The sequence below is a fragment of the Callorhinus ursinus genome, unplaced genomic scaffold (genome assembly GCF_003265705.2).
Source record: "Callorhinus ursinus isolate GAN/ISIS: 27379988/994484 unplaced genomic scaffold, GSC_fseal_2.0 scaffold10, whole genome shotgun sequence".
NCBI lineage: Eukaryota > Metazoa > Chordata > Mammalia > Carnivora > Otariidae > Callorhinus > Callorhinus ursinus.
In genome coordinates, this window is record NW_027397072.1 from 87,298,422 (window position 1) to 87,370,510 (window position 72,089).

The 72,089-nt window shown below is 41.8% G+C and overlaps 1 protein-coding gene across 1 annotated transcript; it reads left to right on the forward strand.

Annotated features, from left to right (window-relative positions):
* The first annotated feature begins 32,789 nt into the window (after positions 1 to 32,789).
* On the forward strand, positions 32,790 to 52,789 carry LOC112821508 (sulfotransferase 1C1). The gene is made up of 7 exons (XM_025868772.2): positions 32,790 to 32,961; positions 42,606 to 42,734; positions 46,397 to 46,494; positions 49,547 to 49,673; positions 50,604 to 50,698; positions 52,096 to 52,276; positions 52,508 to 52,789. Exons 1-7 carry the CDS (start codon positions 32,790 to 32,792, stop codon positions 52,618 to 52,620), a joined length of 915 nt encoding a protein of 304 aa, XP_025724557.2. The 3' UTR covers positions 52,621 to 52,789.
* Positions 52,790 to 72,089: the final 19,300 nt, after the last annotated feature.

Consider the following 72,089-nt stretch of genomic DNA (forward strand, 5'->3'; position numbering starts at 1 on the left):
GGGAAAAAATTTTCCCTGCTTATAATGGAGAAAGAGTCTGCCATCTTCTCCAGAAAGGTTCTCCTCCTTGCTCCAACCCTTTGGTATGGAAATAAAATCTTTATAGGAGGCAGAGAGCACCCTAAGACCTACTGATGTCTCCAAGTCCTGGGGCTCATTCCTCCCTGAAATGCAAATTCCTAGCTGCTCCTGTCTCCTTAGGTTCCCTGAGGCTTAACTCAGGAACCTAATCTGGGCCCTAAACTTTTGACCCACTAGGGAAGAGATAAAGTGACGTGTTGCTATCCTTTTTAGTCAGATCAATTAACCAGACCAATGGCTAGAGATCTAATTGTCATTAATGTGCAGAGTCCTCAGGAGACTAGGACTTTCTATAGGAGAACTGACAAATCCAGGGAAATTTCCCCAACTCCCACATGATAGGATATTATTCAGCCATTGAAAAGGATGAGCTTGGGCTGTTTTAATTAGCAGGGTTAGCAGGATTCACAGGGCGATGAAATGCAGAATACTGCATAATATGGGATTTCATTAAAAAAATAAAAATGTACATGTTCACTTTACATAAAAGTGTTTAAGCATGAAAAAGGTTACATATCAGATTTTTAGTTCATTAAACAGGTGTACAGTATATAATAGAGAGGAAGAAAAGGAACATATACACACAAAACTGCATTTTTAAAAGGATGCCAATATAAAAACTCTATGATATATCATGTATATATAATTATATGTATATATGTAAATATAAATATGGATAGATATATTTATAAGTATAGCTATAGAATACTTATATTTGAGTGTACGTAGGGATATGGAAATGTATAAAAGGATGTGTTGCTTTGGGTGGAGCAATTTTGAGTGATTACCATCTCTTCTTTATATCATGATGTACTCAAAATTTTTTTTTTTTCTTGGAGTACTCAAAATTTTTGAGACAACTACAAATATACATTATTTACTTGCTCAGAAAAGCAATTTTTTTTCCTCAAAAAAAAAAGTCTTCTTTAATTTGAATGCCTTGAGGTTGTGTACAGACTTCACCACAGGCCTTACTATATCCATCCCCTTCCCAAAATAATTTTACCAGCTTGTACTTGAAGAATCATATTCTTGTTGATTTTTTTTTAAGTTTTATTTATTTATTTTTAGAGAGAGAGTGCAGTGGGGAGGGCCAGAGGGGGAGGGAGAGAGAGTCTTCAGCAGACTCCATGCTGAGTGCAGAGGCTGATGCTGGGCTTGATCTCATGACCCTGAGATCACCACCTGAGCTGCTTAACCAACTGTGCCACCCAGGCACCCCACCTTTGCTTATTTTTATCTATGTGATTTCCCAAATTCAAAGGAAAATGTGATAAATTCTGCCATAAAAGAAGATTAGTTAATTAAAGTTAATTTTTACTTTGTAGAATTTAATGCAATGTTTTTAATATGTAAATATTCATGACTGATACATCATTTTGTATTAAATATCTTAGACATTAAATAATATTGAAGGGTGGATAACCTGTTGCCAAAGCATAGAATCCATGCAGCACGTAGGAGGGGAACTATTTTTCTGGAACACAGAGCACTAATCAGAGCGTAGCAAGTCTTTAACCCAGAGGAGGGAGTGGATCCCAGTGGTGCTGACTACTTTAAGATTTAGAGTTTTGAATCCCAGGCCCACCAGACATAGAGGTAGAGGAGTTGGGCTCTGATTATGAGCTGACAGCCCTTGCTTTTCTGTGAGGACTTCCTGAAGAGCGTGGGTGGGGGGTGAGATTCCCTGTCTGGGGACAAGAAATTGGGTGTCACCATTTTACCCTGCCCCCCACCAACACAGTGGGACCTCAAAGAACAGCACAGCGGCCCCCAGTGGAAGTGGAAGCCACTACAACAAACATCACCCCCCCCACCCCCCACTCCCCCACCCCTACACCACTCTCCCCCCACCACCACGCCACCCCCGTGCTTGGCAAGTGCTTTTTTTACTGGGACAGGATTGACTCAGAAAAGCAACACAAACAGCACACTGCATGCACCAAGTCTACTGATCATAGGGTGCCTCACAGCGCCCCCTTCTGTTCTGGTGGAAATGGGAGCCGACTGTACTTTTTTCTCTTACTCCGTTTTTTCTTTTTCTTTTTCTTTTTCTTTTTTCATTGGAATCGGAATTATTTTTTTTGTTTGTTAGTTTGTTTTTTTCATTTTCTTTGTCTCTCAGCCTCTCTCTCTATCCCTCTCTTTTTGGACCAGGCTTCTTTTTTATCTTTTCCTTTTCAATAGATGCAGAAAAAGCATTTGACAAAGTACAGCATTCTTTCTTGATCAAAACTCTTCAGAGTTTAGGGATAGAGGGTAAGTATCTCAATATCATAAAAGCCATCTTTGAAAAGCCTACAGCAAATATAATTCTCAAAGGGGAAATACTGAGAGCTTTCCCCCTAAGGTGAGGAACATGGCAGGGATGTCCACTATCACCACTGCTATTCAACATAGTATTAGAAGTCCTAGCCACAGCAATCAGACAACAAAAAGAAATAAAAGCCATCCAAACTGGCAAAGAAGAAGTCAAACTCTCACCCTTTGCAGATGATATGATACTTTATGTGGAAAACCCAAAAGACTCCACCCCAAAACTGCTAGAACTCATACAAGAATTCAGTCAAGTGTCAGGATATAAAATCAATGCATAGAAATCAGTGGCATTCTTATCCACCAACAACAAAACAGAAGAAACAGAAATTAAGGAGTTGATCCCATTTACAATTGCACCCAAAATCATAGGAATAAATCTAACCAAAGAGGCAAAGGATCTGTACTCAGAAAACTATAAAATACTCATGAAAGAAATTGAGGAAGACACAAAGAAATGGAAAAAGATTCCATGCTCATGGATTGGAAGAACAAACATTGTGAAGATGTCAATGCTACCTAGAGCAATCTAAACAGTCAATGCAATCCCCATCAAAATACCATCCACTTTTTTCAAAGAAATGGAACAAATAATCCTAAAATTTGTATGGAACCAGAAAAGACCCCGAATAGCCAGAGGAATGTTGAAAAGGAAAAGCAAAGCTGGCGGCATCACAATTCCGGACTTCCAGCTCTATTACAAAGCTGTCATCATCAAGACAATATGGTACTGGCACAAAAACAAATAGATCAATGGAACAGAATGAAGAGCCCAGAAATGGACCCTCACCTCTATGGTCAACTAATCTTCGACAAAGCGGGAAAGAAAGTCCAGTGGAAAAAAGACAGTCTCTTCAACAAAGGTGTTGGGAAAATTGGACAGCCACATGCAGAAGAATGAAAATGGACCATTTCCTTACACTACACCCAAAAAGAGACTGAAAATGTTTGAAAGACCTAAATGTGAGACAGGAGTCCATCAACATCCTAACGGAGAACACAGGCAGCAACTTCTTCGACCTCAGCCTCAGCAACTTCTTCCTAGAAACATCACCAAAGGCAAGGGACGCAAGGGCAAAAGTGAACTATTGGGACCTCATTAAGATAAAATGCTTTTGCACAGCAAAAGAAACAGTCTACAAAACCAAAAGACAACCGACAGAATGGGAGAAGATATTTGCAAATGACATATCAGATAAAGGGCTAGTATCCAAAATCTATAAAGAACTTCTTAAACTCAACACCCAAAGAATAAGCCAATCAAGAAATGGGCAGAAGACATGAACAGACATTTTTCCAAAGAAGGTATCCAAATGCCAACAGACACATGAAAAAGTGTCCAAAATTGCTTGGCATCAGGGAAATGAAAATCAAAACCTCAATGAGATATCACCTCACACCATTCAGAATAGCTAAAATTAACAAGTCAGGAAATGACAGATATTGGCAGGGATGCAGAGAAAGGAGAACCCTCCTACACTGTTGGTGGGAATGCAAGCTGGTGCAGCCACTCTGGAAAACAGTATGGAGGTTGCTCATAAAGTTGAAAATAGAGCTACCATATGATCCAGCAATTGCAATACTGGGTATTTACCACAAAGATACAAATGTAGGGATCCGAAGGGGTACATGCACCCCGATATTTATAGCAGCAATGTCCACAATATCCAAACTGGAAAGAGCCAAGAGTTCCATCGACAGATGAATGGATAAAGAAGAGGTGGTATATATATACAATGGAATATTATGCAGTCATCAAAAGGAATGAAATCCTGCCATTTGCAGCGACATGGATGGAACTGGAGGGTATTATGCTGAGCGAAATAAGTCAATCAGAGAAAGACATGTATCATATGACTTCACTGATATGAGCAATTCTTAATCCAGGAAACAAACTGAGGGTTGCTGGAGTGGTGAGGGGCGGAGGTTTGGGGTGGCTAGGTGATAGACTTTGGGGAGGGTATGTGCTATGGTGAATGCTGTGAATTGTGCAAGACTGTTGAATCACAGATCTGTACCTCTGAAGCAAATAACATTTAACATTATATGTTAAAAGAAGAAGAAGAAGATACCAGCAGGGGAAGAATGAAAGGGGAAGATCGGAGGGGGAAACAACCATGAGAGACGATGGACTGTGAAAAACAAACTGAGGGTTCTGGATGGGAGGATGGGTTAGCCTGGTGATGGGTATTAAAGAGGGCACGTTCTGCATGGAGCATTGGGTGTTATAGGCAAACAATGAATCATGGAACACTGCATCAAAAACTAATGATGTAATGTATGGTGATTAACATAACATAATAAAAAAAGTTAAAAGAAAAAATAGATTAGAACAGAAATCAGTGATATAGAAGTCAAAAAAAATATTACAGATCAATGAAACTACAAGCTTGTTCTTTGAAAGAATTAACAAGATGATAAGCCCCTAGCCAGACTTATCAAAAAGAAAAAAGAAAGGACCCAAATAAATAAAATTATGATTGAAATAGGAGAGATCAAAACCAACACTGCATAAATACAAACAATTACAAGAGGTAATTATGAGAAATTATATGCCAAGAAATTAGGCAATCTGGAAGAAATGGATAAATTCCTATAAACGTATAAACTACCAAAACTGAAACAGGAAGAAATAGAAAACCCAAACAGACCCATAAGCAGCAAAGAAATTGAAGCAGTAATCAAAAATCTCTCAACTAACGAGAGTCCGGGGCTGGATAGCTTCCCAGGGAATCCTACCAAACATGTAAAGAAGAATTAATACCTATTCTTCTGAAACTGTTCCAAAAATAGAAATAGAAGGAAAACTTCCAAACGCATTCTAAGAGACCAAAATTACCTTGATCCCAAAACCGAAGACCCCACTAAAAATTAAAGACCAATATCCCTGATGAATATGGACACAAAAACCCTCAACAAGATACTACCTAATTGGATCCAAAAGTACATTAAAAGGATTATTAACCATGAATAAGTGGGATTTATTCCTGGGCTGCAGGGATGGTTCAACATCTGGAAATCAATCAATATGGTACACCACATTAATAAAAGAAAGGATAAGAACCATATGTTCCTCTCAATAGATGCAGAAAAAGCATTTGACAAAATACAGCACACTTTCTGGATAAAAATCCTTCACAGTGTAGGGATAGAAGGAACTTACCTCAACATAGTAAAGACCATATATGAAAGACCCACAGCTAATATCTTCCTCAATGGGGAAAAACTGAGGGCTTTTCCCATCAGGTCAGGAACATGACAGGGATGGCCCCTCTCACCACTGTTGTTCAACATAGTACTGAAAGTCCTCACCTCAGTTATCAGGCAACAAAAAGGAATAAAAGTCATCCAAATCGGCAAAGAAGTCAAACTCTCACTCTGCAGATGACATGATACTCTAGGTGGAAAACCCAAAAGACTCCACACCAAAATTGCTAGAGCTCATACAGGAATTCAGTAAAGTGTCAGGATATAAAATCAATGCACAGAAATCAGTTGCATTTCTATACACTAACAATGAGACAGAAGAAGGAGAAATTAAAGAATTGATCCCATTTACAATTGCACCCCAAACCATAAGATACCTAGGAATCAATCTAACCAAAGAGGCAAAGAATCTGTACTCAGAAAACTATAGAACACTTATGAAAGAAATTGAGGAAGACACAGAGAAATGGAAAAACATCCCATACTCATGGATTGGAAGAACAAATATTGTTAAAATGTCTGTGCTTCCCAGAGCAATCTATACATTCAAAGCAATCCCTATCAAAATACCATCAACTTTTTTCACAGAGCTGGAACAAATAATCCTAAAATTTGTATAGAACCAGAAAGACCCCAAATAGCCAAAGAAATGTTGAAAAAGAAAACCAAAACTGGTGGCATCACAATACCAAATTTCAAGTTGTATTTCAAAGCTGTAATAATCCTCAAGACAGTATGGCAACTGGCACAAAAACAGACACATAGATCACTGGAACGTAATAGAGAACCCAGAAATGGACCCGCAACTCTATGGTCAACTTAATCTTTGACAAAGCAGGAAAGAATATCCAATGGAAAAAAGACAGTCTCTTCAATAAATGGTGCTGGGTAAACTAGACAGCCACATGCAGAACAATGAAACTGGATCACTTTCTTACACCATACACAAAAATAAAGTCAAAATGGATGAAAGATCTAAATGTGAGACAGGAATCCATCAAAGTCCTAGTGGAGAACACAGGCAACAACCTCTTTGACCTCGGCCACAGCAACTTCTTGCTAGACACATCTCCAGAGGCAAAGGAAACAAAAGCAAAAATGAACTATTGGGACTTCATCAAGATAAAAAGCTTCTGCACAGCAAAGGAAAGAATCAACAAAACTAAAAGGCAACCTACAGAATGGGAAAAGATATTTGCAAATGACATACCAGATAAAAGGGTAGTATCCAAGATCTATAAAGAACTTAGCAAATTCAACAACCAAACAACAAAAAAATTCCTTCAAGAAATGGGCAGAAGACATGAACAGACATTTCTCCAAAGAAGACATACAAATGGCTAACAGACACATGAAAAAATGCTCCACATCACTTGGCATCATGGAAATACAAATCAAAAGCACAATGAGATACCACTTCACAGCAGTCAGAATGGCTAAAATTAGCAAGTCAGTAAACAACAGATGTTGGTGAAGATATGGAAAAGGGGAACCCCCTTGCGTTGCTGGCGGGAATGCAAGCTGGTACAGCCACTCTGGAAAACAGTATGGAGATTCCTCAAAAAGTTGAAAATAGAGCTACCCTATGACCCAGCAATTGCACCACTAGATATTTATCCAAATATAGTGACTCAAAGGGGCACATGCACCCCAATGCTTATAGCAGCAATGTCTACAATTGCTAAAATATGTTAAGAGCCTAGAAGTCCATTGACAAACAAATGGATAAAGAAGAGGTGGTGTATATATATATATATATATATATATATATATATATATATATATAAATAAATACACACACACACACACACACACACACACACACACTGGAATATTATTCAGCCATCAAAAAGAATGAAATCTTGCCATTTGCAACTACAGGGTATTATGCTAAGCAAAATAAGTCAGTTAGAGAAAGCCAAATACTATACGATTTCACTCATTTTGAAATTTAAGAAACAAAACATTTGAACATAGGAGAAGGGAAGGAAAAATAAAATAAGATAAAAATGGAGAGGGAGGCAAGCCATAAGAGACTTAACTATAGGGAACAAACTGAGGGTTGCTGTTGGGGAGGTGAGCTGGGGAGTGGGGTGGTTGGGTGAGGAGCCTTAGGGAGGGCACTTGATGTGGTGAGCTCTGGGTGTTATAAGCAACTGATGAATTACTGAATTCTACTTGAAGCTAGTAATGTGATATATGTTAACTAACTGGAATTTAAATTAAAAAAATAATCAGGGGCTAACACTTGAACCAAATAAATCTGACATCTTACCACAGTCTTCCTATTAAAATGAATCGATTCCTAATGATTCCTAAGGAGTCAACGATTTAAAGGTAAAAAGAAATCAAAGAATTAGAGAGTTAATTTATTTAGAATCTTAAAATACAGCTCTTGCAAAGCAGAGCACAAAACTCAGAAGCCATAAAGGAAAATATTGACAAATTTAAATATGTATTTATTTATATATATTAACCTCAGGATAGATATGTCACAAAGCAAAAGACAAATGACAAACTGGGGAAACAATACTGAAATATATGTGAAAGATGTTTGCTTTCTTAGAAGTAAATGGTTTCTATTAAAACAAGGTATGTTTGTCCTCAGAGACTGATAAATATCACAAAGTTGGAGAACACCAAGTGCCTGAAGAGGTATGAGGAAACAGTCACATGCTCATCCTGTAGTGGGAGTGTACTCCTTTTTTTGGAGGAAATTTGGCCGTATCTATCAAAATTTTAAATGTACATTTCCCTGCCCTACAATTTGCAGTGCAGACCTGATCATGAAACTCTTCAAAACACATATCAAAAAAAATCCTCTACAGCCTATGGGAATGCTCAAATAAACTATGGGTGCATCTATCTAATGGAATCAAGAATATTTGTGCAAAAGAGTGGATGAGAAGGAACACCTGTAAGCACTCATATCAAAAGATATATGAACTATAGTAAGTTTTTAAAAAGCAACATACAGGGACGCCTGGGGGGCTTAGTCACTTAAGTGTCTGACTCTTGATTTCAGCTCAGGTCATATCTCAGGGTTGTGAGATTGAGCCCCAAGTCGGGCTCTGTGCTAGGAGGGAAGTCTGCTGGAGATTCTTTCTCCCTCTCCCTCTGCCCCTCCCCCTCCCAATAAATAAATATTAAAAAAAAAAAAAAAGCAAGGTACAGAGCAGTGTTTTTAAGATGATCTCTTTTGGGTAAACAAAATAAAATAGAGGGGAGAGAGAGACAGATAGAAGTGATTGATAGATGATAGATAGTAGATAGTAGACCTACAGACATACATGCATAACCTCTTAATGGAAAGATACACTAGAAAACATTGACAATTGTTTACCTCTGGAGAGAAGAGCTGAGAGTAGAAACAGAAGGGAGAAAGATTACTTTCCATCCTATATTGCCTTTGTGTTTTTAAATTTTTTCTTACTTTCAGTTTTCAATTAATGTTAAGTTTATAGACCATGGAATTATGTCAACTTTCATTTTCTTTCTGCCCTTTGGAGATTTTTTTAACTGAATAAATATTATTACTGTTTTAAGACTATCAAGTCATCAAGTTTGTACATAAATGTATTCATTCATTCAATAAACTTGTATTGAGTGGCTACAATGTGCCTGTCACTATTCCAGTGACTTGGGACACAGAGTCAGCAAGGTACAACCCAGCTCTTGAGAAGCTTATTGGTGGGGGAGAGATGTTCAGTAAGAGATTTACTAACAACATGCTAAGTGACATCACAGATGACATCACAAAGTGTCATGGAGGCACAGAGGAGGAAGGGATGACCCTACATCCACCGTTTGCCCAGGAAATAGCAAGTTTAAATCCACTGTCCTGTGAAAATTGCTGAAAGTAGCCCCTTTCACTCCACTAAGTGATAAACTATACGGTCATCTGAGGGGAGGGGCACAAAACAGCCTAGATCAGGGTAAACAGGTCAAGGAAGACTACCAAAGAAAGGGAAGCTTCAGCTGAGTCTTGAAGAATGTCTATAGTGGTTTGCTAGGGCTAATACACAAAATACTGTACACTGAGTGATTCAAACAACATAATTCATTTTCTCACAGTTCTAGAGGTTAGAAATCCACGATCAAGGTGTTACCAGATTTCTTTTCGCCCCTGGCCTCTCTCCTTGGCTTGCAGATGGCCGCCATCTTGTTATGTCCTCACATGTTCTTCCCTCTGTGTGCTCTCTGCCCTAATCAACTCCCTTATAAGGACACCAGTCAGATTGGATTACAGTCCACCCTAATGACTTCATTTTAACTAATTAAAGGCCTCATCTCCAAATATACATTTTGAAGTAATGAGGGTTAGCATTTCAACATGTGAATTTGGGAAGACACAATTCAACCCATAATAAGATCCTGGCCAGAAACTAAGTTGGTGGTGGTCCAAGCAGAGGCAAGAGTATCTTGCTAAAGATTGCAATGGAAGTACCATTTTCTCTTGACCTTAGCAAATGTGTCTGAATTTATTTCTAGACTCTCTTTCAAGCTGACTAGTGCCCAGGTACACATGCCAAGAGCAGTTACAAGCTGAGGGCCAGGCACTTCCAAGCCATCCAGGAGAGACTCGTTGTGCTTTTCCTGCTTTGTTAGGAGAGAGAGTCCTACCTATAGCATTGCTGGAGAAAGTCTCCATGTCATTATCAGGAGCATCCAACCAGCCAAGGCTGATTTGGTTCCAGTTCAACTCTGGAGCCAGATCCAGGTTCTTTTGCCCTACCCAGCCTCCCAACTTGGCAATCATGAGTCTCCCCTTGAAGGCACATGAACCCTTCTAAAATCCCAAGGTACCTTAGAACATCTCCAGGACCCAGCACCACTGACTCCCTCTCTTATCCGCTGTCCTAAACCTCCCCTCCAAGCTAGGACAAACAACGGGCATTAGAGACATGCAGATAGGACAGGGCCCCTATCTCAGGAAGTTCAGTAATTACAGAAGAATCTATTAAGGAAATATACATTGGGGTAATGAGTTTCCTGGGAATGGGACTCCATCTCTAAGAAAAGTTTACTTTTCTCCCCTAAAAAGTCTTTTGTTTTGTTTCATTTTGGTTTCAAATACAAACTTACCTAAAATTATAGTCCTGTCCCTTTCTGAGAGATGAGTTTCTCTCAACTGCCTTTTTCCTCTTCACCTGTAAAGAAGGGGGAAGTCAGTGGGCAGCCCCAGCAGCCCACTCCCCACAGCCCATATATGTGTTCACAAGCTCCCACATGCTTTCTATTTCCTCAGGATTCTTTAATCCTTCTGTTGTTGCATATGATTGAGCTTACTTCCACCAATGACGAAATCATGTGAAGTCCCTCAAGTAATGAGTAGTGAGTCTGAATTTCTATGAAAACACTTCTATTGTGGAGAGAAATTAATGATCCCTGCTGGTGTCCAAATGGTAAGTCAATACACCCCAACAGGTGTATTCACTGAAAAGGAGCCAACAGGTAAGGCAGCTGGGATCAGTTACTGGTTCTTTCCCCATGAACACCACAGGTCTGTAATACCATTAGCCAGAGTACATGTTCCCATAACTGTTGCCAAAACTTGTCCTCCAGAATGAGTCTATAAAGTGAATGCCTTTATAGCATTACTCCAAGGCTGAACAAATTCCAATGAATAAAATTATTTGACTGCAGAAGAGGTTCTGAGATGCTCTTGCTGTTGGCATTCTTGTCTTCTACCAACCATTTTCCAACAGCTGCCAGCATGTTCCCTGTCTGGCATAAATCACAGTCCTGATTTTAAGCAAGGGACTCAAACTCTTCAAAGGGGTCCTCTCAATTTAGAATAAAACCCACACTTGCTTTCAGTCCCAAAGTCTACTTTATCTGATCCCCATCTGCATCTACCTTTCTGATCTTGCTCCTGGTCAGTGCCCTGGAGACTCAGGCCTTCTATTGGCTCAGGATCAGTTAAGCCCTGAGTCTTAGGACTTGCAGCTCTATCGACCTGGTATTGTCTTATCAAGGCTGTTTGCCAGCCTGGCCTCCTTCAGGCCTGAATTCCACCACCTCCAAGAGCACTTCCATGACTCTTATCTTCTTGGCCGTGACCCCATTGCTCTCCAACACTAGCTTTCCTTATTTCTTCATAGCATAGCACCTGCTACAATCTTGTTTATCATTTTGTTATCTGTCTCCCTGTACCAGATATGAAGCTTCATCCCATCACACCAACACTCAGGAAGTGCCTGGCACATGGGAGGTACCCGGTACCCATCTGTTGGACAATGGATGGACAAATAGGATCACTTATCTGCCTATAGGGTTCAAACAAAAAATTCCATAGTTATCTAGCTCTGAACTGTCTAAGTGCCTATATTCTCTATTTTCTCCATGGTACCCACAAACCCACTTACCATTTTTTAAAAGATTTTATTTATTTGATAGAGAGAGACAGAATGAGAGAGGGAACACAAGCAGTGGGAGTGGGAGAGGGAGAAGCAGGCTTCCCACCGAGCAGGGAGCCCAATGCGGGGCTTGATCCCAGGACCCTGGGATCATGACCTGAGCCAAAGGCAGATGCTTAACAACTGAACCACCCAGGCACCCCAAACCCACTTATCATTTAAATTATCATGGTCCAGATGGGAACAGCAGTCCAGCCTTCTTTGGTCACTTCCCCCTTAGGATTCGGCCATCCTCCCCATTGGTTAGTTCAGTTAGAAGTCCTGAGGCATTTCTACATGGGTAACAGAAGCAATTATTAAAAATTTTATTTGTGATTCACAATTAAACACATCATTCAAATAACTGTGATGTAAATTCTGGGTGTGGGCCTAAAGAGTTGTTGAATATTAACAATGTCATTTAAAGTCCAGAACATAAAATTATCAGAAATTGCCAATCCTTGTAAAGAGAAATATACTGTTTTTCCCATCTCACTCTTTTCCTCCCAGAACAAACAGAAACAAACAGATCTCATAAACCGAAATCAAACACTTAGTATTATAGAATTTTGTTTTGTAGTTCAGGGCAAGGGTCTTCAGTAAACACTTGGCTTAATGTTTTTTAAAGGTAGTAATGCGCATTTTTATATATATGCATATATAACTTGGTAGATAAGATGATTAGTTTAACATATAGAATGTTAAAGTATGGTTTATTTAGACTTAAACAAATGTTTATGCTCTAATTTCATAATCTAATCTAATTTACTACTACTTTAATTTCATAATCTAATTTAATTTCATAATCTAAAGTCATTGCTTCAAAATATGGAGAATCCAATAGATCTAATAGTTCTGATTCTGTCTCTTCAAAGTGAGCATCCTGGCATTGAACTGCACTAATCACCTTTGCACTTGCAACCTCTCTTTCCACTGTGGGAAAAACAGTATGGTGGTTAAGAGGCTCAAACCTCAGCTGACTGGGGCTAATCCCTGACCAAAGGTAGGACTCTGGGGGGGGCTGTTATTTAAGCTTTCTCGGACTTAGATTCCTTATCTGTAAAATAGGGAAAAAAATGATAGTATCTCTCTGACATGACTATGGTCAGAACTTTAAAATTATAGTAATACAAGTAAAGCACTTAGATATTGAGCCCAATATATATCAGCCTTTAATAAGTGTTAGCTGCTTGTTTGATTTAATTCATTTGGGGGCTCACAGTTTCCTTGCATGATAATTTCCATAAGTGGGCAAATATTAACATGTAAGTTTTGAAAATATCAGAAAAAATCAGGAAAAAATGCAATTTAAACTGTGAGTGGAATAAAATCATAAGCAAATGTAGCTATCACTTTGTGAAATAAATAAAAGCAAACAGATTTTAGAAAATGTGCAAGATAACCACACAGTGTGTCCACAAGGACATTTTACAATGGTAGAATTATGTGAGGTACCCAGGTAGTTCAATTAAACAAGCAAAACAAAATAAAAATGCTTAGTTTGCAATTATCAATAAGTGGAATTCTAAACAAAGAAAATCCATTGCATTTTTAATCTTTGACTTATATTCTTTCAGAGCATTATGTACTCTATAAACCAGGATGGCAAACAGGCTTCCTCTTTTAGCCAACTATTATCAACTGGAAGTGACTCTCTGGAAAATTGTTAAAGGAGGAGTCTGAGGACACATCTGGGTTCATTGGAAAGAATTCCCCGATCAATTATCAAAGTACATTACAGGTACAGGAGGGAAAGTGACACTGTACATGCCACATAATTACTCCTTGTAATTCCAAATTTGCAATTCCAAAATAGTTTGCCAGCACCAGAAAATAAGCAAAACCAGTTTGGAACCAAAAGTCTGTCTGTGTTCTGTTGAATCACAGATCTGTACCTCTGAAACAAATAATGCAATATATATTAAGAAAAAGAAAAAGAAAAAGAAGAAGATAGCAGTAGGGGAAAAATGAAGGGGAGTAAGTCGGTGGGGGAGACGAACCATGAGAGATGATGGACTCTGAAAAACAAACTGAGGGTTCTAGAGGGCAGGAGGGTAGGGGGATGGGTTAGCCTGGTGATGGGTATTAAAGAGGGCACCTTCTGCAAGGAGCACTGGGTGTTCTGCACAAACAATGAATCATGGAACACTACATCCAAAACTAATGATGTAATCTATGGTGATTAACATAACAGTAAAAAAATTTAAAAAAAAAAGTCTGTCTGTGTTGTCCGTGAGATCTGCTGGAGATAATCACCTGGGATTTCATCAGTTATTTCCTTCCCCTCCTCTTTTCCATTGTCAGCACTTAAATGTAGCCCGATCCTTGACCTGCTAAGCAGTTCCTATATCGAGGGAACGAAGGGACAGGGTCGTTGATAAGTCCTGCTCCACCAGCTCTCCTAATCTGTGGCACTCGTCTGAGGCTTTAGAATCACAAAACATCGTGGAGGAAAAGCCTAAAAAAGACAGTCACGGAGTGTCAACAAATAGAAAGCAAAGATCAAGATCTCATAAAACCACTCACCTGGAATCTTGTAAGTACTGCCTGACAGTCCTTACATGGAATCATCAAATTAGTTTTCCTTCTAAGAGAATAGAGAGCAAGGTCAGAAAGATGGGAGAAAAGTCGATCATTTTCTCCAGCTCATAAAGGAAAAATGTGCTTTTCAAATATCTGAAGGGGGAAGAAAAAGGCTTTTCTGCCCCCAGTCCCAAATTTCCCAAGGCCTCTGTCCATTGGTCCTACGGTGGCCTTATGGGATTAAACTATAACTCTTTCCAGATGTGGTATATATACACAATGGGATATCATGCAGCCATCAAAAGGAATGAGATCTCGCCATTTGCAACGACGTGGGTGGAACTGGAGGGTGTTATGCTGAGTGAAATAAGTCAATCAGAGAAAGACATATATCATATGACCTCACTGATATGAGGAATTCTTAATCTCAGGAAACAAACTGAGGGTTGCTGGAGTGGTGGGGGTGGGAGGGATGGGGTGGCTGGGTGATAGACGTTGGAGAGGGTATGTGCTATGGTGAGCGCTGTGAATTGTGCAAGACTTGTTGAATCACAGATCTGTACCTCTGAAACAAATAATACATTATATGTTAAAAAAAGAAGAAGAAGAAGATAGCAGGAGGGGAAGAATGAAGGGGGGTAAACTGGAGGGGGAGACGAACCATGAGAGACACTGGACTCTGAAAAACAAACTGAGGGTTCTAGAGGGGAGGGGGGTGGGGGGATGGGTTAGCCTGGTGATGGGTATTAAAGAGGGCACGTTCTGCGTGGAGCACTGGGTGTTCTGCACAAACAATGAATCATGGAACACTACATCCAAAACTAATGATGTAATCTATGATGATTAACATAACAATAAAAAATTTAAAGGGAAAAAGAAAACAAAACTATAACTCTTTCCCCGGAGTTAAGTTAAATTCCCCCTGAGCACACTATTGCCAGGTCCTCCCCCTCCCTGCAGGTGGGAGACACTGCTGGTCCACCTCCATGGAGTAAGGCTCCCAACCTGTGTCTGTAGATAACTGCAGCCATCCTAAAACAGGGGTCAGACCAACCAAGGACAGTTGGATCCCGGGTTCTCTGCCAAGGGTATCACCACTGAGCCAGATTTCCCTGCCTATTCACTGAAAGTTGTTTTGAAAAAATCAAAAGGCAAAGTGACAGCAGATTCAGGAACCCAAGTAAGCAGCCTGCAGGGCTGACCACAGGCCTTCTTTGCTTTTCTATGGCTGCAGAAAGGATTCCCTCCTCCTATCTTACCATCTTCAGAAAAGATTCAGGACAGACAACCACAGACACTTAGCTCTGACCTTCTGGAATCACAGAAGTTCTGGCAAAGTTCTTTATCAGGGGAGTGGGAGGGCAATAGGCAGGAAGAGGGTCCCAGGCATCTTGGAGCCTCAGCCCAGGTAGTCGTGACATTCCAAAGCCACAGGAGAAACAGGAGTCTGAGGCTGAGGAGTCTGAGGTAGTGCATAACATATATCTTGCATAAACCAGGCTCAGAGGTTCTTGAAATATTCACCCTTTGTCACAGTTGACCTGTTACTAAAGCCTCCCACACCCACCCCAAGATGCCAGAATGTGGGTGGTAGAGATAATCCCTGTGTGGCCAGCATGATCAAGTCAGCAAACTGCCCTGTCACCTTCCAGAGCTGAATCCTTCCCCTCAAGTGTGCACTGGTAGTGTCCTGGAGGGACCTTCCCCCCAGCAACCTCCTAAAGGCTGCTCTACAGGGCAGTGTGGGCTCCTGAGCCCTTCACCTTACCTTGGAGCCCAACAAAGTTGCATGGAAATGCAGTAAATAGATGGATGGGGAAGCAAGATACATCTCTGGCCCAAAGGGACACATTCACATTCCACCAGGATGGGGAACCAGAACTAGGGGTCTGTGGGCAGCACCCATGGGCTAGTGTCCTGGGCCAGTCCTGTCTTACACATGCCTCCATTGGCTTACCTGTGATCGAGGTTGTACCCAGAAGACCTGAAATTCCCCCTGGGAACCAGGATGCAACTCCCATCTTCACAGGGTACAGGAGAGCTGGCCACATGCCAATTCCATTTTCCCACAAGGAAATCCACAGGCTGGAGCTTTGTCTGTAAGTAGCAGCAATGATGATGTACAGTTGGGGTTAGGATTGGGCAGAAGGCAAGCAGTGATTCAAGAAGAAAAAGATGCATCTTCCAATTTGGTGGGTGGATAAACTTGTTCAAAGTCATTTAATGACAGTAACAAAAATCAGGCTCCCACCCTGTGCCAGTTATCAGACCAACACTGGAGGCACCTAGATGAATAGAATGTTTCCTGAGACTGGAAAGCTGAAATGAGTTTGTTAATAGATTTCCAGGGCAAAGTTTGCTTAAGTGTCACTGTTTTCCTATGTCATGGAAATTTTCACCAAACTTACTATGTTTAGGTGATCTTTTAATTTATGAAAAACCAAAAAATTTGGTTTTTAAATAAATGTTATTTATTTTTTGACTCAATGTAAGAAGCTTAAAAAGTTTCACATGTGCTGGTTTACAGAATAATAGTTTTTTTTTACTTAAGCCAAAAATAATAAATTAAGGAACTTCATGTTCCAATAACAAAATAGACAAGATTACTTGGAAATCCTGCCAATGCAAACACCAGGAAATTCTGTTACATACAACAAACATTCTTTTAAATGTGGAACTGAGCTTGGAGGAAGAAAAGAACATTTGAACATACCCGGAAAAAAAGTTTGGCATAGCAGGGCACTGGCTCTGGGTGTGGTGGGTAAAATGCCCATCTCCATGTTAATGCCTATGGAGGTCAGGAGTGGAGACCTCAGGGAGCCTGAAATACAGCTCTATTGTGAACTTGGATTCTTCAAAGTGCTCTGGAGAAAACTGGTCTCTGTACCAGGAGATAGTGAGGAAACTTAACTATGTCATTCTGCATTGTGGATGAAAAAGAAGTATCCCCTTAGAATTTGTAAGCATGGGTCTGTGCTACAGATCAAATTCTACAACCCACTTGGCCCAGGAACCCCTAACACAATAACTTAATATAAAAATAAATCACAAATTAGTAATACCCCTGGGCCACCTGGCCGGGGCACATCCAAAACCTGGACCAGACCACAGAAGACTTTGACATGTGTCCCCACAGAAAATGAACTCACAATCCAAAACTAAAAACTCATTTAGAAAGAACCAGCAGAAAGGGCAAACAGCATATGAAGACTTCTTAGAACTTCAGGTAAAATAGAAACATAGAAATAGAAAGCCATCAATACTTTAAAGTATACATTAGGCATAGCCTAAGATAGAATTGTATGTTTAGAGAAGTAAATACCTGGAACAAGGCTATAATGGCAGAACATCTTTTTAAAAAGATAGACAAAATACTTTTTTAAATATATATTTTAAAATGTATTATTGAACCAGCAAAACTGTAAGGAAAATCCATAACTGTGAAAGCTCCCCGGGAAGATAGGGGTGGGTTGGGGGGAAGGCATCTGATGTTGAGCTCTGATTCTGACAGACAAAGGGGGGTGGGGAGCTAGGAAAGAAAGCCCAGCCCCACACAAGGTGGGGAGTCTGACAAGAGGCAGAACTCCAGGAAAAGCCTACCCTGAGAAGAGGTACAGCAAGAGAACTCCATGGTCTTGGCTTAGGGATTGGGAAGGAGGAGGAGAAATCTCCCTGCTCATGAAAAACCACAAGTCACCTGTGTTAGAAGCCCACACTCATACTATCTAGGTGTCAGAAAAACAAATGAGACTTATTTTTCTCTCATATTTTTTTTAATTTTAAAACTACATAGAAATTTTTAAAATAATGTAAAGAATACCTGTAAATATTCACCTAGATTCACCAACTAATGAGATTTTGCTGCACCTGTTCCCCTCCCCTTGCCCTCTACATATATGTATACGTATAGAGGTACACATACCCATATATACAAATAAATGTATACTATTTTAAAGAAACATCAGAATGTAAGTTGAGGTCACGGTGACACTTCACCCCCTACATAGTGCAGCTGATATTTCCTAAAAGTAAGGACATTCTCCTCTCTTATCATAACACTACTAAACATGTAGTCTGTGCAAATTTCCCCCACTGTCCCAATAATGTCCTCTCACGCTGCTATTTTCTATTCAGAATTCAGTTAAGTTCCTTGCATTGCATTTTGTTATGTCTCTTTCATCTCTTATAGTCTGGAACAGTGCCCCTGGCCCAAACCCTTTTGGTTTCTTTTGTTGTCTATTTCCCTAATGTTGATTCTTTCGAAAAATTCAGGACAGTTGTCTCACAGAACCTCTCACATTGTGGTTGTATCCAATATTTCTTCATGATTAAAAGCAGGTTAAACACTATTACCAGAAAATGCCCCAAGTCATGCTCCTGATACCCCGCTGCATCAGAGTTGGCATATAACACAGGTCATTCTGCTAGCGGGGATGCTAATTTACACTTGGGGGAGGTGATCCCCTCCAGAGCTCATCATTAGAAGGCACATTTTCCCCTCTGTAATTTGCTGAGTGGATATTATGAAACTGTGTGAATATCCCATTTCTCTCAACATTGTATCCAAGGGTGTTTAGCATCTACTAATGCTAAACCTATATACCTACCATTCCTTTTACATTTATTAGCTGCATTATTCCATAAAGAAGATCAGCTGAAATCCTTAAAAAGCAGCCACACAGCCCAGCAGAGCAAACAAAACTGTTTTCTGAAAGAGCCTACCTTCAAAACAGAGCTAAAGAAGTCCCACATATAAAGTGTTACTGATCCTGAATTGTGCTGAAAAGCCAGAGCAAGTGTATTGAACTATGACCTGCTGAATGAGGAGGCATAAGCCACCCACATAGAGGCAACAGGTATCTTTCTCAGCATCTAAGCTCCCACTTTGGAGAAATGAAAACCCTGGAGTCATTTTGAGTAAAGATGCAGTTTCAGTTACACCCACACAAAGGAAGTAAAGCCACAAGATTTATTATTTAGAGATCCCAGAAGGGAGGTGATGCAATGAGCTGGGGGAAGGGCAGTCTTCTGGTCCCAGGTCACCAGCAAGCAGTAGATCAAGAGCAGGGTAGCAAGCACGTCTTACTTACAAGGCGTTCAGGATGGAGGTAATTGACTTTTTGTGGGCTTAACTCTAAGCAGTTATTTTAGAAGATGTCCTGGGGGAAAACGAAGCAGGAACTTATGGTAGGCATCCTAAACTCAGGTCCTTATCTGAATTACAGACCCTGGGAGTGACCAGTGTTGTTACACTATAAAATGCCTGCAGAGCAACTCAAAATACCTGTTTTCTCATCACAGCTGACCCTGCGATGCCTAGTCTTTAGGGAAAACCATGGGCACTGTCCGGGCAGCAGAGATATTAAAAACTGCTAACAGGGATTGGTCACCCAGCATATGAAACATGTGAGCAAAGCATAAATGTCAATCAATAATCTCATTAAACAAACGACAGTTTGAAATCCTGACAAACCCATTCCTTTCATTTATTGGAGTCCAGCCAAGAAAATAAATCAAAGCCCTTGGATAAGGTTAAGATAGGTATTTGATAATTAGGATGAGATTGCAGAATACTTGTACCAGTTGGGTTGTCTGAATTTGTCCAGAATCACTAATATATATGTAGCAGGTGGCGACCTTTATAGCACATACACCTCCTTGCATGGCCAATTAAGTAATCTAAAGCTAAATGGTTATCTAAAACCATCTGTACTAAGAAATCACTAAGGAATGCCCTGACAAGTCTATTAGAGGGATTAACAGGGAGATTATGGAGCCCAGAATGGTGACTGTGGGGAAGGGTCCCCTTGGGGTTGTGTAGGAGGGTGACCCTGCAGCTTTGTTCCCGAAAGAGGTGCTGTGGTGGTGGTGGCATCTGCAACCAGGGAAGGGTCCTCTCAACAGTAATTAAATTCATTAACTCCTAGTAGGATGCATGATGTGGACCAAACTAACAGATGTGGTGAGGGCAAGCAATTGAGTGAAGTGTTTAAAGGGCCCCCAGAAGTTTGTAAGACTGGACACATACCTTGGCTATCCAAAGCTTAAAGTCACAGCAGAGAGCGGCCTGCCTCACAGTCAAGCAGTAAGCAAGGGGGCCTGGGGTAAACATAGCTACGTGCAACATGCCACTCAAGGGGGTTATCAGCAGGGAATTCCGATAGGTAAGCGTTCAGTCCACAACCATGTCTGGGGAGTGTTCACCATCATCAGCCGCCACGTATTCCTGGGTGTCATCTGTGCTCCAGGGGAAGGTTGCAGAGGCAACATTCAGGATGAGGGTGGCGAGGGCACTGCTATGTCTTGCATCCTCATGTCCACGCTGCCAATGTGGCATGTCTCAGATTGTCATGCCGTTGTGGGCCTGAGCATTGTCATGTCCAGTATTGCCACAGGTGGGTAAGGTGACCTTCCCAGGGAGCCACTCAGGAAGGGAACCAAGGGGCCGAGAGGACTTAACAGGGTCTCATGGATTTAAGATGCCCTGATCAGGTTTGCTTGCACTACCAGGAGCATTTACTGGTATCACAAATTCTCAGTAAATCTTGAGGGTCCCCGCAGATGCACCTCACAAACGATTGGACAGTGCTTCCCTCCAAGGCATGAGCTCCCATCATTGAACAGAACCATTGGAAGCACATGTAGAGCCTTGGTTTAAAGAAAATTTAGTGATATGCTCCCAGCAGTTTAATTGTGTGGCTCAGTAGTACCAGAGACGGGCCTCAACTGCATAAACCCATCAGCCAGTTAGGATTAAAATTAGGGCAGTGTAATAGCCTGTTCCTGGAGGTCAGGATGCTGGTGACTGTTTGGGCAGGGCTGGTGGTCTTTAAGCATTTGTGCCATTCATCCCATTTAAGAAAGAGAGCTTGAATCACCAGCTAGTATCCACATCTGGTGTCATCTCAGGCTTAGCCCCTGGAGGGCTGACTTCCAACACTAGCTGCCCCCCACCCTCGGCACAATTGTAGGCGAGTGGCTATGCGGTTTCAGCAACTTTTTAGTGTTGCCTCTCTGGGGTCCAGGAGAATCCCCACAACCTAAATGACGTGGCACACGAGGCAGAGAATAAGGCCAGCAGCAGCAAATATCTGCATTTTATAGCTTCGCGCCTGCACACTGACTGCCGCATGTGGAGATTTACTATGGGGCCATTGTGTGTCAGCAGCCGGCTGGTGGTCTCCTCCAAAGTGGGGTAGGGCCAACTGCTGTGACTGTTGCACCATGCCATCATCTTCTAATGCTGCTGGTGTCGACCAACCTGAGGGCCTCTTTCCCCGTTTTAGGGATCCACACTATTTCCTTGGTGGGTCCAGGTGCAGTTGCCTCCACTTCCTGTGGGGAGGTGTGGCTAGGAGAAATGAGCCATCCACTAAGTCTACTAAACTTTGGAATTTCAGCTGGAATTTGCATATCAAGTGGGTAGGTGTGGTCCAACAGCAGAGTGGTCTTACTTTTTCTAATGGGCTAGGACTTTCTACACCCAGGGAGTCATCACTAACCATGCATCCCCCACTGGGTCACCAATGAGTATTGGAAGGAGAGATAATGGATATTTTATTTTATTTTATTTTATTATTTATTTATTTTGAGAGGGAGTATGTACAAGAAGGGGGAGGGGGAGAGGGAGAAAGAATTTCAAGTAGACTCCATGCTGAGCTTGGAGCCTGATACAGGGCTCAATCTCACAACCCTGAGATCATGACCTGAGCCTAAACCAAGAGTCAAATGCTTAACCAACTGAGCCATGCAGGCGCCCCATGATTGACATTTTAAGTTGGTAAGGGGACTCAAAATTGTTGGGAAGCTTGTAAATAATGTCCTCCCATAAGATGAAGACAAGATTCCCTTCTGATAATAATCAGGCAGCACAGCCAAGCAAGCCCAGTTCGTGTAAAGAGAGTGGTGGCCATATGGCCAAGAGTTTAAAGTGTCACTGCAGGAAGGAAGTCCATTTAGGAGTCCATGTACTGCCCTGTAACTTAAGGAGCAAAGATTTTAAAAGACCACTGAGGCATTCAGTAATACCAGAGCTCTGTGGTGGTACGGGAGGTAAAAGTTCCATTGGTTGTCCTATAGGAGAGCCCAGGGCTGTGTTATTTGGGCAATAAGATGAGATCCTTGATCTGAGTGGTGTCAGGAGGGCTGAATGGGGGCACGACATACTTAGAAAAGCAAGATTATCTGCTCTGCAGTGATGTGCCTGGTGGGTATAGCAAGCAGTAGACTGGTAAAAGCATCCATATACATAATATTGAAGCAGGTAGTGCTTCAATATTATGACAGAGGCAATGGTCCTATGAAATCAGATTACCAGTGGCTGAAAGGGTGGTCCCCTCCCTGAATGGAAGCATGACCAGACCATTTCCAGTGTTTGGTTTAGGAGTGTAATTTGCAATTCAAAACAATGCATTTTGTAAGGGCTGCCATAAGTATAGTGCCCTGCAGTGGGCCCAAACCACTGTGGCTGCAGCTGCCCCATGACCTGCAGAGACATGGGAGCAATAAGGAATGTGGGAATGGAAACTATGACAGGCTGGCATGGTGGAGCTAAGGAGCCCCCCCGGATTGATGGGGGGATGCTGGTAAGCTATAGTTTTGTGGTGGAGGGTGGAGCCTGCAGAGTTGTTGGTAGAGTCAGAAGTTGAGAGCCCCAAAAGGCTGGTGACCTGGATTAGGCATCTGCCTTGTGGTTAAGTACAGCCTCTGGTGTGGTCATTTGTATGTGCTGAAACATGGGTAATCTTCACTGTGACTGGTCCCTGAGCAATGTCCCTCCAAATTAAGGCACCCTAAATAAGACAGCCTTGAATGTGAAAAACGTGCAGCTGCCACTGGCCTGACCAAACCAGAGACTGTTAGCAACTGCCCATGAGTCACAAAAACCCTAGAGAAGAGGCCTGTCATGGGCAACCCACTCTGCATGGCCATTTGTACCACCAGAGCTCAGCAAGCCATCTTTGGTAACCAGTGCTACCAGCCAGATGGCACACTGCTGCTCTCCAGCTGAAAAGGAAATTCATAAAATAAAAGGTAGGGCTGGGGAAATCACATAGACTGGAGCCAGAGAAGCAAAGCAAAGGAAAATGTGAAGGAGAGGCTAAGAGATGTGAAGACAGAATCAGAAGGTCAGACATAAAGGCATGTTAGTTCCACACGGTAAGAACAAAAACAGTGGGAGAAAGACAATATGTGAAGAGCTGAAAATGTTCCAAAATCTATGAAACTTACAAATCCTTGATATCGAATGTACAAGTTCCAGGAAAGATAAATAAGAATAAATATAAGTTTAGATATTATCCCAGAAATTTGAGAACACCAGATAAAACAATATTCTACAAAGTAGAGAAGAAAGACATATTAGGAGGGGGAAAAAAGAATTATTTAAAATACCAAGATTTCTTGGTAGCAGAAAGAAACCAGAAAACAATAAAATGAGTAAAGTTGAAAATAAAAGGTTAGGAAAATGTATATCAGGAAAATACTATCTAAAAAGTGGCTACTGTTGTGATCATTGGTATCAGACACACAAAACTTTAAGAAAAAAGCAATATCAGAGATAAAGGTGGCATTTCATAATAATAAGAGGAAAAATTTACTCAGAAGGTTAAACTTTTGAACTAGAATGCACTCATTAGCAGATTCAAAGTATAAAGAGTAAAAATTGAGAGAAATACAAGAAGAAATTGGCAAATTTTATAATCTTAGTAGCTATCTATTCCATAAATGTTGAATCAGACAAAGTAGAGTAAAGCTATTGAAGATTATTGATAATACAGATATCACACATGAGCAGATAAATGAATAAATGAGCAGACTTCATTGAATATTGACCCACAATACAGTGATGAGAATAAATAAGCAAGAGCTACTCAAATGCTCTTCTGCATAAGCATAACATCATTAAATAGTCCATAGTCAAAGTTCCCCAACTGTCCCAAGAATATCTTCTTTTACAGTTTTTTTTAATTGAGATAAAATAAACAAGACCCATTGATATGCTGTCTGCAAGAGACTCATTTTAGACCCAAAGACACCCCTAGATTGAAAGTGAGGGGGTGGAAAACAATTTACCATGCTAATGGACACCAAAAGAAAGCTGGGGTGGCAATCCTTATATCAGACAAATTAAACACCCTCCAGTTCCATCCACGTCGTTGCAAATGGCAAGATCTCATTCCTTTTGATGGCTGCATAATATTCTTTTGTGTATATATACCACTTCTTCTTTATCCATTCATCGGTCGATGGACATCTGGGCTCTTTCCACAGTTTGGCTATTGTGGACATTGCTGCTATAAATATTGGGGTGCACATACCCCTTCGGATCCCTACATTTGTATCTTTGGGGTAAATACCCAGTAGTGCAATTGCCGGGTCATAGGGTAGCTCTAGTTTCAACTTTTTGAGGAACCTCCATACTGTTTTCCAGAGGGGTTGCACCAACTTGCATTCCCACCAACAGTGTAGGAGGGTTCCCCTTTCTCTACATCCCCGCCAAAATCTGTTGTTTCCTGATTTGTTAATTTTAGCCATTCTGACTGGTGTGAGGTGGTATCTCATTGAGGTTTTGATTTGGATTTTCCTGATGCCAAGCAATGTTGAGCACTTTTTCATGTGTCTGTTGGCCATTTGGATGTCTTCTTTGGAAAAATGTCTATTCATGTCTTCTGCCCATTTCTTGATTGGATTATTTGTTCTTTGGGTGTTGAGTTTGATAATTTCTTTATAGATTTTGGATACTAGCTATGAGCCTAGTTTTTAAAATACATATTTTTTTCTAGATTCAACATATAAGAGAGATCATATAGTATTTGTCTTTCTTTGTCCAATTTATTTCAGTTAGCATAATGCCCTTGAAGTCCATCCATGTTGTTGTAAATGGCAAGATTTCATTCTTTTATTCCCCCCCCTTTTTTAAGTAATCCCTACACCCAATGTGGGGCTAGAACTCACAAGCCTGAGATCAAGAGTCACATGCTTTACAGACTGAGCTAACCAGGTGACCCTCATTCTTATTTTATGGCTGCCTAATATTCCATTGTGTGAGTATCTGTGTGGGGGTGTGTGGGGGGGTGTATAACATCTCCTTTATCCATTCATCTGTTGATGGACATCCTGGCTTTTTCCACAGTTTGGCTATTATGGACATTGCATCTATAAACACCTGGGTGCACGTACCCCTTCGAATTCCTACATTTGTATCTTTGGGTAAATACCCAGTAGTGCAATTGCTGGGTCATAGGGTAGCTCTATTTTCAATTTTTTGAGGAACCTCCATACTGTTTTCCAGAGTGGCTGCACCAGCTTGTATTCCCACCAACAGTGTAGGAGGGTTCCCCTTTCTCCGCATCCCAACCAACATCTGTCGTTTCCTGACTTGTTAATTTTAGCCATTCTGTTTGGTGTGAGGTGGTATCTCATTGAGGCTTTGATTTGGATTTCCCTGATGCTGAGTGATGTTGAGAATTTTCATGTGTCTATTGGCCATTCGGACGTCTTCTTGGGAAAAATATCTGTTCATGTCTTCTGCCCATTTCTTGGTTGGGTCATTTGTTCTTTGGGTGTTGAGTTTAAGAAGTACTTTATAGATTTTGGATACTAGCCCTTTATCTGATATGTCATTTGCAAATATCTTCTCCCATTCTGTCATTTGTCTTTTGGTTTTGTGGACTGTTTCTTTTGCTGTGCAAAAGGTTTTTGTCTTGATGAAATCCCAATAGTTCATTTTTGCCCTTGCTTCCCTTGCCTTTGGCCATGTTTCTAGGAAGAAGTTGCTGTGGCTGAGGTTGAAGAGGTTGCTGCCTGTGTTCTCCTTTAGGATTTTGATGGACTCCTGTCTCACATCTAGGTCTTTCAACCATTTTGAGTCGATTTTTGTGTGTGGTGTAAGGAAATGGTCCAGTTTCATTCTTCTGCATGTGGCTGTCCAATTTTCCCAACACCATTTGTTGAAGAGACTGACTTTTTTCCATTGGATATTCTTTCCTGCTTTGTCGAGATCAGTTGACCATAGAGTTGAGGGTCCAATTCTGGGCTCTCTATTCTATTCCATTGTCTGTTTTTGTGCCAGTACCATACTGTCTTGATGATGACACCTTTGTAATAGAGCTTGAGGTCAGAATTGTGATGCCGCCAGCTTTGCTTTTCTTTTCCAACATTCCTCTGGCTATTCGGGGTCTTTTCTGGTTCCATACAAATTTTAGGATTATTTGTTCCATTTCTTTGAAAAAAGTTTATTGTATTTTGATAGGGATTGCATGGAATGTGTAGATTGCTCTAGGTAGCATTGACATCTTCACAATATTTGTTCTTCCAATGCATGAGCATGGAACGTTTTTCCATTTCTTTGTGTCTTCCTCAATCACTTTCATGAGTACTTTATAGTTTTCTGAGTACAGATTCTTTGCCTCGTTGGTTATATTTATTGCAAGGTACCTTATGGTTTTGGGTGCAATTGTAAATGGGATTGATTCCTATATTTCTCTTTCTTCTGTCTTGCTGGTGGATAGGAATGCCACTGATTTCTGTGCATTGATTTTATATCCTGCCACTTGACTGAATTCCTGTTATGAGTCCTAGCAGTTCTGGGGTGGAGTCCTTTGGGTTTTCCACATACAGTATCATGTCATCTGCAAACAGTGAGAGTTTGACTTCTTCTTTGCCGATTCAGATGCCTTTTATTTCTTTTTGTTGTCTGATTGCTGTGGCTAGGACTTCTAATACTATGTTGAATAGCAGTGGTGATAGTGGACATTCCTGCCGTGTTCCTGACCTTAGGGATAAAACTCTCGGTATTTCCCCATTGAGAATGATATTTGCTGTAGGCTTTTCATAGATGGCTTTTATGATATTGAGGTATGTACCCTCTATGCCTATACTCTGAAGGGTTTTGATCAAGGAAGGATGCTGTACTTTGTCAAATGCTTTTTCTGCATCTATTGAGAGGATCATATGGTTCATGTTCTTTCTTTTTTTAATGTATTGTATCACATTGATTGATTTGCAGATGTTGAACCAACCTTGTGGCCCAGGGAAAAATCCCACTTGATCATGGTGAATAATCCTTTTAATGTACTGTTGTATCCTACTGGCTAGTATTTTGGTGAGAATTTTTGCATCCATGTTCATCAAGGATATTGGTCTGTAATTCTCCTTTTTGATGGGATCTTTGTCTGGTTTGGGGATCGAGGTAATGGTGGCCTCATAAAACGAATTTTTCTTCCATTTCCATTTTTTGGAAAGTTTCAGAAGAATAGGTATTAATTCTTCCTTCAGTGTTTGGTAGAATTCCCCTGGGAAGCCATCTGGCCCTGGGCTTTTGTTTGTTGGGAGATTTTTGATGACTGCTTCAATTTCCTTAGTGGTTATAGGTCTGTTCAGGTTTTCTATTTCTTCCTGGTTCAGTTTTGGTAGTTGAAACATGTCTAGAAATGTATCCATTTCTTCCAGATTATCTAATTTGCTGCCACAGAGTTGCTCCTAATATGTCTTGTACTTGTTTGTATTTCTTTGGTGTTGGTTGTGATCTCTCCTCTTTCATTCATGATTTTATTTATTTGGGTCATTTCTCTTTTCTTTTTAATAAATCTGGCCAGGGGTTTATCAATCTCATTAATTCTTTCAAAGAACCAGTTCCGAGTTTCGTTGATCTGTTCTACTGTTCTTTTGCTTTCTATTTCATTGATTTCAGCTCTGATCTTTATTATTTCTCTTCTCCTGCTGAGTTTAGGCTTTATTTGCTGTTCTTTCTCCAGCTCCTTTAGGTGTACAGTTAGGTTGTATATTTGAGACCTTTCTTGTTTCTTGAGAAAGGCTTGTATTGCTATATACTTTCCTCTTAGGACTGCCTTTGCTGCCTCCCAAAGATTTTGAACAGTTGTGTTTTCATTTTCATTGGTTTCCATGAATTTTTAAAATTCTTCTTTAGTTTCCTGGTTGACCCATTCACTCTTTAGTAGGATGCTCTTTAGCCTCCATGTATTTGAGTTCTTCCCGACTTTCCTCTTGTGATTGAGTTCTAGTTTCAAAGCACTGTGGTCTGAAAATGTGCAAGGAATGATCCCAATCTTTTGGTACCAGTTGAGATCTGATTTGTGACCTAAGATGTGATCTATTCTGGAGAATGTTCCATGGGCACTAGAGAAGAATGTGTATTCTGTTGCTTTGGGATGGAATATTCTGAATATATCTGTGAAGTCCATTTTGTCCAGTGTGTCATTTAAAATCTTTATTTCCTTGTTGATCTTTTGCTTAGATGATCTGTCCATTTCAGTGAGGTGGGTGTTAAAGTCCCCCACTATTATTGTGTTGTTGTTGATGTGTTTCTTTGCTTTTGTTATTAATTGCCCTATATAAGTGGCTGCTCCCATAGTAGGGGCATAGGTATTTACAATTGTTAGGTCTTCTTGTTGGATAGACCCTTTAGGTAGGATAGAGTGTCCTTCCTCATCCCTATTACAGTCTTTGTTTTAAAATCTAATTTGTCTGATATAAGGATTGCCACCGCAGCTTTCTTTTGATGTCCATTAGCATGGTAAATTGTTTTCCACCTCCTCACTTTCAATCTTGGGGTGTCTTTGGGTCTAAAATGAGTCTCTTGCAGGCATCATATCAATGGGTCTTGTTTTTCTATCCAATCTAATACCTTGTGTCTTTTAGCCCATTTACATTCAGGGTAACTATTGAAAAATATGAATTTAGTGCCATTGTATTGCCTGTAAGGTGACTGTTACTGTATATTGTTTCTATTCCTTTCTGGTCTATATTACTTTTAGGCTCTCTCTTTGCTTAGAGGACCCCTTTCAACATTTCTTGTCGGGCTGGTTTGGTGTTTGCAAATTCTTTTAGTTTTTGTTTTTCCTGGAAGCTTTTTATCTCTTCTATTTTCAATGACAGCTTAGCTGCATATAGTTTTCTTGGCTGCATATTTTCTCATTTAGTGCTTTGAATATATCATGCCAGTCCTTTCTGGCCTGCCAGGTCTCTGTGGATAGGTCTGCTCCCAGTCTAATGTTTCTACTTTTGTAGGTTACAGACTTCTTGTCGGAGCTGCTTTCAGGATTTTCTTTTTCTCTGAGACTTGTAGGTTTTACTATTAGATGTCGGAGTGTTGACCTATTTTTATTGATTTTGAGAGGGGTTCTCTGTGCCTCCTGGAATTTGATGTCCTTTTCTTTCCCCAAATTCAGGAAGTTCTCAGCTATAATTTGCTGCAATATACCTTCTGGCCCTCTCTCTCTCTCTTCTTCTTCTGGGATCCCAATTATTCTAATATTGTTTCATCTTATGGTATCACTTATCTCTCAAATTCTGCCCTTGTGATCCAGTAGTTGTTAATCTCTCTTTTTCTCAGCTTCTTTATTCTCCATCATTTGGCCTTCTATATCACTAATTCTTTCTTCTGTCTCATTTATCCTAGTAGTTAGAGTCTCCATTTTTTATTGCACCTCACTAATAGCCTTTTTAATTTCAACTTAGATTTTAGTTCTTTTTTTCTCCAGAAAGGGATACTCTGGTATCTTCCATGCTTTTTTCAAGTCCAGTTAGTATGTTTATAATCGTCATTCTGAACTCTAGGTCTGACATCCTACTAATGTCCGTACTGATTAGGTCCCTGACAGTTCGTATTGCTGTTTGTTCTTTTTTTTTTTTTTTTGAGGTGAGTTTTTCCATCTTGTCATTTTGTCCCGAGGAGAATAGATGAATGAGAGAAAAAAATGCTAACAGGGTAAAAATGACCCCAGAAAAGTATTCACTAAACAAATCAGAAGAGACCCAAAACCAGGGGAAAAAGAAAGGGAAAGAAAAAAAGAAAAGAAATATGATCAGGCTGGTAATAGATCAGAGCCACACACTAGAGTTTGGGTGTATTTTTGTCTGTTAGAAGAAACTGCCTCCCAAAATTTTAAAGAAAGAAGAACTTATATATGTACAAAAATAAAGGTAAATATAATGAAGGGATGGAGTATGATTTTAAAGATGAAAATTATAAAAGATTTTATAAAAGGAATTGATAAGAAGTTGGTTGAAAAAAGAAAGAAGAAAAAAGGGGGAGGAGAATATGATCAGGCAGGAGACTATAATAAAGCCATACACTAGAGATTTAAGGTATATTTTGTTCTGCTAGAAGAAACTGTATCCCAAATTTTAAAGAAAGAAAAAATTATATATATACAAAAAATAAGGTTAACTACAAAGGAGGGATAGAATATGACTGGAAAAGTGAAAATTAAAAAAGATTTTAAAAATTGAATTGATAAAATACTATGTTGGTTGAAAAAGGAAAGAAGAACAATTTTAAAAAATAGTAAAAAAAATAAAGAAAATTTAAAAAATTAACTTTGAAAGACTATTGAGTCATGGGGGGAAAAGCCATGAATTCTGTGTGTAGTATTTCCCTAGTGCTGGAGTTCTGCTGTTCTCATTGATTGGTAAATTTGGTCTTGGCTGGTTGATCTTGCTGATCTTCTGGGGGAAGGGGCCTGTTGCCATGGTTCCCAAATGTCTTTGCTGGAGGCAGAATTGCCCTGCCCTTGCCGGGTTGGGCTAAGCAATCCGCTTGGGTTTGCTCTCGGCAGCTTTTGTTCCCTGCAAGCTTTCCGTAAAGTTTTGGAGAAGGAGACTGAAAATGGCAGCCTCCCAATCTCTGCCCCGGAGGAGCCGAGAACTTGGGGCCCCGCTCCTCAGTGAGCCCCCAGAGAAAAGCAGTCAATCACTCCCATCTCCCTGGTCTCCTGCCACACTCCGTGCTCACCCAGCCTGTGACTGAGCGTTTCTATCTCTGGGCACCCGACCCCGTGTGGAGACTCCAAACCCAGCAGAGTCCTGTGGTGTGCTCCCATGTTGCAACTCCCAGGGGAGGAGGGGAGTCTCCCCGGATCTGCCACTTGTTGGGTCCCTGCTGGAAGAGCACTGGCCCGACTGCCTAGCAGATCTCGGTTTATAGCAACCCTGAGCTCAGAGCCCACTCCTCTGCTCTGTCTCTGCAGCTGGCTTCCCCGTTCTGATACCTGGGAGCTCTGCCGCACTCAGGCACCCCTGCTCTTTCTGTGACCCCAAGGGTCCTGAGACCACACTGTCCCAGCGAGGGTTCCACTCCCTGCTCAGCCACTGGAGCAGCATCCCTCAGCGGAGCCGACTTCTAAAAGTTCCGATTTTGTGCTCCGTGGCTCTATCATTTGCCAGTAGTGGCTGAGAGAGGCCCCCTCCCCTGCCATCTATCTTCCTGAATATCGCCTCAGATTCACTTTGCACATCCTACCTTCCAGAATGTGGTCGCTTTTCTGTTCATAGAGTTGCTGCTGTTCTTTTCTTTGATCTCCTGTTGAGTTTGTCAGTGTTCAGAGTGGTTTGATAACTATCTGGCTGAATTCCTGGGACCAGATGAAATTAAGGTCTCCTACTCCTCTGCCATCTTGCTCCTCCCCCCCCAGGATTACTCTTAAAACTAGTAATGCAGTGGTTGGATTTAGTGTGCTATGTTTCTATAATAAATGTAAGATTTCAAGAAACTGAAACACAATTATCTACAAAGGGAACAGCTATGGTATCCCAAGTCAGTGGGGGTTACTCCCCCAAGCAAATTGGTGTTACCTCCTCAGCTAGCATATGTTGCTCTCCAGCCAGGGATTTGGAGCAGGGAGTGAGACCTGGAGCTATGGATGCACAGAGAGACTTTCATGTAATCTAGATCTGCCACACTGAAACGTTTTGATGTCATTGTGTGGAAAGGGAACCCTAATATGTCTTGACTTCTGCCCCCATCAGTGACTTGTGTTAGCTCTAGAGTTGTCTAGGTCACATGTGATTTCGCCAACCCACCTGCAGCCTGCTTCAATGCTGCTTTGTAGATGGCCAGCCTAAGTGCTGATTCCATTCTTGTCCTCTCTCACTGCTCAGACTTGACAAGGACCTGTGAGCTTAGTCGTTTGACCTGGTCCCCTCCTGTCACTCAGTCCTCAGGCCATCTCTAAAAGTCCCAACAAAACCCATCTCGTCTAGCACATCTCCCAGTGTGCCTTCCTCTGAAATACGTTCCTGTCTTTACCATCCTGACACCCTGAAATGAAGCTATTGAAAATGCTTCTGGCTCTCCCTGTTTTGACTCTCTCACTTAAATTAACATTGAGCACAGTAATGAATGGCCACTACACCTCTCCTAACTTCCTCAGAGAATATTTTTCTTGACAGGAATGACTGTTTTGAGCATTGACACAAGCATACTTTTCTTTTAAGGATCTGTCTGGTGAGCCTATGGCAAAGATGTCCCTGGAAGAAATAAATGATCTCCAGCTGGTGGGAAAATACATACAACCAGAAACCAAGGAAGTGAATGGAGTCCTTATGACCAAGATAATGAGTAATAATTGGGACAAAATCTGGAATTTTCAAGCAAAACCTGATGATCTCCTCATTGCAACCTATGCAAAGGCAGGTAGGTTTGGGAAACTGGCAGTGGAGAAGCCAGCTGTAGAGGAGTGGTGATGTCTGGAAGGGCACCCCTATTTTAAAAATGCAGATTTTCGGGGGGCGGAGCAAGATGGTGGAGGAGTAGGAGACCTGGATTTCATCTGGTCTCGGGAATTCAGCTGAATAGGGAATCAAACCATCCTGAACACCTACAAACTCAACAGGAGATCGAAGAAAAGAATAGCAACTCTGAACAGAAAAGCGACCACTTACTGGAAGGTAGGAGGTGCGGAGAAGTGAATCTGAGGCGATATTCGGAAGGATAGGCGGTGGGGGAGGGGCCTCCCTCGGCCGCTTCTGGCAAGTGATAGAGCTATGGAGCACAAAATCAGAACTTTTAGAAGTCGGCTCCGCTGAGGGACGTCGCTCCAGTGGCTAAGCTGGGGGTGGAACCCTCGTGGGACAGGGTGGTCTCAGGACCCTTGGGGTCACAGAAAGAGCAGGGGTGCCTGAGTGCAGCAGAGCTCCCAGGTATCAGAGTGGGTAAGCCAGAGCCGAGGCGCGGGCTTTCAGCTCAGGGTTGCCATAACCTGTGATCCGCGGCCCAGTCAGGCCACTGCTCCTCCAGCAGGGACACAACAAGCGACAGAGCCTAGGAGACTCCCCTTCCTGCCCTGGGAGGAGCGGTGAGGAAGCGCACCGCAGGGATCTCTGGGTTTGGAGACTCCACACGGGGTCAGGTGCCAGAGATAGTAACGCTGGCTCACAGGCCAGGTGAGCATGGAGTGCAGCCGAGACCAGGGAGATGGGAGTGACTGACTGCTTTTCTCTAGGGGCACACTGAGGAGCAGGGCCCTGAGTTCTTGGCTCCTCTGGGCAGAGATTGGGAGGCCACCATTTTCACTCTCATTCTCCAAAGCTGTACCGAGAGCTTGCAGGGAACAAAAGCGCCTGAGAGCAAACCCGAGCAGATTGCTTAGCCCGGACTGACAAGGGCAGGGCAATTCCGCGTCCAGCAAAGACATTTGGGAACCATGGCAACAGGCCCCTTCCCCAGAAGATCCGCATGAACGGCCAACCAAGACCAACTTTACCGATCCAGGAGAATGGGAGAACTCCAGCGCTAAGTGAATACTGCACACAGAATACATGGCTTTTTTACCATGATTCATTAGTCTTTCAAAGTTAATTTTTTAACTGTTTTATTTAAATTTTTCTCTTTCCCTTTTTCAACCAACATCTTATCAATCCCTTTTTGAAAAAAAAATTTTTATTTTTCATTTTTAGAGTCATATTCTATCCCTTCATAGTAGTTACCCTTATTTTTGGCATATATATATAAGTTGGTCTCTTTAAAATTTTGAGATACAGATTCTTCTAACAGATCAAAATATACTCTAAATCAGGAGTGTATGGCTTGGTTCTAATCTCCTGCCTGATCACATTCTCTCCCTTTGTTTTTTTAAATCTTCTTTCTTTTTTCAAACAACTTCTTATCTTATCAATTCCTTTTATAAAATCTTTTATAATTTTCATCTTTACAGTCATCTTCCATCTCTTCATTGTATCAACCCTTATTTTGTACATATATAGTCTTTCTTTCCTTAAAATTTTACGAGACACTTTCTTCTAACAGACCAAAATACACCCAAAATCTAGTATGTGGCATGATCTATGCACTAGCCTGATCATATTTAATCATATTCTGGGTTTTTTTTGTTCTGTTTTTGTTCTTTTTTATCTTTTTCTGATTCTTTTTTTTTTTTGTCTTTCTTTTTTCTTTCTTTCCCTTTCTTTTCCCCTGGTTTCAGATCTTTTCTGATTTGTTGAGAGTATATTTTCTGGGGACGTTGTTAACCTGTTAGCATTTTGTCCTCTCATTGATCTATTCTCCTCTGGACAAAATGACAAAATGAAAAAAATCACCTCAGCAAAAAGGACAAGAGGTAGTATCATCTGCCAGGGACCACTCAATACGGACATTAGTACGATGTCGGACCTAGAGTTCAGAATCATGATTTTAAAGATACTAGCCGGGCTTGAAAAAAGCATGGAAGTTATTAGAGAAACTCTTTCTGGAGAAATAAAAGAACTAAAATCTAACCAAATCAAAATCAAAAAGGCTATTAATGAGATGCAATCAAAAATGGGGGCACTAACTGCTAGGATAAATGAGGCAGAAGAGAGAATCAGCGATAAAGAAGACCAAATGATGGAAAATAAAGAAGTTGAGAAAAAGAGAGATAAACAACTACTGGATCACAAGAGCAGAATTCGAGAGATAAGTGATACCATAAGACAAAACAATATTGGAATAATTGGGATCCCAGAAGAAAAAGAAAGAGAGAGAGGAGCAGAAGGTATATTGGAGCAAATTATAGCAGAGAACTTCCCTAATGTGGGGAAGGAAACAGGCATCAAAATCCAGGAGGCACAGAGAACCCCCATCAAAATCAATAAAAATAGGTCAACACCCCAACATCTAATAGTAAAACTTACGAGCCTCAGAGACAAAGAGAAAATCTTGAAAGCAGCTCGGGAGAAGAGATATGTAACCTATAATGGTAGAAATATTAGATTGGCAACAGACCTATCCACAGAGACCTGGCAGGGCAGAAAGGACTGGCATGATATTTTCAGAGCACTAAACGAGAAAAATATGCAGCCAAGAATACTATATCCAGCTACTCTGTCATTGAAATTAGGAGAGATAAAAAGCTTCCAGGACAAACAAAAACTAAAGGATTTGCAAACACGAAACCAGCCCTCCAAGAAATATTGAAAGGGGTCCTCTAAGCAAAGAGAAAGCCTAAAAGCAGCATAGACCCGAAAGGAACACAGACAAAATACAGTAACAGTCACCTTACAGGCAATACAATGGCACTAAAATCATATCTTTCAATAGTTACCCTGAATGTAAATGGGCTAAATGCCCCAATCAAAAGACACAGGCTATCAGATTGGATTAAAAAACAAGACCCATCAATATGCTGTCTGCTAGAGATTCATTTTACACCCAAAGACACCCCCACATTGAAAGTGAGGGGGTGGAAAACCATTTACCATGCTAATGGACATCAAAAGAAAGCTGCGGTGGCAATCTTTATATCAGACAAATTAGATTTTATTTTTTTAAAGATTTTATTTATTTATTTGAGAAAGAGATAATGAGAGAGAGAGAGCACATGAGAGGGGGGAGGGTCAGAGGGAGAAGCAGACTCCCTGCTGAGCAGGGAGCCCGATGCGCTACTCGATCCAGGGACTCCAGGATCATGACCTGAGCCGAAGGCAGTTGCTTAAACAACCGAGCCACCCAGGCGCCCCTGACAAATTAGATTTTAAAACAAAGACTGTAATAAGAGATGAGGAAGGACACTATATCCTACTTAAAGGTTCTATCCAACAACAGTATCTAACAATTGTAAATATGCCCCTAAATGGGAGCAGCCAATTATATAAGCCAATTAATAACAAAAGCAAAGAAACACATCAACAAAAATACAATAATAGTGGGGGACTTTAACACCCCCCTCACTGAAATGGACAGATCATCTAAGCAAAAGATCAACAAGGAAATAAAGACTTTAAATGACACCCTCGACCAAAAAGACTTCACAGACATATTCAGAACATTCCATCCCAAAGCAACGGAATACACATTCTTCTCTAGTGCCCATGGAATATTCTCCAGAATAGAACACATCCTAGGTCACAAATCAGGTCTCAACCAGTACCAAAAGATTGAGATCATCCCCTGCATATTTTCAGACCACAATGCTTTGAAACTAAACTCACTCCCAAGAGGAGACTGGGAAAGAACACAAATACATAGAGGCTAAAGAGCATTCTACAAAGGAATGAATGGCTCAACCAGGAAATTAAACAAGAATTTAAAAAAATTCATGGAAACCAATGAAAATGAAAACACAACTGTTCAAAATCTTTGGGATGCAGCAAAGGCAGTCCTAAGAGGAAAGTATATAGCAATACAAGCCTTCCTCAAGAAACGGGAATGGTCTCAAATACACAACCTAACCCTACACCTAAAGGAGCTAGAGAAAGAACAGCAAATAAAGCCTGAACCCAGCAGGAGAAGAGAAATAATAAAGACCAGAGCAGAAATCAATGAAATAGAAGCCAAAAGAACAGTGGAACAGATCAACGAAACTAGGAGTTGGTTCTTGGAAGAATTAACAAGATTGATAAACCCCTGGCCAGACTTATCAAAAAGAAAAGACAAATGACCCAAATCAACAAAATCATGAATGGAAGAGGAGAGATCACAACCAACATCAACGAAATACAAACAATTATAAGAACATATTATGAGCACCTATATGTCAGCAAATTAGATAACCTGGAAGAAATGGATGCATTCCTAGAGATGTATCAACTACCAAAATTGAACCAGGAAGAAATAGAAAACCTGAAAATACCTATAACCACTAAGGAAATTGAAGCAGTCATCAAAAATCTCCAAACAAAAAAAGCCCAGGGCCAGATGTCTTCCCAGAGGAGTTCTACTAAACATTTAAAGAAGAATTAATACCTATTCTCCTGAAACTGTTCCAAAACATAGAAATGGAAGGAAAACTTCCAAACTCATTTTATGAGGCCACCATTACCTTGATCCCAAAACCAGACAAAGACCCCATCAAAAAGGAGAATTACAGACCAATATCCTTGATGAACATGGATGCAAAAATTCTCACCAAAATACTAGCCAGTAGGATCCAAAAGTACATTAAAAGGATTATTCACCGGGGCACCTGGGTGGCTCAGTTGGTTAAGCGACTGCCTTCGGCTCAGGTCATGATCCTGGAGTCCCGGGATCGAGTCCCACATCGGGCTCCCTGCTCAGCGGGGAGTCTGCCTCTCCCTCTGACCCTCCCCCATCTCATGCTCTCTCTCTCTCTCTCATTCTCTCTCTCAAATAAATAAATAAATAAACTTAAAAAAAAGGATTATTCACCAAGACCAAGTGGGATTTATCCTAAGGCTGCAAGGTTGTTACAACAACCACAAATCAATCAACGTGAGACAATACATTAACAAAAGAAAGAACAACAATCATATGATCCTCCCAATAGATGCAGAAAAAGCATTTGACAAAGTACAGCATTCTTTCTTGATCAAAACTCTTCAAAGTATAGGCATAGAGGGTACATACCTCAATATCATAAAAGCCATCTTTGAAAAACCTACAGAGAATATCATTCTCAATGGGGAAATACTGAGAGCTTTCCCCCTAAGGTCAGGAACACAGCAGGGATGTCCACTATCATCACTGCTATTCAACATAGTATTAGAAATTCTAGCCACAGCAATCAGACAACAAAAAGAAATCAAAGGCATCCAAATCGGCAAAGAGGAAGTCAAACTCTCACTCTTTGCAGATGATATGATACTTTATGTGGAAAACCCAAAAGACTCCACCCCAAAACTGCTAGAACTCATACAGGAATTCAGTCAAGTGGCAGGATATAAAATCAATGCACAGAAATCAGTGGCATTCCTATACACCAACAACAAGACAGAAGAGAGAGAAATTAAGGAGTCGATCCCATTTACAATTGCACCCAAAACCATAAGATATCTAGGAATAAATCTAACCAAAGAGGCAAAGGATCTGTACACAGAAAACTCTAAAATACTCATGAAAGAAATTTAGGAAGACACAAAGAAATGGAAAAACGTTCCATGCTTATGGTTTGGAAGAACAAACATTGGGAAGATGTCAATGCTACCTAGAGCAATCTACACATTCACTGCAATCCCCATCAAAATACCATCCACTTTGTTCAAAGAAATGGAACAAATCATCCTAAAATTTGTATGGAACCAGAAGAGACCCTGAATAGCCAGAGGAATGTTGGAAAAGAAAAGCAAAGCTGGCGGCATCACAATTCCGGACTTCCAGCACTATTACAAAGCTGTCATCATCAGGACAGTATGGTATTGGCACAAAAACAGACACATAGATCAATGGAACAGAATCGAGAGTCCAGAAATGGACCCTCAACTCTATGGTCAACTAATCTTTGACAAAGCAGGAAAGAATGTCCAATGGAAAAAAGACAGTCTCTTCAACAAATGGTGTTGGGAAAATTGGACAGCCACATGCAGAAGAATGAAACTGGACCATTTCCTTACACCACACACAAAAATAGACTCTAAATGGTTGAAAGACCTCAATGCGAGACAGGAGTCCATCAAAATCCTAAAGGAGAACAGCAGGTTCTCCTAAAGGAGGCAGCAACCTCTTCGACCTCAGCCGCAGCAACTTCTTCCTAGAAACATCGCCAAAGGCAAGGGAAGCAAGGGCAAAAATGAACTATTGGGATTTCATCAAGATAAAAACCTTTTGCACAGCAAAAGAAACAATCCACACAACCAAAAGACAACCGACAGAATGGGAGAAAATATTTGCAAATGACATATCAGATAAAGGGCTAGTATCCAAAATCTATAAAGAACTTGTCAAACTCAACACCCACAGAACAAATGATCCAATCAAGAAATGGGCAGAATATATGAACAGACATTTTTCCAAAGAAGACATCCAAATGGCCAACAGACACATGAAAAAGTCCTCAACATCGCTCGGCATCAGGGAAATCCAAATCAAAACCTCAGTGAGATACCACTTCACACCAGTCAGAGTGGCTAAAATTAACAATCAGGAAATGACAGATGTTGGCGGGGATGCGGAGAAAGGGGAACCCTCCTACACTGTTGTTGGGAATGCAAGCTGTTGCAACCACTCTAGAAAACAGTATGGAGGTTCCTCAAACAGTTGAAAATAGAGCTACCATACGATCCAGCAATTGCACTACTGGATATTTACCCCAAAGATACAAATGTAGGGATCTGAAGGGGTACGTGCACCCCAATGTTTATAGCAGCAATGTCCACAATAGCCAAACTGTGGAAAGAACCAAGATGTCCATCGACAGATGAATGGATAAAGAAGATGTGGTATATACACACAAAGGAATATTATGCAGCCATTAAAGGAATGAGATCTTGTCATTTGCAATGACGTGGGTGGAACTGGAGGGTATTATGCTGAGTGAAATAAGTCAATCAGAGAAAGACATGTATCATATGACCTCAATGATATGAGGAATTCTTAATCTCAGGAAACAAACTGAGTGGTGGAGTGGTGGGGGGTGGGAGGGAGGGGGTGGCTGGGTGATAGACATTGGGGAGGCTATATGCTATGGTGATAGCTGTGAATTGTGCAAGACTGTTGAATCACAGATCTGTACTTCTGAATCAAATAATGCAATATATGTTAAGTAAAAAAAAGAAGAAGAAGATAGCAGGAGGGGAAGAATGAAGGGGAGTAAATCGGAGGGGGAGAAGAACCATGAGAGACGATGGACTCTGAAAAACAAACTGAGGGTTCTAGAGGGGAGGGGGGTGGGGGGATGGGTTAGCCTGGTGATGGGTATTAAGGAGGGCACGTTCTGCGTGGAGCACTGGGTGTTATGCACAAACAATGAATCATGGAACACTACATCAAAAACTAATGATGTCATGTATGTTGATTAACATAACAATAAAAAATTAAAAATATAAAAATATAAAAATGCAGATTTTCACCAGGCCTGACCCTGGGAGAAATGAAACCAGACTTGCTTCTGAGCTCCAGTCCCTCAGGATCCAAGGTCTTCCTGTTTACTTAGGTAGAATCCCAGATCCTCAAAGGACTTAATGAATTACAAGATTATTTAAATGCAGAGTCTAAAAAATTATACAGAGGTTCTCACAGTAATCTTGCGAACCCAGCCACTCCTGGTTCCCGTCAGCCAAGCAATCTAGGAAGCGAGCACAACCCTTGCCCATAAGAAGCATCTCTTAATGGGGGGACACCAATGTGGAAATAAAGGCTTTCACCCCAATATGAAACGTTCTAATAGCTTCGGGTCCAACACCCACACAAGTACAGTCGGAAGGATCTGGGAAAGGGGAGGTGACACTTACCAGGATCTTATAAAATGAAGAGGAGGCTGTGACAAAAGTGAGGGTCTGCAAGTGCAAGGGGTTTCGAGGCTTGTGCAGGGGTGGAGGAACAAAGAATATCCTAACCGGGGAGGCCAATAGAATGACAATCTCCCTGCAATACCTGCATTTGTAACATCAAGCCATGTGACCAAGTGAGGTGATAAACCTGAAGCTGTAACCAGTTTGGGAAGGTCTCTCACCGGCCATTTAACTCTGTAAGAGGAACTCTCGTATTCATAACCAGAAAGATTTCAGAAAAGAATCAGTTCACCACATTCTCCCAACCTTCCTTGGACTGTTTCTGTCCTCTGTGTCTGGTAAGTCGCTCCTTAGCCTCACTCTCTTCTCAGGACTTAGCATTACTTAAAACTAGGGCAGGCACTTCCTGTCAGCAGGGTTCAATTCTTCAAGTATCTCCTTTTCTGTCTGGTTTGTACTGGACACTTCTGGTTAGAACTGAACTTGAATTTGCATTGCACCTCAGAGAAGGAATTTTTCAGCTCACCTTTGAAATTATGCAGTCAATCTCAAGGTCGCTCAGGATGGTCCCCAAGTTTCCAGCCTTATTCCCTCACCTCTCCCACCACCTCTTACCTGCTGTGAGCCCACTTACACTTACCAATTCAGAAATGTGACTTGTCTTTATCCTGGTTCCTGAGGCTCCCCCTACCTGGGAGCCTGGGATGCCCTGGCTTCTTAATGCAGATGAACATTCCGGTACTGTTTCAACTCTTCACTCCAAAACCACCAACTGAACTCAGCCTTACTGACCCCTTCTGCACCAAGATGGCCCTCCTCCTCTGAACTCCTGTAGCCCTTTGCACATCCTTTTTGTCTCTAACTGTACACTGTTCATCTTCTAGTTATCTGTGTATATGTCATATTTATCAGTGAGCAGCAGTTTTGACTAAGAGCCAGAGAAACACCAAATACTTTTGGTGGAAAAAGGAAAATGGATATCTGGTGGACAGTGAGCAGAATCTAGCTCTTTACTGACCTATATGCCTATTTGCACTTCTCTTCTGTATCCATTAGGATTTAATTTGGCTACAAGTGTCAGAAAACCCAAAAGAAAAAGCAGTCTGGAGATTAGCAGTCAGGGCTGAAGTGGTGGCTACGTTGATCATCAAAGACCCTGGCTCTTTCTAACTTTCTGCACACATTCCAAAAAGCAGCAAGAAGGTAGGAAGGGAGGAATAGGTTGTGTTCCTTCTCTTGAAAGACAACTTCCCAAAATGGCATGGCCCCATCATGTAAGAAAGACTGGTAAATATTACCTTTGAGGCAAGTAGCTGTATGTTCAGCTAAAAATTTATTAATGTGAGAAAGAAGGGAAGAATGGATATAAGCTAGGCAAGAGGTAGTCTCTGTCCTAACTTATCTCCTCCAAAAAGATTGTAAACTGGTTAGGACAGGGACAGTGGTTAATTCATCTTTGTATCTCCCTACATTCATTTCATTCAATACGCATTTGCTGAAACTACATTTACTAGGTGCAAAGCCCTTATGTGAGGCACTGGAGATTAAAGAGGAGGTGATAAGTGAGCTGATTCCGCTTAACACTCAGCATATGTGAATTTTACTGAATACATAAATAATCAAGGAAATGAATTAAATTGTGCAGTGAGTGGATGAAATTGATAATAACTAATGCTCTAGGCACAACCTGGACACAAGAGATTGTGGACATGATCCAAAATGACGGAGATGTGCAGAAGTGCCAGAGGGCCAACACCTTTGACCGGCATCCTTTCATCGAGTGGGCTCTACCCCCACCGCTCAACTCAGGTAAGTTGGCCCAAAAAAAACCCATGAGGCTGTAACTAAGACCCATGATCACTGTGCTCAGTCAGTTTGCACCTGAAAAGAGAATTGTTTCTATAGTTAGCCTTCTGGAAAATATTTCCAAAGGACACTGGGAAAGAGGTAAAAGTCAATGTACTCACTTCAACTGGGAAACAAGGCTTTTAAATCTATCTTCTAAAATATATATTTGGTGAGCATGAGAGAGCACATTCCCACTAGTGATTGGGAATTCAAGAGTGATGATGACTGTGTAACACAGAGAAGGCAAGGAGAAGACTCCTAGCACCCAGTGGTTAAGAACCATATTCCTCTGTCATTGTGCTCCTTCTCACAGAGGATTGTCTTTGTATATATTTTATCTATAACCTGTCTACCACAAAATCAAACTAACATATATAATAGCATTACCATCAACAATTACACTTCACAACAAAGATACTAAGAAATACAAGATACAGAACCCTTGAAGAGCTTGAAATCAATTAGGAATAAAGGGCATGTTTTTATAAAGTAAATAGTGGCAAACAGTAGCTTTTGTAATAAGAGACAACCCAGTGGTGAAAAGCCGCAGATTTTGGAATCAAACAATTCAGCTTCAAATATTTTATCCGGGTGACATTGAGCAAATGATTAACTCTCAAAACCTAATGTTATATTCATTTATAAAGTAATACCTATTGAAAACCCATTATTGATTGAGTCATCTATTCTAGCACCTTTAGTTGAAAAAAAAATCTTTTTTTTCCCCATTGAATAACCTTGGCTCCTTTTCCAAAATTGATTAACTACATATACATGGGTATATTCTGTACTTTCTATTCTATTCCTTTCCATTGTGTGTCTATCTTTATGCCAACACCACACCTTTGGATTACTGTAGATTTATAAGTTATGAAGTTAGGAAATTAGGTAGCATAAATTCTCCAATTTTTTTCTTCTTTTTCAAACTTGCTTTATCTATTTTAGGATCTTTGTAAATTCTAGAATCAGCCTGTAACTTTCTACAGAAAAAAAATCTGGTATTTGGCTGGGATTGCATTGAATCTATTGATCTATTTGGGGAGGACTATTACCCTAACAAAATCAGGTTTTCTGATCTGTGAGTGTGGTTTATTTCTTCAATTATTTAGGCCTTGTTTAATTTCCCTCAACAGTGTTTTATACCTTCCATCACTTAAGTCTGGCACATCTTCAATCAAATTTAACCATAAATAGTTTTATTTTATGCTATTATAAATGGCATTTTTGTATTTTAATTTTTAAATTTCTGTTTCTAATTCTCTATTACCCCCCACGGATTTGACCCTGTGAATTGTCACTCTGGCAGATGTCCCCAGTGGCCAGTACCAGCTGCTTCCCTCTCCAGGGTGTCCCAATCCACCTCACTGGGTTTGGGGTCATCCTCCACTAGCCCAGTGGTGGCAGGATCAGGGCTAGCCCCTAGGCCCAACAGTATAGAATCAGTGCCTTGGCATGTTGGTACACCTCGACACTGATCAGTGCCCACACCACTTTTATGAGTGTTTCACATGTAGTGGGGAGCTTGCTAATTTCCTTGGACATTTTCATTGGTGCAGACAGCAGGTGTTCAGGTCATTTGTATTAGGCCATTAGATTTTGTGCCACTACACACCAGGAGTGGGACCCATGATACCCCATAGTGTCAGGGGACAAGATGCCACAGCAGCAAGATATGCAGTGACAGAGGGACCACAGGCCCCAGTCACTCTTGCCTTTTTGAGGGGCCATGACTTCCCCAGTGTGGGCATCCCTACCATCCAGGTTAGAATTCAGAGTCCTAGTGCCTCCCACAAGCAAAGCCAATCAGGCCAGGAGAGTCTCCCTCTCCTCTTAGGGGCAATGCACCTTTCTCTGGTCCCATACTTGGGCAACTTGTGCAACTCATATGTTCCCCTCTGTTAACTAAAGACAATAGGACCTTGCCAAAATCTTGGCCAGTTGTCCCTAACAGTCAGTAGCGGGGTCTGTGCTAAAAGCTGAGACTCACACTCAAAGTCTAACACCCACTGCAGGTACCCCCTGGACATTAATAAATGGAAAACGCATCTATAGCCCCTCAAACCAGCTGCAATTAGCAATACCCTTAAAGTTTGAGAGAATTCTGGTTGCTTTTTTTGGAGCTTTCACTTTTGGGATGGGAACTTGGGGCAGACTTCTAAATAGACAGCATGCAGTTGGACTCCTCCCCAATGGATTACCCACCTGAGAAAGCCATTTGCAGCTAAAATACATTCCTCATTATCAAAGGCAAACTGACTCAATCCATCCTGATTGTGAAGCCATTTGTGACTTTGTTAAAATAACATTTGTTAGTAGAGCCCCAGGTAGGCTGGTGAGCCTCAGTTTAAGAAAAAACTATAAGGAATTGAAATAGAGAGGTTTACTACTCCTAGGTCTTGGTGGTTGGCAGTGAGGAATTAGTAGGCTATTTCTTTTGCTTGTGCAGGATTTTTAATTTTCTTCCTCTTACTTCCTTCTTTCCCATCACTGCCAGGTCTCCAGAGGGTGCCTCCCCTTCTCTATATATCTGATTCTCCACCAGAAGCTGTGCTTCTCCAACCAAGGCTGCTACTCTGCAATTTCAATCCCCTTCCCCTGAGTTTCATGCTGCATGTGGCCAAATCCCAGTCTGTATTTGGTTGTTTGTTTGTTTGTTTGTTTTTAAGATTTTATTTATTTATTTGAGAGAGAGAGAGCACAAGCAGGGGGGCGCAGAGGGGCAAAGGGAGAGGGAGAACCAGATACCCCATTGAGCAGGGAGGTCAACATAGGGCTCAATCCCAGGACCCTGGAATCAGAGCTGAACCGAAGGCAGATGCTTCACTGACTGAGCCACCCAGGTGCCCCCTGTACTTGATATTTTAACACTCAGCATTGGACATTCTGTTTCCAAGGAGGATTTTATCTGAGATTCATCTAGTTGTTCCTTGTCTGTCTGCTGCTTTCCACAATGTCTCTTAGGCCTCCCCCTCTATGGCTTTCCACACCCACAGACTAACTGATTTCCAGTCGTGGCTGTCACATTTACTAACTTGGAGAAATTACTTGACCACAGTAAGGCTCAAATTTTCATCTGAAAATACATCCCAGCACAGAGCACAGTGCTGGTGTTTGGTGGCTGTTGCAGTTCTTGGCCTGGAAAGTAAAGGTTAAAAGAAAGCATGAAGCTATTTACATGGAACTGCTAACCTTGTAGAGTTGGCCAATAACCCACCTCCCTTAAGAGGGAAGCCAGCTCTTCTCCAGCTGCCTTAATCTACTCCCCATTGCAGTAATAGAACACCCCAAAGGACAAAATATTCAAGTGCTTGTTGGGGACATAGTTGCACCAACCTCACCTCCCAAAACTTCTTCATCTTCCCACACAAGTATAACCAATACCCGGCAAATAAGGAGAGTAATGTTGCCTCAGTGGTTTCCAGTATCTCATTAGTGCTTTCCTTTATCTGAATGGATGGTAAAAGTGTCATTAGGAGGGAATCATTTAGACATGTAAAAACCATAATTTTAGGCAGAGCCAGCTATTTGGTAAACCTCATTTCAGATATCTGACAAAACAATAATATTGAATTCATGGAGCTGACGAGAAGTGTTCCGCTAAATGGTGTAGCCTTCTTTCCCAGGTCTGGATCTGGCCAGCAAAATGCCTTCTCCTAGAACTATGAAGACTCACCTGCCTGTTCAGTTGCTGCCACCTTCCTTCTGGAAAGAAAATTCAAAGGTAGGAAAAGCCAACTTTTCAAACCCAGTTTTGGTCAGTATGGGTAGATAATGTATCCATCTAAATAGAAAAAATCAAAGATATTGAAAAATAAGTAATCAATGGAGGTATAGGGCAGATGGCATTACTCCCACATTCCCACATACTCCATGCTGTATCCAGCTTTCCTTCAAAATATTATTTCTGGGTACATACTAGGAAGTTTTCAGACAAAATCATTCTGGTTGGTTGCCAATTAAGCCATAGCCAAAGAGAGCAATTGGTGAAACAAAGCACATATTTCCTGAAGAAGGCTATTATCTTAGTTCAAATCATCTAAGAAACAAAAGCCACGGCCAAGGAAGACATAAAAGGAATTTATTTAGGGAAAACCTGTGGAGAGAAAGGTAGAGCAAGGCAAAGGAGGATGATACTACATTGGCCACCCTTAGAGCATATTTCATGGAGCAAGCACCCAGGAACTATTACACCGCTATGTCCTCCATTTCCAAAATTTTTCATTTATTTTGACTCTTCCAAATTCAGGTTCAATGTGCAATGTACATCAAATATACTGGTGTTTCTTTTTGATGTATGCTTAATCAGTGAGCCTTAAAGTCAAATATTGACTTACAAATTTGCCATGAAAAGTGTAGCCATCCAGCAGAATCAAATGCTTATATCAGCTAGACCAACATGTCTTCTCTCTGTGAGCAAGCTGCTTTAGAAATCCAGACTGAACCCTTACCAAGGAAACCATAGGGGTCAAGTCTGTTAGCCAAAACACTCTCTCCTCCATGCAGTGCTCAGATACACAGTGCAAGTAATTGTTTTTTACTCTCATTTTTCTGGGCTTCTCTGAGTCACCAGCACTTCGTCTTGACCATCTCTGAATAAGGTACAGTACAATTGAATAGGATTCCATATATCAAAATGCTATCCCATTCCTGATCTGCTTCCCTGGGATTACATCTAGGTCACCTTCATTTTTGAAAACTTCCTGCTTTATACGCACAGATAAATAACTTCACTCATATGTGACTGTTGCTGCTCAAGAAGCAATATTATTTCCAAATGCTATTGTAGACTCAATGTCAGAAGACAAAATAACATCTTGTTAGTCATCATACTAGCACCTTCTTTTTGTAAAACCAGGCCTTGTAAAATGTAAAAATCTCAATGACAGCACCTCCTTTTATCTGCTCAAAATTGTGGATTATTTGAGTAGGAAAGGACCTTAAAGAGCTTAGCCCAAGATTTGCATTTTATGATGCAGTGATAAGCTAAATAATCATCCCCTAAAGATATCCATGTCCTAATAACCAAAAACTGAATGCTACCTTACAAAGTAAAATGGGCTTTGCAGATGTGATTAAATTGGGGATCTTGAGATGGAAGATTATCCTGGATTATCTAGGTGGACCCTAAATATCATCACAAGGATCCTTATAAGAGGGAGGCAAGAAGATCAGAGGAAGAAGTGGGAGATGTGATAAGTGAAGCCAGGGATTGGGTCAAGAGCCAAGGAATGCAGGTGGCCTTGAGATGCTAGCAACATCAAGGGAAGGGATTCTCCCCTAACATCACCAAAAGGGACCAGCCCTGCCAACAGCTTGACCTGAGCCTAGTGAAATCTAGCCTCCAGAACCATATAAGAATAATTTTCTTATTGTTTTCAGGCACTACATCTGTGGGAATTTGTTACAGCCACCACAGGGGACTCACACAGCTGGATCAGCAGAAAATGTATTGGACATTAGGTCACTCCCAGTCATCTGACTCTCGCCACAAGCACACTGAATATGTTCCCTGCCTAGCCCAGACTGCCCTTTCACAATTACTCAGGCTTACAGAAAGGCAATAACCAACACAAGCATTAAGAAATACATTTACAGGGGCACCTGGGTGGCTCAGTCGGTTAAGTGTCTACCTTCAGTTCAGGTCATGATCTCAGGTCCTGGGATCAAGCCCCACATCCGGCTCCCTGATCAGCAGGTAGTCTGCTTCTCACTCTGCCTCTTCCTCCCCCTGCTTCTGTTCTCTCTCTCTCTCTCAAATAAATAAAACCAAAAAAATAAAAGAGAGAGAGTGAGAGAGAGAAAGAAAAGAAAGAAAGACATTTACATTATGACAAGATGGTGCAGCTGTGTCACAGTTTTTGGTTCCCTACCTGCTCTCATAAATATCAGAGAAAAATTGAGTGGTACGAAAAGAGGCAGGGAAATAGGCCTGGTCCATGTTCCTGTAATGCAGCAGTCTATGGAAAGGCAGTAGAGAAAGCAAGAGCCTGGGCCAATTGTCTGAAAGGGAAATGTCACTGGGTGAGTGGTTCTGTTGGACACAGGAATTCTGTTCAGTAAATGAGACATGGGAAAATGCTTGAGAAACCATTAATGTGCTCCTCCTCCCCGGCTCTGCTGAGAATGCACACAGAGGCCAGGTGGGCATGGAACCACAGGACAAGAAGCCAAGAGGTCAGCTCTCCCAAGCCACACCACAACCCTGTTTTTCCAATGAGAAGAATCATCACAAGCAGTTCCAAAGGGAGACTTAGCACTGCCCTCAAAGGTCCTGCAATCTTACCACAAATGAAAAGTTAAGAGTGATCATTCATCTGTAAGGCTGCAGCTCATCATGTACAGAGGAGACTAGACTAGACAACTGAGTGCTTTAGCTACCCCCTGTGCAATAACCTAGTTAGAGTTCTTGCTTAGTGCAAGCCAAGGAGGACCTACCTTTCAAACACACTGGAAAATACCACAGTGGCCTCATTAGTCTTCAGAAATATCATAGTTAGGGTGACTGTAGTATTTATCCTGCAAACCAGGATACTCTTGAGAGAGAGGAGCATACGTGCATGCTCCTAATCATTATCTAAGACCACAGATATACACTGGAACTCTGTCTGGGCATACTGGAAGATGTGGTCATCCTGCTTACAGAAAATGCATGCACGTTCAGTTACTCAAATAGAATAGTCTAAGATTCTAATAACATGGTCCTCTGCACTGAGCAATAATATTTCTCTGTTTTGTTTGCTGTCTGTCTCAATTCCCTTGCTGGTTGATTTAAGATTATCTATGTGGCTAGAAATCCAAAGGACTCTCTGGTGTCCTACTACCATTTCTCAAGAATGAATAAAATGATGCCTGACCCTGGTACATGGGAGGAGTATATTGAGGCATTCAAAGCTGGAAAAGGTGAGTAAAAGGAAATTATGGGTTCATGTTTCCTCATTCATTCTTCACATTTCCTTGTTCATTATTGACATCAGAAAGGAAGGTTTTTCATTGAATGATTGTGGTCACCAAGGTCATGGGAGGATGTGGATGGCACATTGAAACTGGGTCATTTGGGGATAATTTAGTCAAGAGACTATTTAGAAAGCTACAGGCAGAGTTTAAAGAAACCAACAGGTGATAGTGCAGTGTTTTGGCGTGAACACCAGCAGGGAGCTATTGCCTACTGGAAAAAGGACAAGGCCCCTTAACAGGGGAAAGAGTCCACCACAGTGAGCCAACAGGAAGGGCATCAGGGAAATAAACCACACCCTTCTCACTCTCCTCCTGCCTCCAAAAACCTTTCAGTGCCTTTTGCTGGCAAATCCCAGGTGGAAGCCTGAGGACAAAGGAGTCCATTGACACAGTCCATAAAGGTCAATCTTGCAGGGTAGAGGAAGGTACAGAATGGATTTGGCAGGGCCAACAAAAGACACCCAGTGCACCTCTCCTCCTCCCAGTCACCATGAGAGAGAGAGCAAAGGTGCCCAAATATTTGGTAATTATAGATTTTTCAGAATGAAAATCAGCCCACTAAGGGACAGGATCTGTTGCATAACACTAATCTAGGCACCATGCAGTGATGCTGGGGGAGAGAAAGATTATGATCTCTGGCCACTACACAGTAACTCATGTGGTAGTAAATTCAAGAGCAAAAATATAAACCAAGGAATCCAGAATGCTTTTTATCATCTCCTTAAATATTAAAAAGTCCCTGTCTTCTGCAAATAAGAATTCTGGCCAGGGTCTTTTTCTTCTTTGTCTTTGTCCCTTTTATTTGAGACAATCATTCTCATTTTGTAAGTTTCAAGTTGATATTGATGCCCCCCCCTTCTCTCTTGTTCCCTCCAGTGCTGTGGGGTTCCTGGTATGACCATGTGAAGGGATGGTGGGATGCAAAAGACCAGCACCCTATTCTCTACCTCTTCTATGAGGACATGAAAGAGGTAAAAGGCAGTGCAATCTCCATTAGACCCACCATGTTCTCCAGTGCAGCAAACCACATTTGGGACCCTGGCATTTGGGCTTGCCCACAGAAGAGCCTTCCGTGCAAGTCCTTTCTCTCCATGACATTTTTCCCAACTCAGTTTTATCCTCAGAAGTTCTAACTACTTTTCTGCTCTTCTCAATTTTATTTGCTTCAGTTCACAATTTCCAGAAGATCCTTCCTCCTCAGGAAATATCACATGCCTTTATGGTTGAATTAATCCTGACACTCATGAACCATGTGTCTTCACCTACAGAATGGGTATCATCTCATTTTGTATCTCATGAAATTATTATAAGGATTTATTAGATCACATTTGTAAAGTGCCTAGTTGTGTTCAGTGAATGCTCAGGGAGAGTTTCCTTCTCCCTGTTCCACACCCCAGACCCACATCACAAATGAAGTTTAATCCATATAAACGTTGGCAGGATTGGTCCCACATATTGTGACAGAGAACGGATTTCTCCTTTTCAAGTCACTGTGTATGAGAAGCATGACAAATTCACTCTCATGACCCCAGGGATTAGTATCCTAGAATTACAAACTACTTATTATGCCAGCGCTGAGAAATCCAATCAAAAACTATAGCTCCCTGGGGCACCCGGGTGGCTCAGTCAATTGAGTGTCCAACTCTTGATTTCAGCTCAGGTCATGATCTCATGGGTCATGGGAATGAGCCCTGTGTCCAGCTCCGCGCTCAGCGGGTCATCTGCTTGAGGATTCTCCCCCTCTGCCTTTCCCCCTGCCCTCTCTCTCTCTCAAATGAAAAAACAAATCTTTTTTTTAAAAAAAGAAGCTATAGCTCCTTTTCTGCAACTCTTTGATCAGAAAGAACCAGTGCACAAGAATTTACATTTCTGGGTCAACTTGAGATCCCCTGTATTCATGCCCTTACTAACCTTCTATTAAACTCACAGGCTCTTTTGCCATCTTCTATAGCTCAAATACTAGAGTACGTCATACTGTGCTTCACCTGCAACATTTCCCCTCCTTTATACAACCTTCCTAATCTCTACCAGGAGACATAATTGTTCCTGTCAACAAATCTCATAATACTGTCTGTGTGCGAGCAGCATGTTTTCTGGGCAACGTTTTGCCCAGTTAGTTATGTCTACATTTATCCCCCTATTGCAAGGTGAGCCTCCTGGTGGCAAGAACGGCTCTCATCTTTGTGTCATGGCAGCACCTGAGATGGTACAGTGCCTTGCACATAGTCATCACCTAAGGGATAGTTGTTGAATATATTTGAACTGATCGCTTAACTCAATTCCTCCCAAATACTGTTTGTCCAAGCAGAATGTCATCCCTAAAAGAAAACCCAAATTTATTTGCTTTGTGTAACTCTTCCACATATAGGACCCAAAGCGGGAAATTCAGAAGATATTGAAGTTCCTAGAGAAAGAAATGCCCGAAGAAGTCCTGAATAAAATCATCTATCACACCTCCTTCGATGTAATGAAGCAAAACCCAATGGCCAACTACACCACTGTGCCTACTGTCCTCATGAACCAATCTGTCTCCCCTTTTATGAGGAAAGGTATGTAAATTTATATTCTTAAATACCAGATTGGACTCTGTAGTACCCATGATCTGCTTAGATTTTCCAGTAATGTTTCATGCCCCATTATTCCTTCCTATCAATGACACTACTGCATAATTTTCAGAGGCAAACTTTTTTCTCCACCCCGTTCTTGTGCTGGCTCCAAGGAAGCATGCTCCCTCCTCCCTGTACTCCTGTGGCAACCTCTGAGACTTTGACTTGTTTCAGGGATGCCTGGGGATTGGAAGAACTATTTCACTGTGGCTCAGAATGAAGAATTTGACAAAGACTACCAGAAGAAGATGGCAGGGAGCACCCTGACTTTCCGCACGGAGATCTGAGGACAACAGGGTAATACATCAGTCAGAACCTCCTTCCTAGATTTTAGACATTTGAGCCTCATAATCAAGAATACTTAAAACTACCATACCCATCCTCTAATCCTGACCTTTCCTACACTATCCATAGATTCTATGCCACTATGATATATTTCATCCAAATGTAATCAAATCCTGCATAGAAGTTTAAAATTAAATTACATGATCATTCACATAGACACCTATCTCTTGTGTAACACATTCTAGGCACTATGCAGTGATGCTGGGGAAAGAAAGATTATGATCTCTGGCCACTACAGAGTTATCTCATGTGGTAAGAGATGTGTAATAAGAATTCTGGCCAGGGTCTTTGTCTTCGTTGTCTTTGTCCCTTTTATTTGAGACATCCATGCTCATTTTGGAAGTTTCAAGTTGATAGTGATGCCCCCCCCTTCTCTCTTGTTCCCTCCAGTGCTGTGGGGTTCCTGGTATGACCATGTGAAGGGATGGTGGGATGCAAAAGACACATGACATACCCCATCGCTAGCTCACAATAGCCTGGCTGCCCAGATGCAGAATTCATGAAAAGAGAGAAATAAATAAGAGTAGAACTTCAACATAAGAGAAAGTGAACAAAACGCAAAGGAGAATTGAACACCAGGGAGAATATGTAAAGGAACCAGGGTTTATCCTTAACCATTAAGAATGAGACAGAGAGGATGGCCCAGCTCTTGGAAGTATTAAGTTGTAAGGCACAGATGGTGCTAGTGAGCTGTGCCTGATTCAGACAATCTCAAGCTGGATATGGTCTCAAGACCAAAGAGAAAGGCTGGAGTGGGAATGACTGATGAGCAGCACACGATAAACAAGAAACAGTTCACTTCTGACGCCAACACAAGGCTGGAAGACAGGAAACAACTTATATTTCAGATGAGCTTCTTAGAAAGGGGGGGAAAAGTCCCGAAATCAGTTTCCCCTCTCGCAAATAAAATAAAATACCAGCACCACATGCACTTTAAGAAAATCTTGACTATCACATTTCTGGAAGGATCACATTTCATGCCTCATAAAAAGAGGCTCTTAGCAAAATTGTCAGGATTGCCAAATTATTCAGCTACACATGTAATCATGTTCTGCTCCTTTTTTTTTTGTCATTAAAACCTCTCAAGAAAGTGTCTAGCATCATTTACACAAGTAGTGAGAAGATCAGTATTATTTTAAGTATTAAGTATTTAAGTATTTAAGTATATTAAGTATTTAAGTATTAAGAAGTATTATCTTAAAAGAATGTTAGGAAGGTGCAGCTTGTGGGAGTGGTGCTTTCCTGTGCCACTAAATCATCAGATACAGGAAAATAGCAACCCCACCCAGGAACAAAAGAAGTCCTGTTTGCATTCTATCATGGTTCTACTTTCTAAGGTAAGCATGAAAATCATTAACCACAGTGACAAATAATCCATTACAGGATTTGTGCAGAGCGCTTAGCTGCTCTAAGGAAAGATGTAATGAGGTGAACCACATGGATACATTTAAAATAAGTTTTATTCTAATCACGTGTTACACATTTACACACACACATTCCTCTATATACCATAGTCATGCAAGATCACATTGTAAATGTTCATGGTTAAGGGACTTTGAAGCCATGCATTTAGAAGGAGAGAAATACACAACAGTGGGAAATGGGACTACCTTGGAATCCTGAAACTTCAGAATGAGAAATCGGAGAATCAGGTCACACCATCCAATGATCTCATTTGGGATGAGACTAAGACTCAACTCCACAGGCCAGTGCCAGCAGAGCTGGTGGACTTGGGTCCCCACCCTGGCAGCCCCCTTTCCCCAGCATACTCCTAGAACCCTGCTCATGGCCCACACCTCCTCCTGGGCTGCAGCTGGTGCTTGCAATGTTCCTCTGGACACTCAGATTGGTGTCATCACAACTTGAGGTTCCAGGAATCCTGTCTGATTTTTTAACAAATCTCAAAACCGTCCTAACTGGCATGTTTAGAAAAAGAAAAACAACAAGCCTTGGTGGAAATATGCTTTAGAAAGGCAGTTCTTCCCTGGGAGGACCCTGGATCAGAGTGTCATTGTGATGGAAAAGTCTGTGAGTGCGAGGTAGCTCTGGGCAGAAGCTGACCCTTCCCAAAGTTGAGTGTAACCTGCCAGGCCCATCCGCCCCTCAGAGGCATCTGTTTTTCCAGGCTTCTGGGCCCTTCTTTTGCTCTTAGGTATTCTGTGGGTCCCCCAGCCCGACATGTACAAGCTCGTTGCCTGCCCTCAGAGGAGAGGATCTCATTCCCTATCCTGCACCTGCGTATCTTCTGTCCCTTCCCCTTCTCATTCATAATAAACCTGTGCAGGGTTTGCTGATAATGGAACTTCAAAACGTCCATGGCAAATTTAGTCCATATAAGCTGGAATATCCTGAATTCAAATATGTGAAATGCTAATGACAAACAATGGAGAAAGGAAGTCAAGGCATGGGAATAAAAACTCTTAAACATTTCTAGATATCTACTCTTTTTTTTTTTTTTTTTTGGCTTGGAGGAATTCAAGTTTTTACTGGTAAAATCCAATGACCAGCTTTCTTCTGAGAGGTTTACTTTTAAGTGGAAAAGCACCCATCCCTTCATTGTCAGTGCCTTCCCCTTATCTCTTCCTTCTGGTTTGTTGGTCTAGGGTCATGGGGGGGGGGGTTAGGAAACTATGGCCCCTGAGCCAAATTCATATTCATTTGGTATGCCCAGAAGCTAGGAAGGGTTTTCTTATTTTAAAAAGGTTGTTGCAAAAACAACATCAACAAAGAAGAATGACCCACAAAGCCTGAAATATCATCTACTATCCAGTCTCTGAGCTGAGTTTCTGGGTCTGCTTTAGCTGGGCCAGGACCTTATGTGAATGAGTCTGGAGGCATCCTGAAGATCCATATTTGTGAAGACTCACACTCCCATATTTGGAACCTGAGAGCAGAGGTGCTGGGTGGGATCACACTGAAGCCCCAGAAATCTATATATCGCCAGAGCTTCTGCTTCTGCTGCCCAACAAACAGCGAAGGGCACCTCCACCGATAAGAGTGTGCGCACTTGGGGTAGGGGGCTACCTTCATTTGAGAGTTGTGAGGGTAGTACTTCCAGGCATGTAAGCCCAGGGAGGGCCCAGGTCAGCAGGGATGTCCAGGTCCTGAGGTGGGGTCTGCTCCACCAACGCCATCTGAGCATACCCCTGAGAAGCAGTACACATGTTGTGGGTTCTAGGAGTAAGCAGGTGGGCATAGCCGAGATCCATGGTGGATGTGGACCAGGCTGGCAGGGATTCTAAAGTAAGTACAGGGAACAGATTTCAGGCAGTAGCAGGAACAGGGTCCCAGCCAGAAGAAGACAAAGACCAGGAAGGGCTGCGAGTGGCTAATGGATAGCTCTCCATGTATTAGGTCACCCCAGTGAACCCCTGCATTGCCAGGGTCTTATGGGTAACCAGTCCCCCAGGAACTGTAATTGGTGGGGTCAGGCTCAGGTCCAAAGTTTGGCAGGAAAAGCTGGACTGACTGGCTAGGGCTTGGTTCACACCGTGCTTAAAACTTCACAATCCATCATGGCCTTAACCAGAAGGCCACTAGCTCCTCCCTGAGCTTCAGGAAAGTGAAGAACATCCCTGACCACTACCAGGATCAGCAATGCAGAGCAGGGAAGAGAGGGGGTGTGCAGAAAGTTGGGCCAGGCAAGCTTCCCACATGAAGCTCTGTGCACAGGGTTGGCTGTGACACCCAAATGTAAGCTCAAGTGTCCTTCCCAGCACCCTGTGCTCTGAGCCCAAGACAGTAGCATGAAACATGTCCCAGCACTGCACCCCTCAGGTCCCAGGGAGATGGGATTTGATGGAATGTCAGGTCACCACCCTGCTTCAAGAAGCAGCAGGAAGCTGTAATTTCCTGCTGCAATTGACTACAGGCTGCCTCGCAAGGCAGAATGTTCTCAGGGCTCTCCAGAAGCCTGTGGCATCCCCTGTTTATGGTTGGTTTCCAGAAGCAGACTCTGGATGAGGATTCCTGTGCAAGTAACATTTCAAAAGTGTTTCCAGGAGAGAATCATCAGAGAGTGAGGAAGGAAGATGGGGAGGGATTCTGCACAGTCCCAGCCTCAACCTCATTCTCAGGGGGCTCCTGGGAGAGTCCCTCCAAGAGGCAGGGCAGGGAGCTGGGCTTTCCTTTCCTGCCTTCAACCCTCCCTGTGGCTGCCCTGGGATATATCAGCTCCCAGACTCCTGTGCTCTCAGAGCTTCTGGGCGAAGCCACCCTAGTGCCCAAGGGCAGATTTCTTTCTCTGAAGGAAGCAGGCCAAGGCCTGTAGGAAAGAAGCATACAGCTGTAACATGAGGCAGAGGTTGGTGGTGCCAATCCAAAGGCATCTGGGCAGGGCACCAGAAGCACTGCTCCATTTCCAGAGAACTTTAGTGGGGAGGAACCCACCTCTGAGTCCCATGTGAAAAGCACACCACTGGAGCAGTACCACCAAGAACCTTGAGTTCTACATAATTGGAACGCTTCATTGTGAAGCTGGGAACCAGGTAGTCAAGTGAACACAGGGTGAGGAGGGGCTGTTCAGCATGAGGAATAGCAGTGGGTGCATGCGTGGGATTGGTCTGCCAGTTCAGCATTTTTGCCACCCAAGCAGGCAGGGCCTTCAGCTGCAGGTGCAAGTCCCCCTTCTTTCCCACCACACCCTGCTCCCTCACACATAGTGTGTGGCCACTCAGGTAGAAACCACCTGGAACCTGAGACACACACTCTAATCCCGTTCCATGGGGCAGAGGGCAGGGGGTCCCAGCCAATGGGGGTCCTTGGAAAGCATGTCCCCTACTATACAAGTCCTACTATGATCAAGAGAACAGAGTCAAGAGTTAAGTCTGAAGCGGGGGACTAAGACAAGATGGCCAGAGAAGATGTCCTAGAGAGGGCGCAAGTGTGGGTCACAACTGAGATACAAAGCTGAAGAAGCACAGGGATAGGGAGAGGGGACAGGAGGGGTGGGGAAAGTGAGCACCAGAAAGGATTTGGGGGCAAATACCAGAATCTTGAAGTATGCTGATGGCAAAATTCACCAAGAGATGAGCACCCCTTAAACTAAAGGGGCAAAATGCTGCTTTATTTTCTGGATATATTACATACTTATTAAATATTTAATTTCTAAGAGAAAGCTGAAAATTTTAAAACTTTTATACTTTCCCACTTAACACTGAATTTTATAATGAAACCTATTATTGAGATAGATGCATTCATACATAGATGGTAGATAGAGCTAGAGAGAAAAAAACTGAAACTGTTTTGATTGCATGGGCATATCTTAATGCCTGCAGGCCATGAGATTTCACGATAGCATTTGCCTGGCACATCAACCCCAGGAAGATGTTCCTATCTTCCAAAGATTTGCCTTTACAAATAGACTTTGGGCTGATGTGCAGTTATGTCAAAGAAGATCTCAAGCTGAAAAACAAATACTTTGAAATCATAAAGCAATCTGTACACAAAGCTTCATACAGCAAGCCTGGCAAGGTGAATGATAAAAGATCTTGGATTGCAGCTTTGTTTCTGGAATGTTGTCATGAATCTAAGTCGGCAATCGACAGAAGTGCAAGTCCTCCATTTCTTAGACACCTGACTCATGCTTTTCACTCAAACTTAAGAGAGCAGGCTTACACCTCTGTCAACTAATCCCTGTACATATATTTCTTATTAGGAGACTGGGGGTTCTTTGTAAGAGAGAGACCAAAGACCACATGCTTCCATCTGGGTTGGAGGACTAAACAAGAGAATCAACCAAGGCTCCTTCCAGTCTAGCATCTGTGATTTAAAATTCAGATCTGAATATATTCTGCTCCCTTCAAAAACTTCCAAATGGTGCTTCTGTGTGATTCACTCCCACATTTAAATCTCCAGTCTCAAACCCCACCCACCCCCCAGGATTGTTATATTTTCAACTGCTGGGTAGATATTCCCACCTACAGTACCTATGGCACTTCAGTCCTAAAAATGTTTAAAACCTAACTCATTCCCTTCCCCTTTCCCTGCTCCCTCCCCCTCATAAACTACTGACTGCTCCTGATTTCCAGTTGCTGTTCATGAGAGCACTATTTTCTTGGTCATTTTTCTCCTTGATATCCAATAACTTAAATACTATTATATAAAGCTAATACTTAAATAATATGGTGTAAAGTCAATACATCTTACACTACATGATAAGGGGATGAGAGAGGGAAGAAATAAATATTATATGTGTACATAAACACAAACATATTCATAACAAGATAAGAAGGAAATTCTCATGAAAATTACCACCCTCATTTCTGTAACTGGTAATGTGGTCATAGCTGGTATTCCTAACTACCTTCTTCCACTCCGTATTCCCTTTGCCCTCAGCAGGATCTTCAACAGGTTGTGGTTCTTGGTGGGGTGACCCAAACATCCATTCCTGAAGGGTCTGGACCATTAGTCATCCTGCCTGGATTGGGTTGTTATAGTTTTTCAAAGACCTTAATCACAGGGCGTGGGAATAGTAAAAGATGTCCTAAGGGATGTGCTGTGTTCCAGACTCTTCCTCACCTTCATACAGTCCCCTTGGTAGCAAAGCAACTACTTTATTTACCTGTTGACTCAGAGGCATGAGGAACCCAATAGCCTGGCAGCAATCTTAACTTCCTGTTCAATGGTATCACTTTTGATGATGGTGAGGGACGGTGAATCATCCCTCCCTTTGGAACTAAGGTCTCTAGGAACCAGTAGAACACAAACTTACAGGAACAGGAAGCAAAACTTTTGCTAATGGGTCTCTAGGTGTAACAGCAAGTGGTGCCATTATTCCCATCCCCACCCCCTGATTCCTGGACCCATGAATCCTGGCTATGGGAGAAACAGCACCATCTATTGAACGCTGATTCAGAGAATGTACAGCCTCCTGAGGAATCTTGCCCCAGCCTTTGAAAGGTATTACCACCCAGTTAGCACTGTAACTGAGTCTTCAAAAGGTCATTCCACAGTTCTATCAAGCCAGCTGCTTCAAGATGGTGGGAATGGTAAGACCAGCAAATGGATTCACTCCACTTTCCAAGAAACGATTCCCTTGATCAGAAGCAATGCTGTGTGGAATACCTTGGTGATGGATAAGGCATTCTGTAAGTCCACAGATAATAGTTTTGGCAGAAACGCATCCAGGGAAGGCAAATCATTTGTAACAGCACTCCAACCAGTCTTAAGCATTAACTTGCTTCAAGTTATGCACTCCTTGCATGCTAACCTAAACCCCATAGTTTGTAGCAGAACTAACCTATTTCCCTTGAGATCCTACAGACCCCTGGCCTTGAGGAACAAAGGACCAGACTTTCCAGAAGATAAGGCCTTACTGCACTCAAAACAGCCACCATGACCATGGGGTCCTCAGTAAGAGACACCTGGGAATCTTGATTTCTGGTATAAGGGGAGGAGTCTGGACTGCCTTGCCAGGACACAGCTCTTTGAGCTGCAGGGGTATCCTTTACTGAGAGACACCTGGCAGACTTGATTATTGGCAGAGCAGAGGAATCTGGAAGCCTTGCAAATGCAAATTATTAACTGCTGAGCATCAACTTCTTCTGCATGTAGCCCCCTCCCCCACTTCTCACACTTTCCACTGGTTCCATTGCACAGGGAAGACAGTCTTTGGGATGTTAATTTACCATCTTCCCAGGTTGCCAGCTTCCCAAATAAATCAACTTTTACTTTCCCACCATTACCTGTCTCTCAAGTACAAGCCAGAGTTGGGCTCCATGCTGGGCATGGAGCCTAATTAAGATTCTCTCTCTCCCGGGGTGCCTGGGTGTCTCAGTTGGTTAAGCATCTGACTTTCAGCTCAGGTTGTGATCCTGGAGTCCTGGGATTGAGCCCCGCATCCAACTCCCTGCTCAGCGGGGAGCCTGCTTCTCCCTCTCCCTCTGCCTCTCCCTCTGCTTGTGCTCTCTCTCTCTGTCAAATAGATCAATAAAAACCCTAAAAAAAATTATCTCCCTCTCCCTCTGCCTCTCCCCACCCCCTCTAAAAATAAAGAAAAGATGAGTAATTATTTAGAGAGATTGATTGGCAAGGATTTGCTCCAAAATCCTAATGGCTGCAGTTCACCTGTAAGAGCCCATCAAATGTTCCAAACAGCATCCTTCTCCGCCACTGCCACTCCAAGCACCATTGGATCTATCAGATCACATGGTCCAAGTGGCAGAACAGCTTGCACAACAGCCTGGTCCTATAGCAGAGCCTTCTCTTATATTGGGCCCCACCCAAAACTAGCAGCTTTGTCGGGTCACTCAGTGAATGGGGCTGGAGTAGCACACTCAAATGGGGAATATGTTGCCTACAAATCCAAAGAGGCACACCAGGTATCGTTTTGGTTGTGGAAAGGGCCAGAGGCAACAACTTATCCTTCACCTTAGAAGGAATTCTTGACATGCCCTGCACCACTGGGCCTCTAGAAATTTCACTGCCATAGAAAGCCACTGAATTTTTGTTGGATCTATTTCCCACCCTCTTATATGCAAATGTCTTACCAATATGCCTAGAAGAGTTGCTATTCTTGCTCAATAGTTCCTATCAGCATATCACCAGTGTAATTGATCAATGTGATATCTTGTGGAAGAGAAAGGTGATCAAGGTCCACATGGGCTAAATTATGACATAGGGCTGGAGAGCTGATATACCCCAGAAGTAGGACAGTGAAGGTGTATTGCCAGTCTTGCCAGCTGAAAGCAAATGTTCTGGTGGTTTTTATGAAGATAAAGGATGGAGATAAAAGCATTTGCATGGTCAATAACTGCATATCAGGTACCAGGCAATGTGTTAATTTGCTCAAGCAAGAAGGCCACATCTGGTACAGCAGCTGCAATTAGAATTAATACTTGGTTAAACTTACAGAAATCCACTGGCATGCTCCAAGCTCAGCTGTCTTCAGCACAGGCCAAATAGGAGAGTTGAAAGGGGATGTGGTGGGAATCTCCACCCCTCCATCCTTCCAGTCCTTGATGATAGCATTAATCTCTGCAACGTCTCCAGGAATGCGGTATTGCTTTAGGTTTACTATTTTCCTGGGTGGAGTCAGTTCTAGTGGCTTCCACTTGGCCTTTCCTACCACAATAGCCCTCACTCCACAGGTCAGGAGAACATGAGGATGGATTCTCTGCCAAGAGAATCCAGCTGCCAAGTATGCCTATTGTGCGTTCCAGAGTTTAGGAGAATAACCACAGTTTGGGTTTGAGGATCCATGGAACCAATTTGAGACAGACTCCATCAAACACCTGACCTCCATAAGCCCCTACTCTGACTGGGGGACCATGGTGATATTCGGGGTCTCCTGGAACCAGTGTCAGTTTAGGGACAGTGTCCAATAGTCCCTAGCAGGTCTGATTATTTCCTTTTCCCCAATGCATGGTTACCCTGATAAATAAATGGCTGTAGGGCCCTTTGGGGAAGGCTGGAAGAAAGATCAATGGTATATTTTTGATAGTTTACCAGAGTCCCTCCTCAAGGGGACCTGGCCTTCCTTCATTCCATGGGATTCTAGGTCTGCAAACTGATGCATGTCTCAGAATTGACTGAGGAGCCTTGACTTTCTGTTCTGACAAGTGAAGTTAGACTTTGTTCACTTGACCTAGAACTTAACTTCTTATACAGATCAGAATTTAGCAGGTTTCCAGTCTGTTTCACTTCTAGGGACACCACAATCACTAGCCAATGCCATAAGTCTGTACACATCAGAGTATTCTGAGCTCTGCTTTGACTCAGCTGTCCTTTATGGTAACTGTGTCAGTGAGCCGTCTTGCTCAACTATAGCCCCCAACAGCTAAAGGCAGAAATAGAGTAGACCGCTTAACTCATCTCTAACTGAAACCCATTGTGCTTATTTCTTATCACACTTTCTTCAGACATTGACAAAGACATTTTGCAATGACTGGACCCAGGAAAGCCCTGATAGCAACAGAATGCCTAGAAGACCACATATGACATGTCCCCTTCCCTGCCCATGATCATGTACTGAACACATACCAACCCCTACTGTGGATCATGCATTCTCTGCACAATCTGTAGGTGTCCATCTTGCTGCTGGAGAGGTTAGTTGTTCAGGGTTGAACCCGCCACCTCTCCCAACTGCTGGCACCCAAAATAAATTTCTCCCTTTCTTTTTTCCAAGCTCTCATCTCCTGAGTTATTGCTTTCTCTTGGTATGAGCTTATCCGAGTTTATTCAGCAACATTGTTGGCAAACCCAGCCAGGAGCTGTGTTTTCCATTTATCCAGCCCCCTCAAGATACCCCAAGTCAGAGCAGTTGGCCGCAGCAGGGCACCAGGGCTCACCCATTTGTTTCCTGAGTTAGTGATTGGGATAGATTGATTGGTAACAACCGTATCCACCTTGTCTCTGGTGGTTGAGTGCCACCACTTGGTCCTGCCACCCAAGAATCCAATTATTCCCCTTGCATTAGGCTGGCCCCCAGTTCACAGACTACAGTTCCCACAGTGATGTGGGGCCTACAGTCACCAAGCTCTAATGCCAGGTCTCTCCTCATAAATTTATTCCTCACAGTTGTGGTGGAAGGGATGCCTTCTGGACCCTCCCAGTATGACTGAATAGGTCTTAAATGACAAATCCACTCTAACACATTACACCAATGCAGGTCCAGCATTTCCCGTTCTCTCAGAGTGGGTCACTTCTTGGGGCATGCTTCAGGCAACCATCCAGACAGTTGCAGTCCTCCCTAACCCCGAGAGTTGCAGCAGTAAATGCAGAATCTCTGCTTAGTGGGCCCTCATGCGTGAATTTGGCTTAATTAAACTTTATGTTCCTTCCACCATTACTCCTCACCCTTACAACCATTCCTACACATATTCCCCAGATTTCAGTTTTTATAAATTAAAAAATTCAAGTAGTTCTTTGAGAGTATAATGTACCCCCTCATGGGTCACACTGTACCTCACCTTAAGGGCCCTGCTGGGACTTGAGTCTAATCATAGGTCTAGAAGCACAGAGGGAGCTAGGGTGAGTCCTGAGGAGAAGTGGCAGTGTCTTGCAAGACAACTGCCCCAGGGGAAGCCAGTGAAGTTTCCTTAAGCAATGCAGGGTCAATCCCCTCAAATGGAAGTAGAGAGACCATTCAACTGAGAAAGAAGATTCCTCAGAATTTAGGCTCAAAGTCTCCAGCTCCACCAGGATCTCTTCACACATACTCTTCCCAATTTTCAGAGTCCCATTCCTTCCCATCAATACCCTCACTTTAACAGTAGATACCGGTACTACGAAGCTGGGTATTCAACTTGCATCATACTAATTACATTGGGTTGCATTGTAATCCAGAAACTTGCAGGATGAGATTCTGGGTTTGGTTTTCAGCATCTTAGCCCTGCAGCTATAGGAGATAAAAGTCTCTTTCAAGGAAGACATAGAAGCTTTCAGGTCAGGTATGTGGCACTTGAGCTGGGAATTCAGGCTCCTGAACTTTTCATTTTCATTCCCCACTTCATCCAGCAACAGCTTTGTCCAGTGGCATTGCAAGCAACCAGACAATCTCATTATACTCACCAGTTTATAATAACAACTGTTTGAACATATCGCATGCATGATTGCTCAGATCTTTGTTTCTTCCAAGTGTTTGATTAGGAGTATCCAATTGGTGATATTTTGTAAATCTCTACTGCTAAATATTGCCATGGGCTGTCAATCTTCTCTTTACTACTGGAAACAGAATCATTAATGTCTTTAAATCTTACCAGATTGGAAAGCTAATTCCAGAAACTCCCAGAACAAATTTGGAAAATTCATTGTTAAGATTCTATTCCTCCAGGGGCACCTGGGTGGCTCTGTTGGTTAAGCATCTGCCTTCAGCTCAAGTTATGATCCTAGACTCCTGGGACAGAGTCCCATGTTGGGCTTACTGCTCAGTGGGGAATCTGCTTCTCCTTCTCTCTGCCCCTCCCCCTGCTCATGCTCTCTCTCTCTCTCTCTCTCTCTCTCGCTCACTCTCTCTCAAATAAATAAATAAAATATTTTTTAAAAAGATTCTATTCCTCCAGAACTATTCTTTGTATCAAAATCTTATTAGTCAGAATTCTCTGGAGAAACAGAACCAGTATATGTATTAAAGAATTGGTTCATGCAATTACAGAGGCTTGCAGAGCCAGTGTCCCAGTTCAAATCCCTTCAGGCAGGAGAATTATTTCTTAATCAGGGGAAGTCAGCCTTTTGTTGTATTCAGACCTTGAACTGATTGGATGAGGTCCACTCACATGACTGAAGGCAATCTACTTTACTCCGTCTATCAACTTAAATATTAATCCCATCCAAAAAACACCTGACTGAATCATCCAGAATAATATTTGACCAAATGTCTGGGCACTTTATGGTTCAAGCAAGTTGACACATAAAATTAACCATCATAAGCATCTGAAGTCATGTATTCTTAATATCTCACTCTTTAGCAATCCCCATGTTAGTCACATGCTGGGTCCAGTAATGTTCACCTCTGCTGGTCTTCTCTTTTCCACTCTCACTCCTGCTTCAGTAGCACATACCTCTTGCCTGGACTCTTAGGACAGCCTTGTAATTCCAGCCTTTACTCTGGTTTCTCCAACCCATTTTATAGTCTATTTCATATTATTCTTAAAAAGTAGCTCCAAGTATGTCATTCTCCTCCTCAAACCCTTCAGCAGTAATCCACTGACTACCAAACTAATCACACAGTCTGTCTTGAGAAACTAAAAAAGCTACAATAACATATTTCCATTTCTCTACCCATTTAGTCTATACCAGTGGTTCCCACATTTTCTGATTTCAGGATCCCCACACACTCAAAGATTATTGAGAACCCAATTCCAGGTGGGCAGGAATTACAATGGTGGAGGAGGAGGGGGACCCTAAGTTTGACTCATCCCTCAAATACAACTAGAATGTTATCAAGTAATTCTGAACACATGAGAAATCAATTGGAGTTCTGAGAAAACAAATACTGCAAGTCTACGAGTAGAAAAGCAACCACCTTTTAGAAGGCAGGAGGTGTGGAGACTCGAATCCAGGGTGATATATCTGAGGATACAGTGGAGGGAAGGGAGCCTGCTCAAGGAGGCTACCGTAAAGTATTATTCCCAGCGGAGTGCAAAATTGGAACTTTTAGAAGTCTGCTACAGCCAGGGAAGTGCCTGGCTTAAAGGTGCTCAGGTGGGTGAAGTGGGGTGGAATCCCAGGTGTGACAGCATAGTCAGAGGATCCCCGGGGTCACAAGAAGAACGGGTGATGCTTAAGTGCAGCATTGTTCCCAGGCTTGGAAGCAGGGAAGCCGGCTAGGTGCTGGCTTTCTGCTCTGTGTTGCCATAAACTGCGACTTGCTGCATGGTCCTGCCACCACTTTCCCAGGAGGGGTCCAGCAAAAGGCAGAAGCATGGCCAGATGCCTCCCCTCCCTAGGAGGAGCAGCATGGGTCTGCACCTCAGGAGTCCTTAAAATTTGGAGTTTTTAAACTCAGTCTCGTGCCTAAGATCAAAAAGCTCAGACAACCAGGATGAACACAGAATTCTGACGGAAATTGGGTGACAAGAGTGGTTGATGGCTCTTCTGTGAGGGCTCACTGAAGATTGGGGGTGGGGGCCCAAATTTTCAGCTCCTGGGCTAGAGAGCAGGGCACCGCCATATTCATCCCTCCAATCAATGCTAAAAGCATTCAGGGAACTAAACAGTGCCACCTAGTGGAATCCAGAGCCACATTACACTGAGCCCTGCCTCTGCGCACTGGAGGCCCTTTTCCACTAGGGCAAATCCACCTGAGAATCAGCCCAACAGGTCCTCCCCCCAGGAGATCAGCACAAACAACTCACTCCTACCAAGTTTACCGATCACAGAGGGCTGCAAAACTTCTGCTCTGGGGAAAATAGTATGTAGCATTCTCTGTACTTTTATTCTTCATTTTTTAATTATTATATTTCAGTTATTTTCTTTTTTCAATTATTTTTTTAAAGATTTTATTTATTTATTTGACAAAGAGAGACACAACGAGAGAAGGAACACAAGCAGGGAGAGTGGGAGAGGGAGAAGCAGGCTTCCTGCAGAGCAGGGAGCCCGTCGCGGGGCTCGATCCCAGGACCCTGGGATCATGACCTGAGCCAAAGGCAGATGCTTAACAACTGAGCCACCCAGGCGCCCCTCAATTCTTTTTTAATTTTTATTTTTATATATACTTTATATATTTTTATTTTTGTTTCCTTTCATTGTATTGTATTTTATTTACATGTATATTTTTCTTTCTTTCTTTTGATATCTAATTTCTTTTAACAAGCAGACCAAAACACACCAGGATCTAGTTTTTGTTGTTGTTGTTATTGTTTTTCTTTTTCTTTCTTCTTTTCTTTTCTGGACAAAATGATGATATGGGAAGATTCACCCCAAAAGAAAAAAACAGGAGGTAGTACTCACAGGCAGGGATTTGATCAATATGGATATAAGTAAGATATCTGAAATAGAATTTAAAACAACAATTATAAGGATACTAGCTGGGCTTGAAAAAAGCATAGAAGACAATAGAGAATCCCTTACTGTCGAGATAAAACAACTAAAATCTAGTCTGGCCAAAATTAAAAATGCTATAACCAAGATGTAGTCTCAAGTGCAGGCCATAAAAATGAGGATGAATTAATCAGAAGAATGATTCAGTGATATACAAGATAAAATTATGGAAAATAATGAAGCTAAAAAGAAGAGGGAAAGAAAACTATCACATCACAAACTAGACTTAGGGAACTCAGCAATTCCATAAAGCAAAATAATATCTGTGTTATTGGAGTCCTGGAAGAAGAGCAGGGAAAAAGCACTGAAGGTTTATGTGAACAAATTATACCTGAGAACTTCCCTAATCTGGGGACGGAAACAGGCATTCAAGTCCAAGAGGCACAAAGAACTCCCATCAAAGTCAACAAAAATAGAGGCACCTGGGTGGCTCAGTCGATTAAGTGTCTGCCTTTGGCTCAGGTCATGATACCAGGGTCCTGGGATTGGAGCCCCACATTGGGCTCCCTGCTCAGCAGGGAGCCTGATTCTCCCTCTGCTCCTCCCCCACTTGTGCTTTCTTGTATGCATGTGTGCTCTGTCAAAATAAATAAATAAAATCTTTTAAAATAATCAACAAAAATAGGTCAACACCATGACATATTATAGTGAAACTTGCAAATTACAAAGATAAACAGAAAATTCTGAAGCAGCTCTGAAGAGGAGGTTCTTAACGTACAAGGGTAGACACGTAAGGCTGGCAGCAGACCTGTCCACAGAGACCTGGAAAGCGAGAAAGAACTGGCATAATATATTCAATGTGCTAAATGGGAAAAATATGCAGCCAAGAATACCTTAACCAGCAAGGCTATCATTCAGAATACAAAGAGAGATAACAAGTTTCCAAGACAAAATTTAAAGGAATTCATGAATACTAAACCAGCCCTGCAAGAAATATTGAAGGGGACTCTTTGAGCAGAAAGAGACACCAAAACTAACAAAGACTAGGAAGGAACATAGACAAACTACAAGAACAGTGACTTTACAGGTCATACGATGGCACTCAATTCATATCTTTCAATAATTACTCTGAATGTAATTGGACTAAAGTTTCCAGTCAAAAGACACAGGGTATCAGAATGGATTTAAAAAAAAAAAAAAAAAAGATCCCTCAATGTGCTGCTTACAAGAAGCTCATTTTAGACTCAAAACACCTCCAGACTGAAAGTGAGGGGTTGGAGAACAATTTATCATGTCAATGGAAATCAAAAGAAAGCTGGAGTGGCCATTCTTTTATCAGACAAACTAGATTTTAAACCAAAGACTGTAATAAGAGATGAAGAAGAACACTATATCATAATAAAGGGGTCTATCCAACAAGAAGATCTAACAATTGTAAATATTTATGTCCCTTATTTGGCAACAGCCAAATATATAAATCAATTAATAAGAAACTTAAAGAAACTCATTGATAATAATACAATAATACTAGGGGACTTTAATACCCCACTCACAGCAATGGACAGATCATCTGAGCAGAAGATCAACAAGGAAACAAAGGCTTTGAATAACACTGGTCTATCAAGTGGACTTAGATATATTCAGAGCATTTCATCCTAAAGCAGCAGAATACACCTTCTTTTCAAGTGCACATGGAACATTCTCGAGAATAGATCACATACTGGATCACAAATCATCACTCAACTGGTACAAAAGGATTGAGATCATACTATGCACATTTTCAGACCACAATGCTATGAAACTTGAAGTCAACCACAAGAAAAACTTGTAAGGACCACAAATACATGGAGGTTAAAGAATATCCTACTAAAGAATGAATGGGTCAACCAGGAAATTAAAGAAGAATTTTTAAAATACATGGAAGCAAAGGAAAATGAAAACACTACAGTTCAAAACCTTTGGGATGCAGCCAAGGTGGTCCTAAGAGGGAAGTATATAATAACACAGGCCTTCCTCAAGAAGCAAGAAAAGTCTCACCTTACTAGAAAAGCCACCACAGCATATTTCCATTTCTCTACCCATTTGGTATACACCAGTGGTTCCCACATTACACCTAACCTTACACCAAAAGGAGCTGGGCATTACCTTGATCCCAAAACCAAAGACCCCACTAAAAAGGAGAATTACAGATCAGTATTCCTGATGAATATGGATACAAAAATTCTCAACAATATACTAGCTAATTGGATCCAATAGTACATTAAAAGGATTATTCACCATGACCAAATAGGATTTATTCCTGGGCTGCAGGGGTGGTTCAACATCTGGAAATCAATCAATGTGATACACCACATTAATAAAAGAAAGGATAAGAACCGTATGATCCTCTTAATAGATGCAGAAAAAGCATTTGACAAAAATACAACATCTTTCTGGATAAAAATCCTTCACAGTGTAGGGATAGAGGGACATATCTCAACATCGTAAAGGCCATAAATGAAAGGCCCACAGTTAATATCATCCTCAATAGGGAAAAACTGAGGGCTTTTCCCCTAAGGTCAGGAAGACAACAGGGATGTCCCCTCTCACCACTATTGTTCAACATAGTACTGGAAGTCCTAGCCTCAGCAATCAGACAACAAAAATAAATAAAAGACATCCAAATCAGCAAAGAAGAAGTCAAACCCTCACTCTTCCCAAATGACATGATGCTTTATGTAGAAAACCCAAGACTCTACCCAAAAATTGCTAGAACTGGTACAGGAATTCAGCAATATCACAGGATATACAATCAATGCACAAAAACCAGTTGCATTTCTATACACAAAAAAATGACACAGAAGGAAGAGAAATCAAGAAATAGATCCCATTTACAATTGCACCCAAAACCATAAGATACCTAGGAATAAATCTAACCAAAGAGGTAAAAGATGTGTACTTGGAAAACTATAGAACACTTAAGAAAGAAATTGAGGTCACCTGGGTGGCTCAGTCAGTTAAGTGTCTGCCTTCAGCTCAGGTCATGATCCCAGGGTCCTGGGATCGAGCCCCACACGGGGCAGGGAGCCTGCTTCTCCCTCTCCCTTTGCCCCTTCCCCTACTTGTGCTCTCTCTCTCAAATTAATTAATTAATTAATTTCATTAAATAAAAAGAAAGAAATTGAGGAAGACACAAAGAAATGGAAAAAAATCCCATGCTCATAGGTTGGAAGAAAAAATATTGTTAAAATGTCTATACTGCCCAAAACAATCTACACATTCAATGCAATCCAATCAAAATAACACAAGCATTTTTCACAGAGCTAGAACAAATAATCCTAAAATTTGTATGGAACAAGAAAAGACCCCAAATAGCCAAAGAAATGTTGAAAAAGAAAACCAAAACTGGTGGCATCACAATACCAGACTTCAAGCTCTATTACAAAGCTAATAATCCTTAAGACAGTATGGCACTGGCACAAAAACAGACACATAGATCAATGGAACATAAAAAATAACCCAGAAATAGACCCTAAGCTCTATAGTCAACTAATGTATGACAAAGCAGGAAAGAATGTCCAACGGAAAAAAGTCTCTTCAACGAATGGTGTTGGGAAAATTGGATGGACACATGCAGAACAATGAAACTGGACCACTTTCTTACACCACACAAAAAATAAATTCAAAATGGATGAAAGGTCTAAATGTGAGACAGGAATCCATCAAAATCCTAGAGGAGAACACAGGCAGCAACCTCTTTGACCTCGGCCATAGCAACTTCTTGCTAGACACGTCTCCAGAGGCAAAGGAAACAAAAGCAAAAATGAACTATTGGGACTTCATCAAGATAACAAGCTTTTCGCAATCAAGAGCTTTTGTATCAAGAGGTTGAAAAACGCATCTTCTCCTTCTTCCTGTTGAATCCAATTCTAGGGGTCGATTCCAAGGAAATCATGTTTTAGGTGCTAAAATGTAAAGCTTACTTTTACAAAAATGTGCATCGCGGCATAGGGTTTAGGAATCCCTTGTGGCAGACCGACAACCATGTGTCCCTTATGTCCCGGCACGTGTGCACCCTCACGTCCTATGACTTCGATGCTCCTGCTATCCAGAGGTAAGTTTGATTGCTCTGTCCCTTGATTTTGGACCGGGTCTTGGGGCTTGTCTTGACCCAAAGAATAGAGCAGAAGTGACACTTTACTGGTTTCACAAGCCTACACCTGAAGAGGTGGTTCGCCAGCGTTCTCGACCCTCTTGGCATGCCGGCCTGAGACCTCCACGTAAGAAAACCAGTCTAGCTGACTGGAGCATGAGAAAACCAGTCTAGCTGACTGGAGAACAGAGGCAGCCCGGTGCTCAGCCGGCACCAATTGCCTGACGTGTGAAAGTTGACCCTCCGGCTGAAAGTCACTGCTTGAGTGAGCCCGGGGTAAACCAGCAGAACCCAAGGGGCCACCCAGGGCAAGCACCAGGAAATTATCAATAAAGAAATGATGTTTTGAGCCAAAAAATAAACAAAAACAAAAGGATAACAAGCTTTTGCACAGCATCAACAAACTAAAAGGCAACCTACAGAATGGGAGAAGATATTTGCAAATGACATATCAAATAAAGGGCTAGTATCCAAGATCTATAAAGAACTTATCAAAACTTATCAGAATTTATAACACCCAAAAAACAAAACAAAACAAAACAAAAATCCAATCAAGAAATGGGCAGAAGACATGAACAGACATTTCTCCAAAGAAGACATACAAATGGCTAACAGACACATGAAAAAATGCTCAACATCACTGAGCATCATGGAAATACAAATGAAAACCACAATGAGATACCACCTCACACCCGTCAGAACGGCTAAAATTAACAACTCGAGAAAAACAGATGTTGGTGAGGATGTGGAGAAAGGGGAACACTCTTACACTGTTGGTGGGAATGGAAACTGGTAGATCCACTCTGGAAAACAGTATGAAAGTTCCTCAAAAAGTTAAAAATAGAACTACTCTAGGAC

Coding starts and splice junctions, on each gene's coding strand:
- LOC112821508 (XM_025868772.2), top strand. CDS start 32,790: ATGTCCCTGGAAGAAATAAATGATCTCCAGCTGGTGGGAAAATACATA. Junction 46,495..49,546: donor TCTGGAAAGAAAATTCAAAG/GTAGGAAAAGCC, acceptor GGTTGATTTAAG/ATTATCTATGTGGCTAGAAA. Junction 49,674..50,603: donor GGCATTCAAAGCTGGAAAAG/GTGAGTAAAAGG, acceptor TGTTCCCTCCAG/TGCTGTGGGGTTCCTGGTAT.